Below are 72,089 nucleotides of genomic sequence, written 5' to 3'. Positions count from 1 at the left end.
GTAACTCTCTCAAAGACCGATTCACCTTCACTGTCGGTGATGGCACCAACATGTTCTTTATCATCGAAGAGGGTGGAAAAGAGGTAGGTAGACTTCCTGTTTTTTGAGTTTGTCAAAAATATTGTAAAAACTCATAGAGATGATTTATAGAGACTAATTGGACTCTTTTAGTCATGGTCATACCCATACTCTTTTCAAGAAACACCCTGGGAATTTTAATGACCACAGAGAGTCATGACCTCAGTTTAACATGTCATCTGAAGGACAGTGGCTTTTTAAAGCATAATGGGCCCGTCATTATACTGCAGTATTACGACCCACACAGACCACAGAGTGAGCGGCTCCTGCTGGCCTCTCTAACATCTTTTTCAACAACAACCTCTGCTTTCTTCATTTAGCTTCAGTGGGAAACCATGTGAGAGCTGCAGGGTGATCTCCCTGTGAGAATGGTCCTTACTGGTAAAAAACAACAACAAAAAAACATTGTTTACTTGAATAAGAAAAGTCAATGGAAAGTTCACACAAATATACACTATTGTTCAAAAGTTTGGAGTCAGTATGTTTTTATAATTGTATTTATTTATTTTAAAGAAATTAATTCAATTCAGTAAGGATGCATTATATTGATCAAAGGTGACAGTAAAGACATAATGCTACAAAAGATTTATATTTCAAATAAATGCTGTTCTTTTGAACTTTCTATTCAAAGAGAAAGGAGTGACTCATCCAAATGTATATAGACAGCAATATTTGGAAATAAGAAACCAGTTCCCTTTTCACGTACCCATATTCACAGATGGTTCGAAGGTAGAAAATGGTGTAATGGTGACTGGACATCAACGCTATGGAATCCGTATTCAAAACAGTGCTCAATTTCCTCTGCTGAAGCACGTGCTTTACTTTTAGCTTTGGAACATATTGAAAATACACAACAAAAGGATTCTATAATTTGTACAGACTCTAAATCTTGCCTTCAAGCAATGGACACTTTAAAAATTGATCATCCTTTGGTGGACTGTATCTTAACCAAAGTGGATTATCTACTAAATCAGTTCTTCAGTATTATCTTTTGCTGGGTTCCAGGCCATGTTGGAAATGAACGAGCTGATGCAGCTGCTAAGGAAGCTCTTAATCAGGAAGTTAATGAATGTCAAATTCAGTTATCAGACCGATTATTAATCGGTACATATTAAATAAGTGGCAAGAAGAGTGGAATATGTACAAGAATAATAAGCTATATGAAACTCATCTGGAAATTACAAACAGACTTTTTATCACTCTTAAAACTAGACTTGATCAAGTGGTCTTCACCAGATGTCGTATAGGTCATACAAGTTTGACCCATGCTTTTAGGTGAAGACCCAACTATATGCATGTTTTGTAAGATTCCTCTAACTGTTAAACATATTATATTAGATTGTCCTGGACTTAATACAAGTAGAATTCTTTTTTATGAAGTTACCTCTCTTAAAGACTTATTTAGTAAGATTATGCCTGAAAAGTTTTTGGAGGTTTTTTTTATTATCATATGTTAATGTAAAAAATCTTATATAATATGACTTGCTGTTTTTGTTTGTTTGGTTTTTATTGTATTTATATGATATTTGTATTTTTGTAATTACATTTTTGCCTTGAAAATAGCCTTGGATACTGACATGGCACTAAATAAAACAATCTGAATCTGAATCTATTTAAATAATCCTAAAAAAAAAATTGTTTCCACAAAAAATATTAAGTAGGACAACTGTTTTCATTTCATCAAGAAATGTTTATTGATCAGCAAATCAGATCATATTATAATGATTTCTGAAGGATCATGTGACACTGGAGTAATGATACTAAAAATTCAGCTTTGCCATTACATAAATTACATTTTAATATATATAAAACAGTTATTTTAAATTGCAATAATATTTTACAATATTTACATTTTTACTGTATTTTTGATCAAGTAAATGCAGCCTTGATGAGCATAAGAGACTTACCAACAATCTTCCCAACCCCAACTATTGAACAGTAGCGTATGCACATAAACTTATGTTTGTTTGTTTTTTGTTTATTTGTGTATTGCTCATTTCCTTATATTTATAAAGACATATGGGAAAGACATAAAGACACAAGGAATATAAATTACCATATGAATCACCTAAAGGTATCGAGTCCATTTGTTTAACGTAGCCATTTAGGGAGCATGTCAGCTCTCTCTCTCTCTCTTCCTCCATCATAATAACTCCATCCATCAGCAGTGTCTTTTTCCTCTTCTAGCTGCGTCAGCTGGCTGTCAGCTGTTCTGTTCTGGGAGGTAAATGGTCTCTCGGTAGACATTGAAGGGGCACCTCGTCTTGTCATTAGATGACAAAATAGCAGCCCTATGACATTGTTTAATCTGGAAGTCCTAGAACACCATTACTCAGCACTTTAGAATTTAAATAGGTTTGATCTAGGATTGATTGGATATTAAAGTGAGCATTGTTGGTAAATGAGAAACAATTACTCTTATGGTAATACATGAAACAGGTTTTGTATCAGCCAGGAGGATTTACATAGTGTGTATATCTAAAATAATATCCTTTGTTTCAGGTTGTCACAGCTGCTCCACAAAAGTTTAAAATTGACATTTCACCTGTTGATGACGGGACCCCTCGTATTGTCACCAACCTGGGCTTGCACTGGCTGGAGTACATGGAAAATAAGGTCACTTTAATAACTCCATTTGTATGTATAATCAATAAGAGCTCAATTAATTAATGCGATCAATCGATGAGATGTTGACGTCTCAAATAACAGTACACTTCTGCCTCCTACTGGTTTTATCTTGCATTAGTGCTCAGCCAAATTATTGAGTAAAATGTTGATGTGAAATGCAATTTTAGGCCACCAATTTGATCTCCAAGAAAGAGCTTCTCACTATTGATCCAGACACAGATGATGGACAGCTGACTTATGAAGTCACTACAGAAGCTAAGCACGGCTACCTGGAGAGTAAACTCAATCCTGGCAAACCCATCACCTCTTTCACGCAAGGTATTATGAACAACTCCCAACGCCAAGAGCACACTACATGGCTGAAGCTATTCTGTGACAAAAAAACCCAAAGCATAGCTGACACATAGACAGCCTCGTTTTAATCCTCAACATATTAGGTATGCAATTTACCCTGACTAAAGCTGCCCACGTCTCCCTAACCACTGTCTTTATGTTTGTCTTTCCTGTTACACAAGCCTTCAACCATATTGTTCAATGACCTGTTTTCAAGAATCAACTCTGGCTCTGAATTAGTATGAGAACGAATTTTGGGATAATAATTACAGTTGGGGAGGAGAATGATCTTGTAATTGACACACCGAGATTTACTAAACAGGCCAAATTAGCATGAGAGCGCAATTCCAAAATAGTGCCGATGGGAGTGGAAAGTTCTGCACGTGATCTACTGAAGACGTGCAAACTTCCATAATGACCATCGCAATCTCCCAAGAGCAGCGCAAATTAGCGTCTGGTTTAAGACATGCTTTTTTGGGCGGTAAATAATGGTGCAAATAACAGTAAATAGACTCGCGCAAACCTTAGTAAATCCCCCCCATACATTTTTGCGTCTGAAAGGGAAACTCCTACATATGCCAATGCAATAAGGTCGGCAACAAAATAACCCTGTCCACGCCTTTTCAGCGCTAATTTTTCACTGCGTGTCTTAAGTAAATCCTGACAGTAGTTTTTTAACACCAAAAGAAGGTTTGCGCTGGCTCAAGCTGTTAGTAAATCTGGCCCCAAGACTGATTCATTTTGTACAAAAACAAAATGAGTGTGCAGGCCGGCAAGCTTCAGTCTTGTAGTGTGCGCCTGGCGTTACAAACTAAATACGCCTGCATCAAATTCTGCTAGTGCATTTGGAGTTGTAAAATGTAATCTTAATTTATTCTGTTTGGCAGCTGACATAAACCTAGGCCTTATCCGATACGTTCTGAGTGAGGATAGGGTTCAACAGACCATGGACAACTTCAAGTTCCTTGTGAAGGACAGCAAACCCAACATCGTCAGCGACAATGTGTTCCACATCCAGTGGTCACTTATCAGCTTTGAGCACAAGAGGTGCGCCTGCCTCGAATTTTGTTCTAGATCAAGTCTTCATCCAACCAACCTGTTTATGTCATGAATTGATGAAATTAATTCTTAGTAATGTTTTGTCTTCTGTCTGCAGCTACAATGTGAGTGAAAAAGATGGAACCGTGGCGGTCACAGTAAAGAGGACTGGAAATCTGAACCAGTATGCTATTGTGCTGTGTCGTACCGAACAAGGCACTGCCACCTCCACCTCTAGCATGGGTTCTCGGGTCGGACAACAGGACTATGTTGAGTATGCTGGACAGGTATGTTGTATGTTCTTTATTATTGCAAAATTATATCAAATTCCCTTTGATTTGATGGACGCATTATTAGTCTAGAACATTCAGAAGCTTTTTAATGTTCTTCAGGTTCAGTTTGATGAGAGAGAAGACAGCAAGGTGTGCACCATTGTTATCAACGATGACCAGGTCTTTGAGAACATCGAGAGCTTTAATGTGGAGCTGAGTATGCCAGTGTACGCCCTACTGGGGTCAGTGACCCGAGCTAAAGTCAATATCAATGACACGGAGGATGAACCCACTCTGCAGTTTGATAAGAAGACCTACCACGTCAATGAGAGCAAAGGCTTTATCTTTGCTCCTATTGAGAGAAAGGGTCAGTGGAACCAATTCCTACAAAAAAAGCTTTTAACAGATGCATATGTTACAAATCGTATTCCCGAGAATAATGCTCAAGAATGTTACTGCATATTTAAGATTGGGCACAAAAAAATGTATAATTTAAGGGCCTGTCCTAATCTGAATATTGGGGCTGTTGTGTGTATCGTTTAAATTGTATGTAGAGGTACATGATATATCAGTGCTATATTGTTAATCAGCTTATATTAGTGATTAGTTTATCAGTATCAGTCAGTATTGCATTTATTAACATTTTGTACATTTTACATTTACATTTTTGTACATTGTACATTTTCCCCAATTTTTATATTTATACTTTCGCTTCATTGAATAACTTAATAAACACTAATAATTTATTAACTGTTAAATGTAATCTTTAGCTAATCTCAAAATAAATTACCAAAATATTAAATTTTTAATACTGTACATTATAATATTATGATCCCTAAATCCAGATATTATAAATATGATACATTTTAATATTGGGCATTTGTCGGTTTTCGACCATAACATGAAAAAATTGGCTTATCAACCAGAATTTATTGATTTAGTATTTATGTAGGCAAAGAAGTATAAATACTATAGATTTCAATATTGGCCATTTGTCGGTTATCAGCTTTTATATTAATTATTAATGATAAAAAAAAAAAAAAAATTATCAGCCAAAAATGTCTGAAGTCAAGAAGCCAATGAATATTAATGTGTACATGTATAAATTTGTAAATTATAGTGTATTGATGGTAGGACTAAAAATTAGAAATGATCACAATCCTAGTAAAATGATCATCTTCATCATCATCATCTAAAGGTCATCTCTTGTCTTTGATCAGGTGACACCACCAGCACAGTCTCGGCCCTCTGCTACACTGTGCCGAAGTCTGCCCGGGGCAGCAGCCTTCACGCTCTGGAGTCCGGCTCTGACTATAAGACCCGTGGCATGAGCAGTGACAACAGAGTCATCTTTGGCCCAGGTGTGAGCATGTCCACCTGTGACGTAAAGCTGATTGATGACAGCGAGTATGAACTCTCTGAGGAGTTTCAGCTGGTGCTGTCGGACGCCTCAGACAATGCACGGATGGGTGATGTCACCGTGGCTAAAGTCATCATAGACGGGCCAAATGATGCCTCCACTGTCTTCCTGGGCAATGGGACCTTCACCTTCAGTGAAGATGCAGGTTTGTGGAGATCATCTGTTGTAGACAATATCATGGGTGTCAGTTTTGTAATCTGTGCAATACAATATCTATGTAATATTAATAGTCTGAAATATCTTCCCACAGGCACCATTGAAATCCCTGTTCTGCGGCAGGGCAGTGACCTTTCCTCAGTAACCTCTGTGTGGTGTGCCACACGTCCTGCAGAACAAGATTCAGCAACGCCCGGTGTTGACTACATCCCGAGTTCCAAAAAGGTGGAGTTTAAACCAGGCAAGACGGAGGAGGTAATAAAACTAGACTGTTCTCACATGTGTTCTGACAAACTGTAAGACGATTTGTATTTACAGGCCTCATTGCAATAAAATCACGTTAGATTTTGATATTTTTTTTTGCATAGACATGCAGTTTGACCATAATGGATGACATCCAGAACCCTACAATTGAAGGGAAAGAGTCCTTCATTGTGTTTCTTAGCTCTCCTAACGGAGCGGTCATGACTGACCCATATGAAGCCTCTGTTTACATCACGGACACCGCCCAAGACAGTGCGTTTACTTGTCCATTACAATGGTTATCACTGTGATTTAGCAAGCACGTAACATCATATGCTTTCTTCTTACAGTACCTAGCATGCAGTTTGAGAAGCTGGCGTATACCATAAAGGAAAAAGATGGTGTCCTGCACATCCCCATTTTTAGGATAGGAGATCTGTCCTATAAGTCTTCCGTCCGATGTTTCACGCGTACAATGTCCGCCATGGTAATGGACGACTTTGAGGAGAGGAGAAATGCAGATGATTCTAGGATCACCTTCCGAAAAGGGGAGAAGGTACGATAAATGTGTTTTGTCATTAATTAATTTATAATCACTTCAGCAATTTTGACTTTGGAACAAAAGAATGATGGACAAAGAATTTTAAAACCTCTTGCTCCTGATTGGCAGGTGAAGAATTGTACTATAATGATTCAAGATGACTCAGTTTTTGAGCCTGAAGAGGAGTTTCAGGTCCACCTTGGAAGCCCACAGGGTGACCACTGGATTGGAGCCATGATAGGAGTCAATGACATTGTGACTGTGACCATCACAAATGATGAAGATGGTGAGTAGTTAGAGATTTGCTTGAAAATGTTCTGGTAGAGCTTGGCAACAGGAAGCCATGGAATTCTCAGGGTGATAGAATGTATAGCTTGATTGCACGGTAAGTTGCATTGTATAAAAGTGTTTGCCAAATGCATAAATGTAAAAAAACTGCACATCATGCTTTTCAGCACCTACGATTGAGTTTGAACAAGCCTCATACCAAGTTCGTGAGCCCCCTGGTCCTGATGGAATCGAGGTTTTGAATATCAAGGTAATTCGTAAAGGAGACCTTGACCGCACCTCCAAGATCCGATGCAGCACAAGGGATGGATCGGCCCAATCTGGTGTAGACTATAACCCCAAGAGTCGAGTCCTTAAATTCAGCCCTGGTAAGTCATATATATATATATTTTTTTTTTTTTTTTACTTTTATACCTTCATTCTAATCAATGATAAAAATTCTGTTGTGTCCTCAGGTGTGGACCACATCCTGTTTAAGGTAGAGATTCTGTCCAATGAGGACAGAGAGTGGCACGAGTCTTTCTCGTTGGTCCTTGGTCCAGACGACCCTGTTGAAGCTGTGCTTGGAGAGATTACCATGGCAACAGTCACAATCCTAGATCAGGAAGCTGCAGGAAGTCTCATCCTTCCAGCCCCACCCATTGTAAGAGATGTACAGTAGATGCTTGTGGGACTGATATTTAGTATATCAAAATCTGAATACTTGTCAGTTCGATTAAAATGTTTAATTGAATTGCATCATATTAATTAATCAAATTAATTGCACACTACCGTTCAAAAGTTTGGGTTCTGCTAGAAGCCTTCTTTTTTTTTTTTTTTTTTTTCCCTTATGCTCACCAAGGCTGCATTTATTTGATCAAAATCAAAACAGAAGTATTGTTAAATGTAATTAAAAAAATTACATTAAATATATTTTAAAATGTAATTTACTCCTGTGATGGAAAGCTGAATTTTCAGCATCATTACTCAAGTCTTCAGTGTCACATGATCCTTCAGAAATCATTATAATATGATGATTTGGTGTTCAAGAAACATTTCATACTGTTATTTATCATTGTTGAAAACTGTTGTGCTGCTTAATATTTTAGTGGAAACTGTAATACAATTTTTGCATTATTTTTGATTAATTGAAAAAGAAAAGCATTTATTTGAGCATAAATATGTTGTAACATAAATACGTTTAGTGTAATTTCTGGTTAATTTAATGCGCCCTTGTTAAATAAAAGTTGTAATTTAAAAATAATTATTGAACCTAAATGTTTTTTTCCCCTCAAATCTTCTGCAAAAATCTGGAAATTTAAGACATTTGCCTACAATATTGTGACAAATAAGTAAATCACTGCATAGATGTCACAAAAGTCACTTTAGAAATCAGTATGTTATTTCAATATCATTGAACATTAATTTTTTATTATATTCAATTGTACTAATTTATTTATATTTGTCTAGATCCATAAATCCAATATTATAGCTGTGAGATTTCAGAAGTCTTTTTAATTTGAGTCTATTAAAGTCTGGTTTCATGTGGACTTTTGGTTCTCCTCACAGGTGGTGTCTCTGTCAGACTATGACTATGTCCAGGAGGTCACTAAAGAGGGCAGTAAGAAGCTTCCATCTCCAGGATATCCGCTGGTCTGTGTGACTCCCTGCGACCCCCATTACCCCAAATACTCAGTCATGAGAGAGCGCTGTGAGGAGGCAGGCATCAATCAGACCTCTGTCCACTTCAGCTGGGAGGTCGCAACTCCCACAGACACCAGCGGAGCACGGTCACCCTTTGAGACAGTGACGGATAACACACCTTACACCACAGTCAATCACATGGTTAGTCTATTATTTTCTTTATAATTGTTTGTCATGGATAGAATATTACAATCGTTAACCTTAAACTTCTAATTACCGCAATCAGTAGTCATATATTTAATATGCATATGTATGATCTGGAAGCATTTTCACTTTTTTTTGCAACTTCTAATTTCCTGTAGTTAAATAAATATATTTTTGCTACACAGGTCCTGGACAGTATCTATTTCAGCAGACGCTTCCATGTGCGTTGTGTAGCTCAGGCCAGAGATAAAGCCGGGCATCTGGGAACTCCACTGAGGAGCAACATTGTCACTATTGGCACTGAGGGATCGATATGCCACACCCCCGTCACCACGGGAACCGCTCGAGGCTTCCAGGCCCAGTCCTTTATAGCCACTCTAAAATACCTGGATGTCAAACACAAAGAGCAACCAAACAGGTCAGGAGAGACTTTTTGTAAGCAAATGATAACAGACAGATACCAGTAAATTTTTTTTGAGAGACAGGAATTAAAAATAGGTTTCGATTGAAACCGCAGCTGTTAGGTTTGTAGAGCTCTACATCATTTTTGCCTCTGGGCAAAACAAGATCAAAATGAATTTATACGTTTGAAAAAATAAACCTGTCAGACAACTGCAAATCCAAACCAATACATTTCCCAACCTATGTTCGGTCCTTCAAAGAAGAAAATTGCATTTTATGAAGTGAGTGTTTCTTTTTTTCTCTCTCTGAACAGGATCCATATCTCAGTGCAGATCCCTCATCAGGATGGAATGCTTCCATTGGTGTCCACCATGCCTCTGCATAACCTACACTTCCTGCTCTCCGAGTCTATTTACCGTCAGCAGCACGTCTGCTCCAACCTGGTCACACTTAAAGACCTACATGGCATTTCTGGTGAGAGTAGCTGCATACTACAGTAGACCAGATCAGACCAAAGCAGATGCAAACTAATCTTATCCACCTGTTTTAATGTAAAAACGGACGCAGCCATCTTTAACTTGAATGTGCAAGGCTTCCAGTTATTTGAACTGTTATGCTGATTTATGTTGCAAACTGGTATTTGTATTCATATTATTTTAATTTAGTATCATAACCATACAGTAAATACCCTGGTTTGTAGTGCAATTAGTTTTACCGTTTACTGCACTTTATTCTTCTAGTTATTTAGTTATGAATCGAAAGTCTCGCTCATTCACTGGAAATAGCTTACTTCTGTGTTGAAAAATAAGGTTAATACTCTACATGAATTAGTTATTCTCATATTATGTAGAATTATTGGAATTATCTTTACAGAAGAATGCTTTAATATGGAGTTAAATATTAAATATAAGAATTATATATTATATATATTGAGACTGCAAACATATTTTTCTGAAAACACGTTGTAAATTCTCCCCCAGAAACCGGCTTCTTGGATGACGTGTCATATGACAGCATATCCCTGGGCCCTGGATATGACCGTCCATACCAGTTCAACCCCGGTGTTCGAGAACCCAGAACCATCCAGCTATACAAGCATCTCAATCTGAAGAGCTGCATATGGACATTTGATGCGTATTATGACATGACAGAGCTTATCGATGTATGTGGAGGATCAGTAACTGCTGACTTTCAGGTTCGTTTGAACACATGATTTGCATCCCATCACAAATTATGTACAAATATTCCTGTCTAGCTGAAATCTGATGTGGCAGATTTAGTCTATACAGCAATTCAAATGGGTGTGTGGTGGCATTTTTGCAGGTCAGAGATTCGGCTCAGTCGTTCCTGACAGTTCAGGTGCCGCTCTATGTGTCCTACATCTATGTGACGGCTCCTCGTGGATGGGCCTCCTTGGAGCACCACACAGAGATGGAGTTCTCCTTCTTCTACGATACAGTCTTATGGAGAACAGGTACATGTTTTTTCATCAACAGACCCAAAACCAATGGACAAACTCAGGTACACTCTGTGTTGTTCTAACTGATGTCATCATCTAACTGTGTTAATGTTGCAGCTGATGCTGACTGATTGCTTATGAATCTCTCTTTACTCTAGGAATTCAGACCGACAGCGTGCTGTCAGCTAGATTACAGATCATTCGGATATTCATTAGGGATGACGGACGACTGGTGATTGAGTTCAAAACCCATGCCAAGTTCAGAGGTCTGTAGTCTGTGTTTTTAGCTATTTGTTTTCATTTCATTGTATTTGTGAACATAACTTGCCCTCAAATTGTATTTGGACGCAATTGGACATTTGAAAATAAATGAATGTCATTGCATTTGAGCAGGGTTTCCCAAATGAGGGAACTGCAGGGGATTTGTTGATGAAAAGCTAATAATTAATTCAACTGAATGTAAAATTGAAATCAATTAAAATCATGAAATAGCTTAGTGTAGCGATTTATATAAATAAGTATATAGTCTGTTGTGCTGTGTGTGTCAAAGTGAAAATGACCTTTAAAGATGTGTATTGTAATTGAAATCAACAGATAGAAATGGATAAACTGTAATAAAATATGCATATTTTGGAGTTTCCTTAAACTCTCAGGGAATACTTCAAGTAAATATGTTACATCTAAGGGGCCATTCGCACAGAGCGTGGTTGTCCATTCCACTCCACTACTTTTCCATTGTTTTTCTAGACGGATGCGAATTAGACCAAATTTTGATAAAACTTTCATCTCCCTCTAGGTCAATTTGTCCCTGAACATCATACCCTCCCTGGACAGAAGTCTCATCTGATGGCTCCAGATCACTTGGGAGGCATTGAATTCGACCTGCAGCTGGTGTGGAGCGCACAGTCCTTTGATTCACCCTACCAGCTCTGGAGAGCCACAAGCTCCTACAGCAGGTGAGCAGCGTGAAGTCTAATGCTGTCACATCAACAAATTGTACCTACCTTAATGCCACTGACCGTGTGCTTGCTGCTGTTGTGCTCTAGGAAAGACTACTCTGGAGAGTACACAGTCTTCCTCATCCCCTGCACAGTACAGCCAACACAGGCATGGGTTGACTCTGGGGATAAGCCTCTTTCCTGCACGGCCCATGCTCCAGAGAAGTATGTTACCATGAAGCTTTTCCATTGATAACTCCTTGAGGGCTCTTAAATGACTTTTTGTTTTGAAGATGTTTTTTTCTGAGCCGAGCCAGCAAGGTTGAAAGATATTGCAGTTGTCATCCACTTTTGCTGGTTTCATCAGACGCAGACTGTTTGTGTGAGTCAACAAGAGTATTCATCAACGTGCAAGGGCTTGTAACACTCTCTCTCAATCGATAGGTTCCTGCTGCCCATCGCCTTCCAGCAGACCAACCGCCCTGTTCCTGTAGTCTACTCGCTGAATACTGAGTTCCAGCTTTGTAATAACGACAAAGTCTTTCTAATGGATCCTGCTCTCGCAGACATGTCAGTGGCTGAGATGGACTATAAAGGAGCCTTTTCGATGGGTAAAATTAGCAAATCAATGAAAACGGAGGATTATTGCCACCATTATGCATTCCTTTATTCATTGTTTGATATTATGCAGGTCAAACGCTTTTTGGTAGAGTACTGTGGAATCCTGACCAGAACCTGAATTCAGCCTACAAGCTGCAGCTGGAGAAAGTATATTTGTGTACTGGGCGGGATGGCTATGTGCCCTTCTTCGACCCCACAGGCACCCTGTATAACGAAGGCCCTCAGTATGGCTGCATTCAACCGAACAAGCACCTCAAACACAGGTTCCTGCTTCTGGTATGTGTCTATTGTAACAAGCCCAGACCAGTTTAACCGGTCTAACAAGGTGTGGTTATGTTTTAACTGAAATACTTTTTTTGGATGGGCATTTTCAAGAGGTATTTTGAAGATCAAACTCTTTTTGTATACCTTGGAACTAATATTGAGACGACCACTGTAATACGATTTTACAGGGGAAAGTTTTAAAGATGCAATTGAAATAAGTTAAAAGGTGGGAAAATGATGGCAATGATCAATTATTAACTAAGAGAAAATTTACAGTTATCCATTTTCAATAAGCCCTGTGATCAGGACCCAGACACCAAGCATATACATAACATATGATTTAAAATACTGTATATATTAATTACATTCTATATTATTAATTACAGTGGGTAAGATTTATTTGAAAGAAGTCTCTTATGCTCTCCATGCCTGCATTTATTTTAAATAAATAAAAAATATAATATTGTGAAATATTATTATTACAATTTTAAAATAACTGTTTTCTGTTTTAGTATATTTTAAAATGTAATTTACTCATGTCATGTGATGTAAAAATTTCTCAAAGCTGAATTTTCAGCAGCCATTTCTTCAATCTTTAGTGTCACATGTTCCTTCAGAAATCATACTAATATGCTGATTTGCTGCTCAAGAAAGGCTCTCAAAGCAAAGCACTTGCGTCGCTACATAAAATAGAGGTTAAACCAGTGGAGTCACATGGATTACTTTTATGTCTTTACTACCTTTTTGGGGCTTAAAAAAGTGGTAGTTGCATAGCTGTCAATGGTGGGACAGAAAGCTCTCGGATTCTATTAAAAAGATCTTAATTTGTGTTCCAAAGATGAATGAATGTCTTGAGGGTTTGGAACGACATGAGGGTGAGAGAATTTGATGACAGAATTTTCATTTTTGGGTGAACTATCCCTTTAAAGCTTCCACTAAGAAAGACAATCGGCCAAGACAAACATGGCAACAGCATTACAATAATATTAATATTACAATATCCTCTGAGGTAATTTTCAGTACATACAATAACTGCGACACAAGATGGCGCAAGTTCCGGTTAAGCGGGATGATATATAGCGTTGCCATAGGCGACAGTGAATATTCATAAATTATAGATAACATGATGCCATGATTGACCAAACAGAATGAAGTATTTCAGAGAGCCATGTAATAATTGTAAAAAATGTATCGCACAGGACCGGAAGCAGCCTGATGTTTGCGAACGCTACTTCCATGATGTTCCCTTTGAGGCCAACTTTGCATCTGACATTCCTGACCTCCAGTCCTTGTCTGCGATGCCAGGTGTAGACGGCTTCACAATGAAGGTTGATGCCCTTTATAAGGTCAGTGGCTGTAAGATTCTCCCAAAAAGTCAAGCTGTTAAACAGACCTTCTCTTTGACACATACTAGAAATCTTGGCAAATGTCAGAGCCAAAGCTATTCAATTGTACCCTTCAGGGAAATTCCTTAATCTGTTTGTTCAGGGAAAATTGCCAGACTAACAGTCTGCCATGACTATAGGGAACTTGATTAAAGGACAAGAGCTTTTTTCTTTTTTTTTTTGCGTTTATAAAAAATCCTATTTGTTGCGTTTACTCTTCTTCAGGTTGAGGCTGGGCACCAATGGTACCTCCAGGTCATCTACGTTATTGGACCCGAGTCCATATCTGCTCCCAGAATCCAACGCTCGGTGACCTATGAGCTCAAGCGAAGCCGGCGAGATCTGGTGGACCGTTCAGGTCGCCTAATGCTGGATGAATCCCTGATCTATGACAATGAAGGTGACCAGGTGAAGAATGGCACCAACATGAAGACCTTGAAGCTTGAAGTGGAACCATCGGGCACCTTCAATCCCCAAATGGGAGGATCCATTGGGGGTGGAGTGGCAGCCTTCGTCCTACTTTTCTTGGTCCTTCTAGCTTTCTGTCTCATGGTCAGGAAGTGCCGCAGGGTTGTAAAAAAGAGGTCTGAGAAGGTGGTGGAGGATTATCCTCTGAACACGAAGGTGGAGGTCTGCATAGAACGTCTGGAGAAAAACCTCAACAGCAAGCACTGCTCTGTAAGAAACGTCAACGTCCTAAACAAGAACACTGAGACCTACAAGGTCAATGGGGTCAAGGTCAAACAGGTCAATCTGGAGGTCAAACTCCACAACAACCTGAATGACGGCACTGAAGTCTGACCTTCTAGAATATTTGAGAGAAAAAAAAAACATTTTCTATGAATATTTGTAATGACATATGATGTTAATGTATTTTTGTATGACCATGAGGACAAAAGGGAAAGTATGCTTGCCAGCTATGCAGTGTAAATCATTTCACAACTGAGCTACCTCAAACACAAATGAACAACGCATAATGGTGTCTTTAGATCGTATGTTTCCAATCTCAGTTTCAAATCATTGCTGTGTATGAGGATCACACAATGGCTCGGTGGTAGCTCAGCCACTTTGTTTAAATGAATGGAGAGTTTCTATTGCTGCATCTGCTTTTTTATCAAATGTAAAAACACATGAAAGTATTAAAGGAAGGATGAGTGCCAACGCTTTGGACCGGGCGAGTGATGTAAATACGTTTATTAAGTGCAATTATCGGATGACATGGTCATCTCTGTATTTTGATCTGGTTTTGATGCTCTGGCTCATTGTGTAATTTACTTTTGGCCTGATGATCACCGGTGTGCCATGTTGATATTTGTCAAGTGCGATATATTTAATTCCAAATCTAAATAGACTGCCCAAAGTGACGCATTTATTAGTTTGTGTAAACCTTCGGTACTTGCAGACAAGAAACCAAATGTTTCGATTAGCTGTATGGTTATATACAGTAGATCATAGATTTGATAACCACTATTGATCACTATCACTATTGCTGTCAGTCTGCTGACTCCATTTAAATGCTGTAGCATCTTATATTTTCAAACACTGGACAACAAAATGTATTTTTGTTTCATATGACTGCTGTCTGTACTGATATAACCAAACACTACCAAATATCTTCGTTTTTGTTGTTGTTGTTTTTTAAGATTATTCACCTCATGTTATCTTGGATTATTTAGTTTTGTATTAATGTCACATCATGTATTAGGTAAGGCACATGTATTTGATTTTATTCACTGTATAGTATGTAAAAAAAAAATCTGTAATTTTGTATCAAGTCATCCGACATCACATGGTGCTAATTTGATCAAGAATATCCAGAATCTTTAAAGCACTGGGAGTGGAAAGCATGGCAAGTACTATGATTATTATTTCATACTGAGTCATCTCTCTCTCTCTCTCTCTCTCTCTCTCTCTCTCTCTCTCTCTCTCTCTCTCTCTCTCTCTCTCTCTCTCTCTCTCTCTCTCTCTCTCTCTCTCTCTGTAAATTTGTTAAGTTTTGTCCATTGCTTAGTGTCTAAGTGAGTGCCTATCAGACAAAGGAAAGTTTTGGAGATGTCAGTTTTTGGTGCTATCATTTATGGTGGAATATCAACATGATGCCTGTACTTGTGCCTTTTTAGCAATTAAAATAAATGAATAAACTGAATATTCCTAAATTGTGTCACACTTTGCTCAAATTGAATATATGATTATTGAACTTTTCATCAATTTTAATTTTAGTTGGAGACTTTATGAAAGTTTTCTTTTGAATTATGTTTAAAATTCATAGCAGCATGTTATTCACGAAGGGAGAGGCTCACTAAGAATCTTTTGAGATCATGACATCATGTCTTAAACCAGACAGAGGGCCATATGTCATTTATTAGTTTGTATTATGAAGGGCAAAGATGATTTAAAAAGTATAGAAAAACTGTTTGTAGCACTTCTAAGTGTTGGTTTAATTAGCATTACTTATGAATTGGATATACAACCCATGGCCAGAAGATTTCATTTAAACTAATTGCTGCAGTCAACCAGGAATCAGTGATAATATGACAGCCTTTATTGTTGTTGAGTCTTTAAAATCTCATTCAGTCGTAAGAACTGTATTTTTGCAGCTGTATGGCCTATACCGTAAAGTGATATTGAAGAATATTGCTGAATCCAAATTTGTATTGCAGGATGGCTTGGTGAGTTTTGCGCATGCTTCCTCTTCCTTCACAGGAGTGGTGAATAAACTAGTTTTAGAGCATCTTGGTTATATTTCATATTTAATTAATTTAGGTTTGACCAGTGCTAGTTGTCACACTTTGGTCTCCACTGAATATTTATCAGGGTTTCATGAAAACTGTCCCAGCTGTCTGGTGGAGAAATACTGTAGCCTAGGCTATATCATATGTACCCCACAGTTTATTGCAGCTAAAATAGAAGCTACTGAGTGAGATTCATATTAATTTAAGAATCATATTTAAAACATACGTTTGGTTATTGTCTCGGTCATAAATGTTGCAATTTTTCTTTTGAATGAAATGGCAGCTCGTTGGATATTCACGAAGGGAGAGGCTCAGTAAGAATGCAAGTCTTTCTTTTGTGACGATGTTGTCACTCACGCCCTGAGGAAGCAGGTGAGAAGTTAAACCAGATTTAGGGCCACGTTGAGTGTAGATTTGTATCGCAAAGGTAAGTGCAAATTTAATAAAAAGTAGACAAAAATGCAGCTATCACTTACAAAGCTAAATCTTAATTAGATTCTGATCAACATAACTTCAGCTTTAGATGTGCAATCGATGTCCAGCAGATCGAGATACAGAAAGTGCGTTAATGTGATAGTCAGTCAGAATTTCTGACTCAGAAATCATGATAATTATAGACTAGTTTTTATTGTTTTTATCAAAACGTATTTATTCTGTAAAGTCTTTACGATCTATTTCCGAAGGGAAGTCGTTTACCTGTAGCCTATTTAAAAAGAAAGTGAAAAATAATGTAATGATACTGAAATGTAAATGAATTGTTTATCACACTAGAATCCATCAACAACAACAAAATGGCAGACTTGTGGGTAAGTAAAATCTTAAAGCTATTCACTCATCCCTGAAGGTGATGTTTAAGTATGAATTTGAATTTAATTTCTTATGTTACAGGAAGAATTGCAAAGTGTTGCGAATTCTGCTCCCTCTTCATTTACAGCAGCGGTAAAACAAACAAACAAATATCTTTGCTTCAGTTATTTGTGTGTGTGTGTATATATATATATATATATATATATATATATATATATATATATATATATATATATATATATATATATATATATATATATATATATATTAGGGCTGTCAAATGATTAATCGTGATTAATCACATCCAAAATAAAAGTTTTTTTTACATAATATATGTGGGTGCACTGTGTATAATTATTATTTATATATAAATACACACACATGCTTGTATATATTTAAGAAATATTTTCATGTATATACTGTATATAGATTTATATATAATTTATATTATATATAAATATTTTATATATAAATAATATTTTTTTCTTAAATATACATGCATGTGTGTGTATTTATATATATACAAGATAATTATACACAGTGCACCCACATATATAATGTAAAAAAAACTTTTATTTTGGATGTGATTAATCGTGATTAATCATTTGACAGCCCTAATATATATATATAGATTGATTAATTGATTACTCCTTTAGCCAGGGGAAAGGGGTACCATTAAAGCCAAAGCTAGCTTCAACGTCAGTGAAGATGTTGCAGCTCTCCGCAAAGCAATTGAAGGCATAGGTACATACATAGCCTACCTGAAGTGCATTATATGTATATGTTTATTTATTATGTGTAGCCTACATGAGTATTTATTTATGGCGTTGTAGTCTTGTTGTTGCAATCTCTTTGTATATTGTGTATTTTTGAGAATGAATGAGTTATATCACCAAAACATACCAGGTACAACTGAGAAGACGTTGATTGAGATACTGACCCACAGGAGCAGCAGTCAAAAGCAGGCTATTTCAAAGGCATACCAAGAAACCACAAAGAGGGTAAAATCTGCGTACTTGCTCATACTTAATTGTGTATGCCATGTTATATGACGAAAACCTACATGATTTGTTTGTCTTGATCGTAGATTCTTGTAAATGACTTGAAAAGTGACACCCAGGGCAACTTTGAAAGGGTGCTTGTTGCGCTCGCAAGACCTCCTGCAGTCAATGATGCTAAATGGCTAATCAAAGCAATGAAAGTAAGTTATGTTTCCCAGTTTTTCTTTTTGAATATTTTTTGTTGTTGTTACAGTTTATCAATAATCTGAGACAAATTTAGCTGCATCTATGTGAACATATTTTGCATGTTATTTACCAAATGTTTGTACATATTTTTCATTGTTTTCCTAATACATTCATGATGTTCTCAGGGGGCTGGAACGGACAACAGTATCCTGATAGAAATACTTTCCTCACGGACAAATAAACAAATCAAGGAGCTGTCTGCAGCATATTCTGAGGGTGAGATGAGGAATATTGTAGTATATGTCAAATATGTAAGTTACAAAATGGTGTTATAATTGCTTCTCTTCCCATTTCCCTATAGAAACAAAGAAAACACTGATACAGAACCTTAAGGGTGAAGTTTCAGGACATTTTGGAAAAGCCATCCTTTTGCTTGCTGAGGTGATTAAATACACATGCATAGCGGTTTATTCTAATGATTGCAGATGATACTATGGAAATTGAAGATATTTTATTTGTCTCTCATTGTTAGGGTGCGAGGGACGAGAGCACCAATGTGAATGCAGATCAGGCTAAAGTGGACGCAAAGGTACAGAAATATCAAAAAAGTTCCCGTTTTATATAATAACTGATCACCCTGTACTGAATTAATTCGTTCAAAATACTTTTTCTTTAGAATTTCAATGGGTAAAAAATCAGTCTATGGCATAAAAAATAGTATATTTTGTGCTGAATCTTGAATTAGGATTTCTTAAGACAGGCTTTGATATATCGCAAAGTCTTGATTTAATTTGCTAGTCACAATGCCAAGATATACTGTATAAACAACTACGCACCTCAATCTCTCACCATTTTGTCCTTATTATTATAATTAGACCCACCATGATGGACAATCATCAAGCCAAAACTTGTTCACCTGTAACAACGTTAAAGATTATGTTTTCTTGTATCTATCGATTATATGTGAGATGTATCTATATGTTCTCTGTTTTCTCCAAAGGCCCTCTATCAGGCGGGCGAGAAGAGACTGGGAACTGATGAGTCCAAGTTCATTGAGATCCTCTGTAAAAAGAGCATCCCTCACCTGAGACAAAGTACCAACATAATCATCAATATATAAACACAAGTGTTTCATATTGGAACTGAAATGGCAGGTGTGTTTTAAATATAACTTGACATGTCCGGTTGCAGCAATATTGGAATATAAAAACATCAGTGGCAAGACTTTGCAGAAGAGCATCGAGAAGGAAATGTCAGGAAACCTGGAGGAGCTGCTTGTTGCCATTGGTATATTTTAAATTATGAATTATTATGAATGCAAATACACAAAAAGTGTATTCGAATATTTGTTACATTTTTTACCTCTACATATTTTTAATCCAATACACACTTTTCTTATAGTAAAGTGTGTGATGAGTACTCCTGCATATTTTGCTGAAAAACTCTACAAAAGCATGAAGGTACTGCAAGAAACACATTATATTCTATCATTGTGTTTGTACGACTCTGATGTTTGTATTTAAAATAGGACTATGTTTTATATTTGTGAATCTGCAGGGAGCAGGTACAGATGAAATCACTTTGACTAGAGTAATGGTCAGCCGTGGAGAGGTCGACATGCTGGACATCAGAGCGGAATTCAAGAAGCTCTATCAGAATTCACTCAACAAGGAAATAAATGTACGTATTCTCTGCTGATATAAATGCTTCAGCACAGGTTCAGGTCATCTGCCATCTTTCTTTGAATTGAGTAGTACCTGACCTCCTGATCCTCAGGTTTATTTAATCATGCTCTCAAGAGATGCTAAAATACATTAATAATATTTGGTCACTAGAAAAGTTCACAAGCACATGAACAAGTGGAGGATTTGACACAGTCCGTTCCTTAAATCTGACAATGAAAATGCAAATGAAACCCATATTTTGGTGATGACTGATAGTTTGTATCTGATGTACAGTCTGTCCTGATTGTCTTAGTGTTCATGTGGGTGACTTTGCTCTCCTTCATTTCAGTCTGATGTGTCTGGCAGCTACGGTGAATGCCTGAAGATGATTTGTGGAGGAGAAGACTAACCCAGAAATACCACTGAAGATGGCCTGTTTAGTTCTCTCACAATAAGTCGATACATTGTATCCTGTGTGGCAAGCCCTTCGGATGTTAAACTTTAAATCTTTAATAAAATAGTTTTATTTAATAACATTTGTAGAGCTTTTTTCAGGAAATATATCATTCATATGTCTGGTTTACTGCAGCAGGTAAAGTTACATTCATATTGATTCATATTTAATGGTAGTGATTAGTGAAGTTAAAAAAAACAACAACTCCCAGACAAAATGATTTAGATTAAACCCCATTGGAATTCTGATAAATCATGATTATTAAAAAAAATAAAGTACTGTGCAAATATCTGCATTTCAGTCTTTTTTGTAAAAAAAAAAATCTTTTTACATATTACCTTTTTGCCATCTTGTTTTTCATACACTACAGCAGAGTGTTTTTACATGCTGTCTGGGCATAATAGTAAGATGTTTTATTCCACTTATTGATGTCTTAATCATTGGCCTTCTTTCCATGTCTGTTTCTGTCTCTATTATTTAATTCAATTTACCTGCCGCATTTTAATTTCTAAGAATTTATGGCACAATTTGCCAGATGTAGGCCTAAATGTCATTAAGTCCACATGGCTCCTGCTTGAGGTTTTTTTTTCTGAACTTCCCCTTTTCATTGCACATTTACTTTATATTAAATTGTAGCCACTAGCCAGACTTGTAGATAGTGTAGACCTAGCTACCCCATTTTTGGTAAAAAGAAAAATTGGACCTCAGTTATTTAACTCAAATATGAGTATATGACAGTAGATTCTACTCATGATAATAATAATTATAGTAAAATCACAGCTCCCAAAAGTTTTATTAAACATTGCAGGGCTCGACAATAAGGACTGCCCGAAGGCCCGGCGGCAGTGTGAACGACACTCGGGACAGTTGACGGAGATGATGAAAAAAATCCTTAGCGTTGAGCGTTATGTAGCCTACTATGTTTGAAAAACAACCAAAAAAAAAAATAATAATAATAATTGGTTATCTTCACGTATTATGATGAAGATAACCAAGATATATGGGTGTTCTTGTGATGTGCACATCGTTGAGTCATCTTTTCAGGGAGTTGCCGCTGATGAAACTTCGCACAGTCAGGGGAGTTGATCTGTATTGAGGTGGAGAGGTGCCTGAGGGAGCAGCAGATCCTCATTAATCCCATGTAATAATCCCAGACTCGACCTACATCTGTAGCTATTATCAGATAGGCCTAGCCGTCACATTTGTACAAGCTTTGTATACATTTCGTATTACAGCCCTTGACATTTTTATTTTCTAAATATCCCAATTTAAATAGTTTACGGTTTTCTTGTGTAGATGATCTGGGCACATTTTAAATATGATTGTTATCCAAAAATTAACAATATAAAAGTTGTTGATCCACAAAATGTGAGTGGTATGAACATTGCAAAAGGTACAAATCTTAACATCTAACATGTACAGTAATTTTCTGGGATGAGGAAGTACCTGCTAATTTTGCAGTGTTTGACCATTAGAGGGCAGGCAGGACATTTTCGTGAACTGTCTGACTCTAACAGACGTACCTATGAGGACGCTCAAAGGGTGTTGTCAATCCAGACTGGTTAACATCACATGACTGTCTCAATCTGACGTAATCTTTCTAAACATTGTAGCTGTGTGTGTCCCATTTCGGAAGCTGCGTCCTCCGGAGGAGGCATTTGAAGGCTGCATATACGTCATCAAGGCGTCTCATTTAAAAAAAGTAACCAAGTAAGAAAGAAATTACAGTATTTTACACCTCATGAGGAATAACAGTAAATTTTATTACTGTTACTTTTCTTAAGACATCCTTGATGAAGTATGCAGCCTTAAAATGCAACTTCCGGAGGACGCAGCCTCCGAATTGGGACACAGTTTAAATGAGCTGAATCAGTCTCCTGTTTAAATATATATTAACTTATACATTTAATTATGAGTATCATGTTTGAAAATTATAGGTGGGAGATACATGTATAGATTATTATACAATAATAACAAAAAAAAATCTAACTCAACTTCATACTTATTTGAAAAATATTTATAGCTAATGTATGCAATTCATTAATACAAGGAATGCTGCACGGGGTGTTACTTCAGTATCTCTGTGCTCTTTGGGTGTAGGGATGGTTCCACTCATAAGAAAAAACAATCCAAGGCACTCGAGTAATTCTTTTTTAAGAAAAATATAAAAAGTCTTTATTCTTTCACGGCTTAGATTTTAAAAACAGGTAACAAGCTACGGCACCGGCTTTTTAATATTTTTTCTAAAACTTAATTACTCGAGTGCCTTGGATTGTTTTTTCTTATGCATGCAATTCATTATTTTGCACTTTAGAGTGTAATCTCTAAGCAACTTACTATGCAAAACATCTGCTTTACTTTTCTTGAATAGGGTGGAATATAGGGCATGACACTTTTTAGAAGACAAATAGACAGTTAAAGGCACAATATGTAGTTATTTGCCGCTAGAGGTCGCCTATTCAAAACAAAGGCGTAGCTTGACAATGCCAAGATTGAGCGTGGAATCATGGGAGTTGTTGTCTTCACCTCACAGCCGGTGGAAAAGAATCCGACGGGACTCGGCCCTCGGGCAGAAATAATATTCATGGATGAGATTATTAACATTACTGTAGTATGAAGCAGAGCAGGGCCGAGTGCTGTGGGAGCAGAACGAGGCCGCTGGAGCGATTTCTAATGAGAGACGAGCGCGAGACACGCCTCGAGAGCAGAGGAACTTTTATTATGCCGCTTCCGCTTCTTCAGGTCAAGCATATGTGGGCTAGCAGCGCTGTTTTATCATTTACATTTGTCTGTTGAAAATGATGTTATAACGTGTTGTTCGCTCGGCGGCTGCTATGAGACACGTTGCACACTGCAGTAAGCTAGATCGATATTAGAATATCATATTAATAAATGCTGGGCTTGTATTGCTAAATGGCATGCAATTAATTTGAAAACATAGTGTATGATGGAGAAAATGCTGCATGTTAGCCACTTGATAAAAAGTGTTTTTCTCTGAGGCATGTTAAAAAACATGGTACTTGCGGGAAATCAAGAAAACAAACGATTCAAACAATAAGAGCAGAAAACAGCAGAGTGGAGAATTTTTTTTTTTTTTTTTTTTGCATTTTCAAAATTACAGAGTTTGATATCAAGTTCTTGACACATTTCTTTTACAGATTTTCACATTTGATAAGTATAAGTTGAAACAACAATAATTTGGAAAAAAAGAAAAGAAAAGAAAAAGAAAAAAGATAAAGGGCATCTCAAACATATTAAATTCATTTAGCAGAGATACAGATCTTTGGGCTTTTCGATTTTTTAAAAACTTTAAAGACTCAAAATGCTTGTCTTCAAATTCATTAACCATAGTGAAATGCTCAGATAGATGGGATGATGATGATGATGATGATGATGAAGATGATTACTTCAATGTATGTTCTGTTCTTTTTTTTTTCTTTTCTTTTGCTACATTTAGACTGTAATGACCTTTCAGCCATATTCATATAGAAACTGCATTAAGACAAGAAAGCATTGCATTTTGCATTGCATTTGGTGGAACGGTGAATGTGTGGATGTGTATGAGCTGTATAATGTAAATCTGGAAGTGACTTGAAATTGGAAAAAGGGCTTGATTGACAAAATAAAAAAACGACAAACCATTGTTATTTCCTTCTTTTTCCACTATCTTCATACAAGAAAGAATTGACCTTGTAAATGTAGCTTTCATAGCTTCCATCTCCTCTCACTTAATTGCCATAGTTAAATTCCATAACATGCCAATTACATGTGATACCAATTTCACATGTTCGCACATATACAGTTCTTGCATAATTTCTTTTTTTAGTTAGTTGTAGTTATTGCCTTGATAATAGAAAATATGAGCTAGGCATCATGTATGACAGTTGCCAAAGTGAGGTATAATGACCAGATCCTGCCATGAGCTATATAGGAGTCATGTATGCACATATAGGGCTTATATGTGGATAAAAAGAAGCAATACAGGAGACCTATATGGCCTGTATATGCACATATATGCACCTCAGTTTTGCCTATATGTGCAATATATACGCATATATGCTGTATATATGAAGCATATATGTGCATATAAACTGCATATAGGTTTCATATATGCGCATATATCCTCATATAGGTTCTTTCCATGTGGGGTAATGAGATTTATTTGTCATGCCAGATCCCACCATGCTGTACAAAAGTCCACATAATGGACCCCTTTAACATCATTACAATAAATAAATAAAGGAACGTGATATTTTGGTAATAATCGATATTGCTAATTAGTTTTCTTATTTAATCCACATTTTAAGGGTAAGCTACTTTTCAAGTCGTTGATTGTATACCAAATAATAGTTTCCAATAATTCTCACAACAACAAAACGTTGGATCTGTGCATCTGATGCTTAAAAACCGTAGGACAGAAAAGTGGACAGTATTCGTGGAATGTGCCAGTTGCACTACATCAGCACCTCACACACTCCCAATCCATTCACATCTTTCAACGGACAAACACATTGGTTAAGATCTTTATCAAGCAAACTGACCAATAAAGCGCAGGCAGAGACAGTCATCCGTGCCATCCCATCAGAGAAGAGCATCTACAGGACGCGTCAAGGCAAGCTCACACCAATCATGACAATAGGAAGAAATCGGACAAAACAAGTTAGGTTGTCAGACAGTCGGATTGGGCGATAACAAACCTCCCACCAATTCTCCGGCGAGTCACGAGAGTTCGAACTTTATCAGTGTGACTGGGGACTTCCAGAGCACGAGGACCCGCTCTGCCGTTTAAAAAGAAACAACAAACGCTGTTCACAACACCAGAAACGATCGGCCGCTCGGAGGTTTTCGGGGTTATTTTCTAGTAACGTTAGTACTTTTTACTATGATACACGGTGTCCTCTTCAAGCAGATAGAGGAAGCCAATCAGCTAGCGAGCTGGCTAACTAAACTATCCAAAGGGGAAGTGGCAGCAGTCATCGTTTAAGAGTTTCGCTAGCGTAGCTTCCGCCTAACACACCCACTTTCTGCCTATTTGTTGTTCACATTGGTTTCAGATAACCTGGACTTAAACCAATTTAAGCTTTCGACTGAACACAAAAGTATGCTTTGGCTAAACAGAGCGTTTCGCCGTTGTTAGCCAGTTAGCGAGGCGAATTGTCTCTCCAGCTCCCGCACAGGCTCGCTAGCCAGCCGTTACTGGAGTCGGCCTTAAAACACAGCAGCGTGGACGTTATCACTCGTGCTGTTGTCACTCATTAACGACGAAACGCTTGCCCTGACGGTTTATTTCTATGCAGTTTCTTCATCGGGCTTTGGGGGAAATAAGGAAGCATTCAGCTACGCCTTTCTGCGTCCCTCGAGCACTGAAGTGCCTGGCGCATCTCGGGAGAGCAGCTCTCTCAGCATGCTGGACAAAAGAGCGGAGATGAGCAGATTGGCGTTTTAATCGTCTTTGGTTTGATTGGAACTGTCCGTTTGGGGAAGACGGGAACACAAGAGGCAAGAATGAAGAAGTTTTCGCGTATGCCGAAGTCAGAGAGCGGAAGTCTCGGGGGTGGGTCTGGATCTGGTACTGGAAGCAGCAACTACATCGGGAAGGTGTTTGCTGTCGGTCGATACCAAGTGACGGTGGAGGAGCTGATCGCTGAAGGTAATGGATGCATTTGTTAAGGCCAATACAAATGAATGGCAAAACCTACTGGTGAAGTGTATAAGAGCCCCCCAAACCCCACACACATCTGTTTTATAGAGCAATGAGCAGTTCAGAAAGGATGGTCTGGACTGGCTGTTTATTGTAGGTTGTACTTCGCCATATCAACGCTTTAAACAGTCATTTAGCTCCTTGCCGTGAAAAGAGGAAGTATAGCTTGGTGCTTGTCCTTACCAGAAATTGATTGAGAGATTATGCTTCCATATAATCTAATGTCATTTCTTGGCTATGTCGCTGTTACTGATCACGTGGTTTTGGATCAGGAGGTCTGGGGCTGGTCTGATCCAAATCTTGCCCTAATGTTTGTCACTGCAAACCAAACAAAAAGAAGTAATGTCCTTCTTAAAAATCTTCTCCTTGTTAAACTTTAAGCACAATAGTTTAGTGAAAAGCTCAGGACCAAACTTTAAATTGTTTTATTGCCATAGTACACTTTGCCATGGCACAAAAAGATATTGAGATAGCAAAACAACGTTTATCATACTGTTATTTTACCCACTCTACAGGGCACAGTTTTTAAGTAGATTAAGAGATTTTTTAAAGGGATTAAAGTAGTTTGATTTCTTGATCAATAATCTCCCCCGGACAGTTATAAACATTGTATAGTTGCACTTTTATCTTGCTCAATTGTTGCACATTAGTTAATAATGACATGTTCAACTGCTAAGTAGAGCTGTCACGATATCTACTTTTTGTTGTGCGATATATTGCACCAAAATTAATTGCGATAAACGATATTATTGTAATTTTCAGACCATTTTATGCCACTGATTACATAATGACAATATAATAGCATAATAATGCAAATACACTGTTTCAAAGAACATTTTATTCTTAATCTATTCAATATTTAGACATTGTGAAATGTGAAAAAATATATCCCAAATAAATAAAACAAGTAAATAAATACACTTTCGTTAACAAAAAAGTGCAAGGTATAAAGAACTAGATCAAAACAAAGTAATATGTCAATTTAAACTTTTAAAGTGTCTCACACAAAGGCACAGATGCATCAACAGGACATTTCTGCTGTCAGATTCGTTTTTTAATTGTTAGGCAGATTCCGAGAAAGGAACACCAACATGTTTACCTTGTGGGGCTTAAAGGAGAACTCCGGTCAATTTTAACATTGAGCTCATTTTTTTGGTAAATTTGGAGTGCTGTCAGTACAGAGAACAACGACAAAAATCGGTGTTTCCTACACCGTGTTATCCTTTTTAAAATGTGCACACTGTTGACTTAAACGGGTCTAGTTTTAAACCTGTTAACATCCTTGATGTGTCATTTTAAGTGAACAGCCATGTGAGTGATGTTATTCATAGTGAACACGGTGAAAGATATGAATAAAGATGTGAAAGATATGAATAAAAATGATGTTTATTCAGCCAGCTCACATACCCGTATTTACTTCCTGTTTTCGGTCGAAGTCCACAGTAGTCGATTGTCGAGTTCGCGCGCGCGATCATTGGTAACTATTGGCGCTTTTCCACTACACAGTACCAGCTCGCCTCGGCTCGGCTCGGCTCGACTCGACTCGCCTTTGTTTGGTTTTCCACTGTGTAAAAGTTGTACCTGTACCTGCTTTCGGGTACTTTTTTTCGTACCACCTCCGGCGAGGTTCCAAGCGAGCTGAGGCGAGCTAAGCCGATACTAAAATGTGACGTGAAAACAATGCCGACTGCTGATTGGTCACAGAGAATCTGCGTCATCATTGCACGCGCCAGATGGAGTATTTTAAATAGTTTGGCCAGAGATAGTTACTAAACTTACTATTATGGCAACTCGGAAGAATACGCCGTGGTCAAACGAGGAGGTGCAGACATTCCTTTGTTTGGTTGCCGAAGAAAGGATCCAGCGAGAGCTTGATGGGGCAACGAGGAACGAAATGCGTCGCTATGACGACCGGGTACTATTTGTGGCGGTACTTTCTGCAATGGAAAACGGAGCGAAAAGCGAGCCGAGTCGAGGCGAGCCAAGGCGAGTCGAGTCGAGTCGAGCTGGTACTGGTAATGGAAAAGCGCCATAAGATAACTAATGATCGCGCCCGCGAACTCGACAATTGACTACTGTGGACTTCGACCGAAAAAAGGAAGTAAATACAGGTATGTGAGCTGGCTGAATAAACATCATTTTTATTCATATCTTTCACATCTAACGTTACTGCAGTCAGATTCACCGTGTTCACTCTGAATAAAATCACTCACATGGCTCAATTCCATGTTGGACTCGTTATTCCTAACTGGCTCGCTGTAGATGTCGCAGAACACTTTAAAATGCAGTTGGTTCACGCCTTCTCTTTACCTGACGGTGTCTCTCTCTCTGTGTGTGTGTGTGTGTGTGTGGGGACACGCTGCCTGAGCCCCGCCTCCGACACAGAGTGCAGACAAGATGACAGAGGCAGCGCGATCAACTAAAATGTTGGTGACATTCATTGTAATGTAAAAATAAATCTAATTATTATTTTTAATAATAAAACAAATTATCAGTTGCAATATATCGCGGCACCAAAAATGATCGCGCTCATTTCCATATATCGTGCGATAAGTCGATATATTGACTATCGCGACAGCTCTACTGCTAAGTTCAGTATATCCTAGTGGTAAGTCTGTTTTAGTGTTTTGCTCAGCATTATCTAAAATATAAAATACATCATCGTTCTCACAGTTCTGTCATGTAATGTGACAAATACTAGAGCTGTGTGTTTGTTTCCCATGTAGATGTTTTCAGTTCTGTGAGTTTCACTGAACTTGCTGACTGGACACAATTATTTAATTTGCCTTTAGTGCAAAAGTTCTCTCTCACAAACAACAACTGTTGAGTTGAAGTGCTTTTATTCTTACTTTCTCATTGATTTGTTTTATTTAATGTTGTTTTTTTAATATAAACTTGTGCTTTATCAAATGGTTTTCTCTTTGTTTATACTCTTTCTCTTTGTTTTATGTTATTTAAAGGTGTTCCTTAAAATTGAATTTGTCCATTTGCACAAAATGACAACACAAGCTCAATCCTATAGACTTTCTTCTATGGAGCTTCTAAGCAGATTATGACAGTCACTTTTCACTTTTATTTTATGGTAAAAAATGTAGGCTACATTTACACATAGCCAGGTATTTAGAGAAATTAATACCCCCCCCCCCCCCCCCCCCTCCTCCGTTTTCAATTATAACATAGTGCACACAACATCGTTTTCGAAAAAGTTGTAATTTAGGCTACATCAACCTGCATTAAATATGCCGTCGAGCGCCATCATAACTATGCCAAACTGGGCGCTCACATGACATTAAGCATTTTCTGACGCATAATGTGACGTTTGAGAACCTAAAACCCCGTTTCTCCCAGTTGACACAACAACACATAACCGGCATTATCAGAAATCTCCAGAGTTTTTAGAAATAATCGTTTTCTGTGATTAAAAACAGGGTTTTTGTGTAAATGAGAGGCCAAACCAAAGGGAAATATCTGTGTCTTCCCTTCGTGTAAACGGGGCAGTAGTATGGATGAAAACTGAGAGATTCTGTATAACAAAATCTTTTGTATTCCACAAAACAAATTCATGTGCTTCTGAAAATGGCAGAATTTTTATTTGTTTGGAAAATCACATCCACATTATCTGCATGCTGTTCAAGTGATGGATAGGTGGTTTGTGGCCCTTCTGTTGTTGTTTGACCACCTGTAAAAAGTATGTTGGCTGACTTGGCACAATGCAGATCACGGTCCTATGATGGAAGTTGCTTCTTTTGTGTTTGCTTATTGAGCCTGACCCTCTTGAATGACCACTATGCTCCCTTTTTTATTATTTCAATAAATTATTTCAAGCAACTCATTAGAGACAGCTGGGGAGTTGGCAAAGGGTGGCTTGTCATTTGGACGAGGCAGGGACTACGATTCTGGATGGGTGGTTAATTCTGTCATTTGCTCCCTGTAAAGTAGCTCTCAAAGAGCCTGTCCATGTGATAGTAGTGTAATGAGATGTTTTATGAGGCTTGAACAGAAGTCTGTAATGCAGTAAAACAGCTGATTTTTCACCTGTCGGAACAGAATAAAAATCTTTTGTCTTAAATTCTCAGAGTAAATTAGCGGCCGTTCATGGTTTTCGTTTGTATTAAATGCAAAATGCGCCAACAAGCTTTGTGTGGTCAATATATCCAGCCACCTGCTCACCTCTTTGTCAACAAACCCTGTAAGAACTGCTTTCTTTTGTCAACAAACTGCTCATGACTTCTGTATTTTCCCCTGTTTCACTTCTTCAATATGTGACTGGTAGAATCTGCTTTGGTCTTTTGATCTTTTTTTTTATAAACAAAACCTATCACTTGACACCACCAAACCGGTTCAGAGCTAGGGCTGTAGCGATACACTAATCTCACGATACACGATATTCAGCTCACGATACGATATATATCACGATATTCAGCCAACGATACGATTCGATACGATTCGATATAATTCTATACACTTACATCATTTTCTGAAAGATTTAAAGGGGACAGAGTGATTTTGGTGACATCTTGTGAGTGTTCAATTTACTTGGATTGAATTAATTGAACTGAAAACTAAAAAAATTAGTTCCATTTATTGAAACAGTGCAAACTGTAGCTTACAAGCCTTTGAAAAGTAAATAAAGTGCAGTATTGCAATTAACAGTGCAGAGTTAAAAAGTGCAAAAAGTTTTGAGAAAAAAGGTTTTATAAAAAGATAAACCTCACATATTTCAGCCTTTAAATCATTTTTATAAAAAGAATGAGTCAAAAAAGATAAATTACTGGCATTTAATGCACATTAGCTTATATTTTATTATTAATAGTAAAATTCGGTCCGATTTTCCCGTGGCGTCTGTCGTTGCTAAGCAACCATGCACTGCGCTCTCCACAACGAAAAGCCAATAGAACGTTCCATTGCAACACCAGCGCCCAGCAGCAGCCCTACGCGTCCGCCATTTTGGGGTGAAAGTGACTCGGCCGTCATATAATTATACATATATTTAGTCCAGTGCAGAGGTCATTTTTAGGCTGAAATAATTAGGTGATTATTTTAACTCACAACAGTTAACGTTATAGCAGTTAAAAAGAAGTTGCTACTTAACCAGGCTTTTTCCCCCACATAACTTGAGACAGGGAAGTTCAAGGATTTAATTCATTAACGTTATATTACTCTCCATATTAAGTGTGACAGACAGGTAAGAATAAAGTGATATCAGTTCATAAAGTTATGATAACGTTAGACTGTTTCCCAGAAGGTACACATAACGTTACATACAAAAATAAGTTATCAATGAAATAAATTAATTCAGCAAATAAATTGTACTAAAATGTAAATGTTGGACAATAAATGTATAACAGCAATAGAATAGCTTTACAGTAAACTGTTTTTTTTGCAGTACTATCTTATATTAATGACCATTAAAGCAAGACTATGTAAACAAAAAAACACAGCCACTGTCCAAAGTGGCAATTAAAGTTATAGGATAACGGACACAGCAATGCAGCAGCATCATATTCTATAAGATCATCATGTTTGTAGCATGATCCAGGGCATTAAAATGTACAAAATATATTTCAGGCCTAGTGGAGTTGGTAACTAATAATAGTAGTAAATGTGTAAAGTTGCATAAAATGGAAATATTCACTAATGCAAGAAAAAACTACCTCAAAAAACTGTTATCTGTGCTGTTGTCCAGTAACTCCAGTTGGAATTTTCACCCCAAAATGGTGGCCGCGCTACTGAAGCGCCACCTAGTGGCTGTTACCAAAAAAGCATCAGAGTTTCGCCTCTTGTTCTTCTTTTAGTAGCTAATAGATTTCCACCACCGAAAAATGCTTGCTGTAGCTCTGCTAAGTTACAAGATTTATTTACGGAGAAGAGAAAAACACCCGTAGTGTTTGGGTGCACCCCCATCCTTCATGTTGACCGAGCTTTCAATGTTACGGAAAGGGTGAAGCTGATGGTTGGTTCTTGTCACATGAACTGCGGTGCGCTTGCGGCATTCTGAAAAGTTGAGGCGTTTTCATCTCGCTGCGCCTAGGGTAAAATGCGCGTCGCTTAAATTATGAGCGCGCTTGCCGCGCGCCTACATTTGAAATAACGAACTTGAGTGCGCAAAAGACATGATTTGTGAACGGCCCCTTGATGAGCTAAGTTAAACACGGGGGATTTGAATGGGACTTATGTATCGATAAACTCGCGGCTTAAAAATCGATACTTTCTTGTGGAAAAAATATCGATTTATATCGCAGAATCGATAAAATTACTCCGCCTTATTCAGAGCGGTTCCTAATGTAAGGTGCAGTAACATTCTACTGCACTTTCGATAGGACCGTTACTGGACTGACCTTGAATGAGTCGTGACTCGTGTACAGAGGTGTTGGCCCACTCACTGAGCATGTGCTGGTAGAATTGCTGTGTTAAGTGCCACTCTGATTTCGTTATCTCCTTTACTACTCTGCTATGGGCCTGTATGTCCTATTGACAGTTGAATGTGTGCGTAAGTGTATATGTGAAGGAGGGTTCAGTCATTTTGTCACCCAGTAACTTAAGCTTTGGTCTTTTGAAATGTGTTATTATGGTCTCTATTCTGTTTAGTTCAGTCAGGACCACTTTGAGAATGAAATTTATTGACAAATCTTTGGATTTGGCGAGAGGCTTAGGCTCTAAGGTGCTTGAGCTGCCATACTAGACAGCTTGAGACATCCTTGAGACACAAATCCCCCAAGCCTTTTAATAACCAAATGTTTCTTAGCATATGTTTACAGAAGGAGATACAATGATTACGTACATAGTTTCTATACAGAATCCACTGCTCTATTATGAAGATGCTAGGAGGTGAAGGGGTGGAGGTGGGTGTAAATGTCTGTGCGACATACTGAGGCCCCGTCCACACTACTACGTTTTCGTTTAGAAACGGAGACCTTTTGCTACGTTTGCACCTCCCGTCCAGACTTAAACGTCAAAAACGAAGACCTAAAACGGAGAAGTTTAGAAACGCTGTAGACCCGTTTTGCGTTTTGAATCTCCGGAAGGCGTTTTAGTGAAGATGGGACAAAACGGAGGACTTTAGAAACGATGACGCAGACGCTCACGCTCGGCTCTCTGATTGGGTGTCATCAGTCATGGCGTATTCTTCCCTGATGCTCTAACGTTAACTGCCGGAGGCAAGCTATTATTCCAGCGATCTGTGACAATTCCCGTGCCGTGTATCGACCGTACATGGAGCGTCGGTTTTGGGTTAAGCCGGGAAGAACCAGCGCATGGTGGGATCATTTTATCAATGAAGTTGTGGTTCCTGAGGAATGGTGTTTACACCGGCACGCGCATGCCCAGTGTAGGTGAATGGTCACGTGATCCGCGTTTTCAGTCGTTTTAATGTGGACTGAGATCGCAGCTAAAACGCTGGTGTGGATGGAGATCGTATTCGTTTTAATTCTCCGTTTCTAAACTAAAACGCAGTATTGTGGATGGGGCCTGAGGAGCATTCGTTGAATGAGCTTAAATACTATAGTTGATTTAGAGTAGGTGGAGGGACAAATCAGCTGAGCATCAGCTGATATTGTTTAGCGATCAGTGGTATGCCTGAACTACGCTTGAATTCCATTTGATCACTCAAGCTCTATTTATTGGAAAGCATTCTTTTTGTTTCCCAGCATCAAATGCATGTTTTGTCACATGCATGCAGTGTTGGGAAAGTTCACTTTCTACATGAACTAGTTCAAAGTTCAGTTCACAAATTTTAAAATGAACTAGTTCATTTCATAGTTCATACTTCAAAATTTTGAACTAAGTTCACAGTTCCAAAAATGAACTAGTTCATAGTTGTTTTTTTCCATATGTTGCTTTGAGCTATTTTATTATTATTATTATTATTGCCACAGCCCATATACAACCACAGACAGCAATTCTTTTATCGGCGGGCAAAGTTTGCACAGAAATGTAAGATTTTTGAGGAATGTATGACCTTGTCATAAAACTCGTTTAAATGATCATACGACGCCTCCTCGCTGCTTTGTCGACTGCATGCTGCTTTTTGTTTTGATGTCGCATGCGGCGGTGTGAAACTGGTGGCTGGTGTTGCCAGATTGGGTGTTTTTTCGCTACATATTAAGGCCTGTTTACGGTGTGTTTTAGCTGGGTTTTCGCCTGGAAGGCAGGCACTATAGAAATCTGGCACCCTATTGAACGAAGTTAAACTGAGAGAGCGTGCGTTCACAGTCACCATAAACTAGTTCACAGTAAAATTCATCAGGCAGTAATACAGTACGTTCAGTTCACGTTCGCACAAAATATGAACGAGTTCAATGAACGCGTTCAGGCACAACACTGCATGCATGGATATCGTTTTGACACAACGCACGTGGAGTGTTGCCTTGACAACAGTTGAGGGTATGTTTTGGAACAAGAATGGCAGCGGGAGTCTCTGAAGACACATCTGTGCAATCGTATCAGTTTTAACCGGAGTCGGACCCGGAACAAGATGACGACCGCAAAGAAGTTCAACAATTAAGGCTTGAACAGGATGTTTCTGAATGGTTGGTTAACATAATGTCACTTTGATCTATCTTTGTATGTACTGGCAGGGAAACGTTAGAGTAACTTGGTGAGATGTACGAACGCTATGTGTTTACTGATGTATACGTACTCAGTTTGTAACACAATAACCATAACGCGTTGTTCATTATAAACGTGGGATTATGAATTATATTGAGAACGTCGTACATAAAAAAACATGCAGTAATGTACCCTGAGTGTAAACCTTAGCCGCATTAATCGTGAAGCGTGCAAGCGATTTGCAAAGATTAATATAAAGGTTAATACAATTTTACACTCACTTCTTCTGGAGGTGCAGCAGGGACATGAATAGTTGGTACCGATTCTTTTTTCAGGAGCAGCTTCTTAGCAAAACCAGCTTTATACTGACCCTTGTTTATAAAGCAGTCTGGTGAAAAATGATTCGCGCAAACATGAGAGCATTGACGTTGATTGTGGGGAATATTCCCTTCGAAACAAACTCAGCCACTGCGTCTTCAGCGGTTCGGATTTAGGAACATCAAAATGACTGCTGTGTTCGTTATTACACCCAAGAACAGAACACCACAATCGCTTAGACGCCATTCTGCTCCAGCGTATCAACAATGGCGGACTATGATGACAGCTCGCTCAGGGCACGGATGTGTTGAAACGCTGCTGTCAATCAACAATCGTGGGAGGGGCGTCCGACCGTGTGACGTCACACGGTCGAACGGCTCGATTTGAGGCAGGGAAAAACATAAGGAGATTAAAACAAAAACACTGGATAGATTTTTATCATTATAGGATGGTTGTGTACAGGCACTGCCAACACACATTTCAGTACAATCAACTTGAAAAAGTGCATGTACCATTATATGACCCCTTTAAGTCATCTGCTAAATTCTGATTCAAAATAAACCTATTGAAAGTATGATGTGAAACAGTGTGAATTGGCAAAAAAAAATATTTTTTTAAATAAACGCCAAATTTTTCATATTTTTCATCACTTCCACTGCATGCTTAAATTAATTCTCATGCCAGGCTTTTGTCTTGTGCGCAAGAGTGACTGATTATAGCGTCAGGCTAGGGTGTTTTCCCCCCATCTTAAAAAAAATATAGCTGCTTTTTATTTTCTTGGTTCAGTTTGGTTTAGATTTCTTGTTTCTAGTAGCCTACTTTAAAGCCGGTTAGCAGACAGAACTAACCATCGAGCCACGTCATGTCTTGAACACCGGATGTGTCATTCTGTACTTTTGTGCTCAAAAAAAAAAAAAATCAGTGAATCTAATCGCCAAACAGGCAAAGTGGCATTGATGCATGAGTACAATAACAACGAGTTATAAATACAAATATAATGTATTTAATGGAAAACAATGTGAGTGGCATTAGAATCCTCCAGTGTCGTACCTGGACTCCTAGAAACAATGTGCCCGAATTTTAGGATGCTCTGCGCGTCCGTCAGACCACTTTTAATATCTCCATAACTCAAATATTGTAGTACAGCTGTATAGTTTAGTAAATGTTGAACTTGTTTAAAAGTCACTGGTCCATTAGACAATGCTTTGTTTATTGTGTGAGATTTTTAAGTTATTAATACATCGAGACTTTTTTTTTTTGCTGCAACTAGTATCACAATCAGACATGCAGGGCTCAATGCTATGCATCTTTTCTACAGACAACCAAATTACAAGCAATAGCGGCAAATAAATACAGTAGTGTTTTTTTTTCAGTAGGTCTAAAGGTGATGATACACAGGGCAACTTTTTGAGCAATGTTGCTGGGCAATGTTGCCGTCAACGGGCAACCAGATGAGACACAGTGACAGGGCCCACGACTGACCTAAATTATCCAGATAGAAATGTATTGCCCATTTTCAAAGGGAAAAAGCCCAAGCAACAATCGCTCGGCAAGATTGCCCAGCAACATTGCTCAAATAGTTGCCCTGTGTATCATCACTTTGACAGAAGTTTTCAGGTTGCCTACAGAAATTGAATAAAGTAATCAAATGTAAAAGACACTGTATCATCACTGTAAATGAAATAGTTTATCCTTAATAAAGTTACAAAAGTTATTCATTCAAGAGCAGTGAGATCTTTGTCTTTTATTTTATTAACGTTAATGACACAGACAGCAGCAGGAATATCAGGCTGCTGTCACTTTAAGACCGAATGCATCGACCCAATGTAGTTTATATGCGTTATTTTTCTCAAATGTTTACTTTCTCTTAAGACAAAACTGACTGTTTACAAGGATACTTGCCAAGATGGGCATTTTGACATGCTTTTGTCTTGATTTGTCCATTCAAGCACAAATAATTGAAAGAGAACTAGCCCTGTGTGTGTGCATGCTACGGATGTGTAAGCACAGAAAACTTCTCACACAGTGCGCAAGTACCGAAATTAGTTCTTTTGCGTCTTTTTGCACTTGAATGCTTAATAGCCTAATGTTTTGTGACGATTTGCACTGTCCCGATCGTCTTTCATGCTGGCCCCGACTCATTGGGAAGTCCTTTTTGTCGAGCCCTGACAAGTGAGTTTAAACGAGAATGCACATTTTGGCAGGAATGCAAAGACGCACATTGCGTGGAGAGTGTCTTGTCAGTCATCTCTCCTTACTCTGGTCACGTGATAAGTGAAATCTGACTCCTGCACTGTGCTGTGACTCTGTCTGCTCTGCTCAATACAGCAAGAGTTACACTTTTAGTTAATTGAAGCATCTGTTGTCCAACTGAACTAAATGGTTTTTATTTCTATGATGTGGGGGCTGTGCCATGTTCGCCAATAATATAATGGTGTATATCCGAACACTGTCTCACATCGGTAACACTGACTTCTACTGCAAGCCTGGTCTATTGTAAATGTCTTTATGGTAACAAATGATTTACTTGAAAAATAGCTTGAAATTAAGTTCATTCAGCAGCACTTGATTGTAAAAACACCTCTTTTCACACCTCATTGCTGGTTGCTAATGCTGTTGTGTGTCTGTTATCTTATGGTTTCTCTTTGGTGTGTCACCTCCCCTTTGTTATATCTGTGTCATCTTCAGATGACATAACATTTAGCACAGTCCTCCGGTGGCAGTTTGCTAGTGAATTAAAACAATCATTCAAAGGAACCTGCCGAGATAAAGGTTTGAAACCAGAAGTGTGGCCTCTTTACCTATTAAACCACCCTTTGGTTAATTTTACTAATCTAAAAATGATTGACACTTCTTTGGTCTGACTGCATTGGCCCCAGCCGACATTCTGCCAGTGGCACTTGTGAGCGATGACAAAGACATGATTGTCAGGTTTTCCTCACTCTTCTGTGAGGGCCCATTTCTGCTTTTAACATTTCAGCTGTACCTCACACACACACACATTTCTTACACTGCTCTGAGAAAATGGGTCACTCAAGCTTTGTGAGCCAGAGTGAGGTTGGCATCTCACACAGTGTGTTGGCTCAAAAGAGTTCCTTAAGCAGTTCTCTGTCAAAACACTAGTACTCTAAGATTATCTAACTGTGATTTAGCTTTAATCCCTTTGTCTAAATCAGTTTGTTGCTGGTTGCATGTGGTGAATCGTCTTTGGCAACTGTTTTGTTTTGTCTGGCATCTGACCAGATCCACTTGTTGTCCTGAACAATGTAGATTGTTTAGACGGCAGAGTGAGACTTATTAGATATCTTTTACATTATTGATATTGATGGGGAGTTAGAGCAGACTGTCGTACCATAAAGGAAAGAAATTGTTAATAGCATGCACTTTAAATCTTATTTCGCATTACACAGCTATTCTTTTTTTCTGGCAAAATTTCCACAGATGGACAAGTGGTTTTAAAAATAGTGGATGCATGCTTGTGTTGTGCATTGCATGGGTGCGTGCGTGTACTTGTTAATATCATGATTGTGAAGCTCTGCTCTGGAATGCAGGAGCAAATGATCACACATTCCTAAATGAAGAAAGAGTGACACTGATTTCATAAAATAAAAAAAATAAAAAAATCTTTTCAGTTTATTTATATGGATTTTTACTTTTGAATGACAAAGTAAATTAAGCATTTCCTACCTGCTAAAATAAATAGTTGGACTCAGACTAGAGGCCAAGGCAGGGATACATATTAAAGTAAACTATTTCATGAGTTTAAAAAAGTAAACTTTCGATTTTACTAACTTTTATAAACTTGCCTTAGAAAAAAAAAACCCATTACTGGTGGTGTGCATCTTGAGACAAAACAATAGCACTGACCCAGGGGTATCATTTATATATTTTTTTCCTTTTTTTTTTTGTGGTCGACCGATATATCGCCAAGGCCGATATTTGGCGTTTTTAAAATATCGGCGTTGGCCGATACGTTTTTCTGATTGGCCGATGTGTTGGAAGCGGGACTTTTATTTTGACGGGCGGTGCTGAGAGCACCAGCGCCTGAGAAGAGAAAGGCAGCGCCTGATCACACAGCGCTCACTCACATTCTCCATCTTCATTAGTTTACGATCTCTGTCAGGGATATATCTAATACTTTGTTAGACAGAACTGGTAAACAAAGAAAGTAGGCTAAATGGTATGCGAAAAAGTAAAGCGTTTGCTTTTATTTTATTTGTAACAGAAAAGGCAAACAACCAGGCTAAAATACTTTCTCATACCATCAACATTCAGCAAATGCGCATACATTTAAACAAAATCTCTGAATATCTAATAAACATTTCATTTCACAAACCTTGCAGATTTAATCGTATCCAGCTGTGATATATTGTGAAGTGTGCATTTGTAGCCTGCATAAACGCATTACTGCGAGCGACGGTCGGTCCGTGCGAAGTGAGTGAATACGAACAGAAGATCAGCTTCACAGGAGACGCGATCGAAACACTTTAAATCCTTCATTTTAAAATATGCTGTGCTATATCCAGGTGCACTGTGTCATATTCATATTGTTTTCACTGTATGCTGTATGTAAAATTAGCGTTTCATTGTCTTTATTTGAAAAAATATGATTACTAGTGCGCACGAAATTACCAGATTACTGAGTGCCGTTACAGTGTTTACTTCCTTTTTATTCACACATTCATATATTTTTAAACAATCACTTTATTTGTGAAAAATACTGTAATAGGATTTCAGATTCAAGAAGTTGCCATCTAAAGTATAAGCATGTTTATTTTTTTTAAAAAGTGTCTTATTTATAATTTATTAAATATTGATTAAAATAAATATAGCATATAGTGTATAAAAATAGCGGTCATCGGCCACCCTGCTCTCTAAGATATCAGCATCAGCTATAAAAAAAAAACAATATCGGTCGACGACTTTTTTTTTTTTACATTTTTTTTTTAATGAATGATAAATTGTAAAAAGAGGTGTCTTACGGATTTTGTTTGCTTTTATTGACAGTGAAGAATTATTATTTTATAATTGGTATTTCTGATTTAGTTTCTCCTTTAAATCCAAATACCGGTATATAAGCTTTTAAGGGGGGTAAGCTTTTGCTAAAAATAGAAACAATGTTTTGTTGTATTCATCAAGTCTGTGAGAAAGAAAATGAGAAGTCAACCTCATGTTGCCATCAAGGAGGTTGTTGCAAAGTGCAGAATCTCGAAGCTTCTCTCCAAAAGCAGACGTGTCTCTATTTTTAGAGGGTCAGCCTGTCTGTGCCAGAGATACATTTGTGAGCATCATTGTGGTGTAAGTTGGAGGACTCAAGGGAAACTGATTAAGCAGTGTTCTTTAACAGATGTTTGTTGGGATGCACCGAAATTAAAATTCTGGGCCGAAACCAAAAATTCAGGATATACTTGGCGAAAACCGGAAATAAATAAATAAATTAACAATCAATCAAACTTTATTTAATAATCAACTCAAATAGCTACAACTAAGTTGTACAAACATTTAAATTGCACATGAGGTAGTTTTTATATTAACCTTTTAATAAGAGAATTGCTTCTACCTCAGTTTGTTGGTGAAATTTATTTAAACATTTAAATTACAATAAACTGTAATCACCTGTTTTTATGACAGATTCATTTAAACATACATTTAATAATGAAGACATCACTAAAAGGTTAAGTAAAAATATAATGAATTTGTAATACAGTGCATAGCCTATATTTAGCTAAATGCTCTTTAGTGTTATTTATTCTAGCTAACTGAGTTTATGGACATAGAATAGCTTTCTTGAGGTAAATGTAACGTTAGGCTAAGTAACATTGTATAGCCAACAATTGAAACACTGATTGAGTGATTACATGAGACAGGATTCATTTGTATCTTTCAACATACCTTCTGGTGTTCACCCATGTTTATTTCGTGCTGTAACTAGTAAAGAGGAGATGAAATGATTGCTTCACGTGCGCTAGATCCATGCCACTTGAACTGCACTACAGCGATCTGGCACGCTGTAATAAAATGACATTAATTGTTTGAATTTCGTAATAATATTCACATTTTAAAGTTGAGAATTTGCTTCATATTTAGAGCTGTCGCGATAGTCAATATATCGACTTATCGCACGATATATGGAAATGAGCGCGATCATTTTTGGTGCCGCGATATATTGCAACTGATAATTTGTTTTATTATTAAAAATAATAATTAGATTTATTTTTACATTACAATGAATGTCACCAACATTTTAGTTGATCGCGCTGCCTCTGTCATCTTGTCTGCACTCTGTGTCGGAGGCGGGGCTCAGGCAGCGTGTCCCCACACACACACACACACACACAGAGAGAGAGACACCGTCAGGTAAAGAGAAGGCGTGAACCAACTGCATTTTAAAGTGTTCTGCGACATCTACAGCGAGCCAGTTAGGAATAACGAGTCCAACATGGAATTGAGCCATGTGAGTGATTTTATTCAGAGTGAACACGGTGAATCTGACTGCAGTAACGTTAGATGTGAAAGATATGAATAAAAATGATGTTTATTCAGCCAGCTCACATACCTGTATTTACTTCCTTTTTTCGGTCGAAGTCCACAGTAGTCAATTGTCGAGTTCGCGGGCGCGATCATTAGTTATCTTAGTTACCAATGATCGCGCGCGCGAACTCGACAATCGACTACTGTGGACTTCGACCGAAAACAGGAAGTAAATACGGGTATGTGAGCTGGCTGAATAAACATCATTTTTATTCATATCTTTCACATCTTTATTCATATCTTTCACCGTGTTCACTATGAATAACATCACTCACATGGCTGTTCACTTAAAATGACACATCAAGGATGTTAACAGGTTTAAAACTAGACCCGTTTAAGTCAACAGTGTGCACATTTTAAAAAGGATAACACGGTGTAGGAAACACCGATTTTTGTCGTTGTTCTCTGTACTGACAGCACTCCAAATTTACCAAAAAAATGAGCTCAATGTTAAAATTGACCGGAGTTCTCCTTTAAGCCCCACAAGGTAAACATGTTGGTGTTCCTTTCTCGGAATCTGCCTAACAATTAAAAAACGAATCTGACAGCAGAAATGTCCTGTTGATGCATCTGTGCCTTTGTGTGAGACACTTTAAAAGTTTAAATTGACATATTACTTTGTTTTGATCTAGTTCTTTATACCTTGCACTTTTTTGTTAACGAAAGTGTATTTATTTACTTGTTTTATTTATTTGGGATATATTTTTTCACATTTCACAATGTCTAAATATTGAATAGATTAAGAATAAAATGTTCTTTGAAACAGTGTATTTGCATTATTATGCTATTATATTGTCATTATGTAATCAGTGGCATAAAATGGTCTGAAAATTACAATAATATCGTTTATCGCAATTAATTTTGGTGCAATATATCGCACAACAAAAAGTAGATATCGTGACAGCTCTATTCATATTAAAAGTAACAAAGTTCAACGCTTTTGGATGGCAGGCGTGCTACAAATGTTTAGTGAAGTTTTGTTCATGTATAGGCTAAACAGGAAACAGAACAAAGATTTTAGATTTCAGAAACTATATCAGCTGAACACCATGCCATCGGAGAAGCACTAATTAAACGTCTGTTTCGGTCACTGATTTTGGCCCAAAACCGAAAATGGCTGTTTTGGATTAATTTTCAGTAGCTGAAATTTCGGTGCATCTCTAGATATTTGTGAGCTGCATGTGGGTCATTGATAATTATGAAAGATTCCAGACCTGTGAGATATCAGGCAGATGTGAAAAGCAAGGGAAAAGTTGACAGAGGCATGCAGCAAGTTGATTGTGAGATTTGATATTTCAGTGGCTTAAATGAATATTAAATGCATATTTATTTGCTCTGAGCATTTAGAATCTACCTCATTTCAGTGGCTGTTTGATAAATGTTGGCTCATCTGATTGAAAAGAAAAAAACAAAACAAAACCCTTTCAAGGCATTTCAGACCAGTTTATCTAGATCTGTCACATTTTTTCAAACACTACATTTTTTTTAAGCTTTATTCCCAGCTCTAATTTGGAGTCATCTGTAGAGCTGTAGGAATGACCCAGAACAGCCAGGCAAATGTCCTCTGTTTGCCCTCTTATACATAGCAGAATCAACATTTGTGATCGTCAGCACATCAGGCCACTGGCGGGGGGGGGATTTCATTTCTGGCTCCATTACTGGAGAGGAGAAGGTCTAAACTTGGGCTAGATCTGCAGGAACATCCCTGTGGACAATGCCATTTACTAGGGTACTTATCATTCCTCCAGATTTGTGAATCCTCCAAATTATTCCGAGAGGATGGCGTGTAGAGAAGTAATAAATAGAATGTAAAAGTAATGTTTCTCTGAGATTCAGCATGCCGTTAATTTAGTGAAGTGGGCCATTTCTTTGTCATGTGGTTGTTTTTGCTCTCAAACGTTTCATGCTGTTTGATTCAAATTACAGATACCTACACAATATAATATTGTCAACGTTTCAAAAGATAGTCTTGAAGTTGACACCCACACTTATATTAACTCTCAAATCCTCACTGAGCCATGGGAAGTTTAGCTTTTTTTTTGCGTCCTGTTGGGTTTCATCCAGTTCAGCATCCTGTTCTTTTCTTCATTTCCATTCTGTTAAGTTTCATCCTGTTCATTGTTTTGCCAACCAAATAATTAAAGTGCCTGAGCTTCACCAGAGCATATTCCCATATTATACATGTGCACCAACACTGTGATTATTTCTAATAATCAGAGTAAGGTCTTAATCGCAGTAAGATGTTTACTTGGCACGAGCAGGACTCTTCACTCCAGTTTACATGCAATTTTTATTATTCTGATTATTCGCTAATAAGTATGGTTATACCACACTCAGATAGGCATACAGTATGCGTTACCGGCCTTAGATTGTTTTAATCTACTCGCATCAAATTCAAAATGAATTTTTATAGACGTTCTGGATATTATTCGGCGCAGTGATGAACATTGCAATGGCGGGTTTCCCTACGCTGCCGTCGCGTTCTTCGCGCTGTCTGGATGAAGATATGGAGCAGAGACTGCGCAGCAAGTTGTTGACAGTTTAGTGATTTGAAGAAGAGATAACTTTAGGATAATGTCATGGAGTTCATTCATGAATTAGTGTGAACAACACACCGTGTACGTCCGCGCACATGTGCACTTTGGTCAGAACGGTAATAATGCGATTAAGGGGTTTACATGCCTGTTTATTTCAATTAAAATGGGCGTACGCCACAGTTTAATGCGAATATGGTTACTACGATTATGACCTTAACCGCATTTAGGGATGGGACGATTATCGGTTTCACGATAAACCATGATAAAATGTACTGACGGTTAGTATAATCGTTTAAAATTTAATTATCATTAAAACAGTGTTTGATTATTGTGATTTTAATAACTCACTGTAAATCCTGTTCAGCCAGCAACAGTCTGACGCAGCGCGCAATGTTTTTTTTTTTATTATTCGAGAAGGAATGGTGGAAGGCAGTGACAGCGCTCGGGAGATTTTCCAGCCTTTTAAGAGGACCAAATCTGAGGTGTGGTCATATTTTGGTTTTTACAAAAGTCCTGAGGGAAACTTGATCGAGGATGGTCACCCTGTCTGCCGAACAAAAAGTCGCTGCAATAGAAACACTTCAAATCTGCCGAGTCGTCTTGTCATCACCCAGTGTTGTATAGCGAACGCAATGCAAGTTAACTTTGACCTCAATACCAAAACTACGTCTGGGAAAATGTTGAGTTGAAATATTTTCTCTCACTCACTTGAAATGGACGTGAAGCTTCTGCGAAGAAAAGTTTGCAGCAAGTGGCTTTGAGCCAAAGATGAACGAACAACTTCAAACAAGACTATTATTAAAGGTATAGACCTTATGTAGCCCCGCCCCTTTTCAGCGCTGCGTTAGTTGTCTTTTGACTTCCGGTCTATATTTTCACAGCGATCTTGCATAGGTATGAATGAACTGCTCGTAAAAAATTTCACGGTCGACATTTGTTAAGACATCTGCTTTACAATGCTTATGATAAACATTACAATGCTTATGATAACTTTTGTTAACTCTACAATAAGTAAATCCACTTCACCAGCTAATTACTCCTGGACAGCGATGCCATAGAGCGACCGCAAAAACGAAAGTTCAAAGACAATATTCTAAAGATGACGGCGCCCACGTTTCTCTGGTGCATAAGGTCTATAGCGGAGGATTTTCTTTTTCCGGGTGGGTAGCCTATACTATTGGTCCACCTAAGTGTCAATCATTCTGGTGATATGTTTACGTAAGGCCGTCGTACGTGCTCATCCCTATGTAGTTTTCGCTTTCTGCGCATGCGCACTTTCAGGTGTATTATGTGTGATGAGTTACGGTTTCAGCCATTCCTTTGAAAATGGCTGAGGGTCGAAAGAGAAAAAATGTATACGAAGTGTATGATAAGAAGAGAAAGGCCGCAGAATATAGAAACAAGACCAGAGTGATTTTGGGTGAATATTTCACACGCTGGCGTGCGCCAAAAGCACAGGTTGGGCTTCCCACTGATGCCGCAGTCGCGAAGATTCTACTAGACAGGTAAAGTTTGTCATGCTATTTGGAGAAATCCATTTAAAATCACTGCTAGTAAAAGTTTAATAGGCGTTCCCTCTCGGGAACAAATAGAGTGTTGCGCATGTGCATTTTTAAAAAAATTGGAGAGGGCGGGCGGGTCTTCTCTAAAATTCGGAAAGATCCTCCGCTATACCTTTAAGAGTGACATTTTAAGGGATAGTAATGTATAGATTCATTGTACACTTATTACACCGATTTTATATATATATATATATATATATATATATATATATATATATATATATACACTCACCGGCCACTTTATTAGGTACCCCATGCTAGTAACGGGTTGGACCCCCTTTTGCCTTCAGAACTGCCTCAATTCTTCGTGGCATAGATTCAACAAGGTGCTGGAAGCATTCCTCAGGGAGTTTGGTCCATATTGACATGATGGCATCACACAGTTGCCGCAGATTTGTCGGCTGCACATCCATGATGCGAATCTCCCGTTCCACCACATCCCAAAGATGCTCTATTGGGTTGAGATCTGGTGACTGTGGAGGCCATTTTAGTACAGTGAACTCATTGTCATGTTCAAGAAACCAATTTGAAATGATTAGAGCTTTGTGACATGGTGGAAGTAGCCATCAGAGTATGGGTACATGGTGGCCATAAAGGGATGGACATGGTCAGAAACAATGCTCAGGTAGGCCGTGGCATTTAAACGATGCCCAATTGGCACTAAGGGGCCTAAAGTGTGCCAGGAAAACATCCCCCACACCATTACACCACCACCACCAGCCTGCACAGTGGTAACAAGGCATGATGGTTCCATGTTCTCATTCTGTTTACGCCAAATTCTGACTCTAACATCTGAATGTCTCAACAGAAATCGAGACTCATCAGACCAGGCAACATTTTTCCAGTCTTCAACTGTTCAATTTTGGTGAGCTCTTGCAAATTGTAGCCTCTTTTTCCTATTTGTAGTGGAGATGAGTGGTACCCGGTGGAGTCTTCTGCTGTTGTAGCCCATCCGCCTCAAGGTTGTGCGTGTTGTGGCTTCACAAATGCTTTGCTGCATACCTCGGTTGTAACGAGTGGTTATTTCAGTCACTGTTGCCCTTCTATCAGCTCGAACCAGTCTGGCCATTCTCCTCTGACCTCTGGCATCAACAAGGCATTTCCGCCCACAGAACTGCCGCTCACTGGATGTTTTTTCTTTTTCGGACCATTCTCTGTAAACCCTAGAGATGGTTGTGCGTGAAAATCCCAGTAGATTAGCAGTTTCTGAAATACTCAGACCAGCCCTTCTGGCACCAACAATCATGCCACGTTCAAAGTCACTCAAATCACCTTTCTTCCCCATACTGATGCTCGGTTTGAACTGCAGGAGATTGTCTTGACCATGTCTACATGCCTAAATGCACTGAGTTGCCGCCATGTGATTGGCTGCTTAGAAATTAAGTGTTAACGAGCAGTTGGACAGGTGTACCTAATAAAGTGGCCGGTGAGTGTATATATATATATATATATTTTAATACCAGATAATTACAGGGACATATTGAATTGAAATTAATGTGTTAAATCTTACCTGTTTATAAATCCATTTTGTACAGAGTACAAAACAATCGTCCAGACAAGGTGATCACAACAATATTATCAAACTCTGTAAACAATAAATCAACTCTGATTTCATTTTCAATACAATCAAAAATGGTAGACGCAAGACGGCAAGTTGTATTTGAATGAAACGAGTGCGCGTCCGTTGTGATACATGGATGTGCGCGGTGTAATAATGGGTTGCTATTGACGACGGGCATTATAAAGAAGGAAAAGGCACAGAATAGAATCTTGCTTAAAAACTGCATAGAGCTGCTTATTTATTTGTTGTTTGTTGATTTTCAAATATAAAACTTGTTGAAATGTTTTCAGTGTGAGCATCAGTTCTTTTTGAACACTTTCATCTCATTTGAACAAAACCGTGATAATATTGATAATCACGATAATTTTGGACACTATAATCGTGATATGAAATTTTCATTATCCCATCCCATCCCTAATCGCATTAGTTCCCATAGCATCAGCCTCGCAGCATCTCGTTCCCTATTCAGGGAACCAAGGTTACATACGTAACTGAGACAATATTGTTATATAAACGGTTAAATGAAAATTCGCATAATTTACTTTCATGTTCCAAACCTGTTTAATATTTTTCTTCTGTGGAAGTTATTTTGAGAAGTCTGTGTTTTATAGCTGTACAACCAACCCAAACTGCTCGAGTTTTCAGAAGTTTCATTTTTTGGGTGAAAAACGCACAAGAACATTTGCTCAAGGCATAACACTTCAATCCCATAATCTCGCAGGTGAACTTCACCTTCTCTGCCAGATTATGAGCCATGACATGAAGCTAATGCTGACATCCCACCAAAAGAGAGGAAGCTAAACCTCTGGCCTGGGGCCGGTTGCATAAACCTCTAAGACTAGTCTTACAAGTTGTTAGACATCAATTTTATTTCTTTAGACTATTCATAACTTTTTTAAATCAGTTACATACAATTGTAGATTGGCCTAATTTGATACTGAAAAGTAACACTGACTGCCCCTGAGTAACTGCTAGTGGGTCATACTAGAACTTAAGACACTGTCTTAACATAATGGCTGTATTTATGCAACCAGCCCCAGATTTAAGAACTTCAGGCCGTACTATATGGGCACCATCAGCGGACATCAACACCACTGACACTTCCAACATTTTGGATTTGTTAAATCGCTTGCCTTACCATGAGCCCTCGTGTGAGGAATCAGGTACTGCCTTCATTCATTGCCTGATCTCCCTTAGGTTAACAGAATGATGTGTAATCAGTCTCTTGCTACTGTTCTAGATCACTGGAAGAAATAAGTGACAAGTATGTCAGAATAGCACCTGACCTATATCAGTATTCAGTAATAATCCAGTGTAATTTAGGACAGTGTTCAGTGTTACTAATATTTGATGGCCTGACTACACTTCCTGTTTCGCGTAAACAAAAAACTGCCTGCTTGCACAACATGTCTTGTCTTGTGATTCAAGACACTTTCTATCAGTGCCAGTGAGTTGTTTTTTTCTTTTTTACTTTATTGTCCTGGTTGTGCTTGCACAAAAGATAGCTGTGTATGGGTCTGTAGTTCACCCAAAAATGTGATTGTTTATTCAACCTCATGTTGTTCTGAACCGGTATGACTTCTGAAGAGCACAAAAGAAGATATTTTGGATAATGTTTGGATAACTATTTTTGTCCATACAATGAAAATCAGTGGTGTCCAAAACAACATTGGACCCCACTAACTTTTATCGTATATACCAAAAAACTTGTTTCTAAACATTCGTGTGTGTGTGTGTGTGACAAAGAAGAAAGTCACATAGGTTTTGATCAACATTGGGTGAGTAAATGACTGAATTTTCATTTTTGGATGAAGACTCCAATAAACAACAATGTTTGTGTGTGCATTTCTGCACCTCTGGGAGCACTTGGCCTTAGTAATGGGAAGCATGTTAGTGTGAGACTGAAGTATTATTTGCCTGTATTAGTCATCAGCTGCATGCAACTGCTTTCCTTGCTCAACGACAGGATGAACCATGGCACACTTTCTGAGCTGCGTCTGAGTTCTCTATTCTGTGCACTTTGTTCATTCTTTGTGCTTCCACATGGTCAGTGGAACTGTTGTGGGATGTCATGCTGTATATGCAACTCATTGTGAACAGGCAGGGATTGCTTTAATCTTTTTTTTTGCATTCATGTAGCCTACTGAGATGACCTCAGCTCTTTTTTAAATTGAAGAATGAGAGCTTTCACACAAAGCTCTGTAGCGGAAGTCAAGGTGAGCCAGTGCAAAGAGGATATTTGGCAGAGAGGGCCAGGCAGTTATCTTTTAAGTAGCAGCCTTGCTAAGTATTTTTTTGTATCTGGATGTGGAGCACAATATGGATACGGATTAGATGCCCATCATATGTTGCCAAGAAAGCTTTGTCATGCCCCTCCCTTTTGCTGCCCACACTGTCATGAACCTGTGTCGGTTTCCAATTGATGTACTGTCTATACTATGCACTATAGTATGTACTAGGGCTGCACGATTAATTGTAATAGAAACTGCACACGATTTGGCAAAGACACACCTCTGAATGTAGGTCAGTGATTGTGCTAGGTGATTGGGCAATATAGCATTGCCCAGCCCCTCCAGTGTTATAACACTGTACAGGGCTGTACGTTAACTTTTTTTGCACATAGCACTGGTGCTACAGAGGTTGAAAGTTTTGTAGCACAGGCCAAACAGTTGTAGCACAAGTATAAAACGTCTCTTATCATCCCTGAAAACAAACACAAGTAATGGAGTTCATCACTTAAAGAGGCATTGATGTTCCATAAAGTGCACAAAAAATACAAACCATCACAAAAAAAGTGCAGAAACATAAACCCCTCTTACACCTCACCATTACACATCAAAGTAGACCAGATCTGTGGGCAGACATCACTAAATAAAAACTCTTGTTTGCAAACTAGCACTATCATATCCCCATGACACTCCTCTATGAGACTAATACTGTCAACAGTTGCATCTTTTCTTTAGTTTAGTGCATATGTGTGTGTCACAGATCTAGCATGTCTGCTGGCCACTCTTTTGTATTTGGTATTTCCTTTTTCCACTCGGGGGTTAGGCTATATCTATAAATTTCCCTTTTTGTTTCTCCCTTACTTTGATTTGGTAAAATTGCTTCTGTCGATTCTTCCTCACAGGCTCGTTTGGGGTTTTCGTGGATCACTTGAAAATAGTGCTTCATTTTCTCGTCAACTAGCAGCTACCTAGAAATTATGGGCGCATTACTTAGGAATTGTGGGAAATGGAGTTGGACAAAATGACTCGATGCAGCCGGGACACAAGTTTTAATCACACAATAGACTACAACTACCAAGTATAATAGCAGTGCGCCATCAATCTCACACGCAAACAAGCACAATCACTTCACACACTATTAAGCGGCTGTGTTATTATGAACATGCAAAATTTATTCATTGCACAGACCAATTTTTTTGTAGCACGTGCAACATAGATGCATGTTAAATAGTTTTCTTTAAGTGCCAACAAAAGGGCATTACTACAACTTGGGTTCTAAGTAGGCCTGTCATAACTACTTTTTGTTTTGCGATAAATCGTCCCAGAAATAATTGCGATAAACGCTTCTATTGTCATTTTAAGACCATTTTATGCCACTGAATAATATATAATCCAAACAGCATAATAATGCAAGAAGGCCTACAGACTTTCAAATGAAAACCTTTTAATTCTTTAGAGCAATAGTAAATAAACATTTTCTTAAAAAAAAGTGCAAAGTAACAAGTAGGAAAAAAACACTTGCAAAATTCACAAAAGGTACTTATGGAGATTTTCCATTTACAGATTTTTCTCTGACCATCTTTTCTCAGTAAAGTAAGGGAGCGCACTATTGCTGAAAACACAAACCCTACTTAGCAGTCAGATGTCTGTAAGAACAAAGGCACAGATGTATCAACTTGCCATATCTGCTGCTAAAACTATTTTTCTAGAGGCATGTTTTTAAAAGTTGAACTTCTTTTAACTTGAGCGCCACGTGTTATGAGATGCAGCAAAAAAAGCGCAACTGTCAAACATGTCTGTTTACATAGAAAAACAATAGAAAAACAGTGTGCAAAAAACGCATTCTCTGTGAAAATGAACTAGACACTCTCAACTGCTGCGTCCCTTGTGAAACGGCCTTACCACTCGCCATTCTACGTTGTGACATTTTATATGTGTACCGGAACAGGGCATCGCGGCTTTGAAATCTAGTCCATTTGGACTTATTCTTCCAAACTGTCTGTAGTTGTCACAGTCAGTAAAAAAACACTATAACGCCTCAAATGGCGCCTTTTTTTACCTGTCGATGACCGCTCTTGTGTATGAAGGAACTGCCCGAGAACCACTTTCTCCTCCGTCACGGAAAACAAACAAGATGACAGCACAATTGAGTAAAATGTTGGTGATATTCATTATCATGTAAACATAATGGGCGATATATTGCATCACAAAATATTATTGAGGTCATGTATATATTGTGCGATTATATTGATTATTGCAATTTGCGACAGGCCCAGTTCTAAGGTCATGGACTAACCTGGATGGTTTAAAAAAATTTTTTTTTTTTTTTTTTTTTTTTTTTTTACAGGTGTGACAAGTCAGGGAAATTAATAATCTTCAAAAATATATATATATCGTCGTTCCAATTATGCTCAGCTCTAAAATATTTTGTCAAGGAGATATTGCTCTTTGTGAATGCAGTTGCTTTGATTTAAAAAGAATGATTTTAAAAGTCCTTATCCAGTAATCATACAGTAAACTGTAAAAATCACTGTTGTACCTGTGCAACATGGTTTAAGTAGCAATGTAACGTAAATATCTTAAAGTAACACCAGGGAACTTTTGCTCTCGGGGTGGGGTCCCCCTACAGTTGGGAAACAGTATTGTCCTCTAGACCTCTACTACTGTCGTAAACTCTGTCATTCTACATGCACGTGCAATTGTTGACAACCATGATAGCCCTGAACACTGTAGGAGGAGGTCACATGCAGGTGTTCTGCTTGCGTCGCGTGTGAAATGTCTTCATCCCAGGTACAGTGGCATATATTTCAGCATGTCATATGAATATAATTTCATGGGTTTTATTTTTTTTCTAACGACAAATGATCGCGATGATCACGTTTACAAGCCAGCGTCATTATAGTAGCCTAGTCTATTGGTGACCGTTTTACTGAATCTATATGATACTTCAATGCAATGTTTGAGTGGTTGATAATAACCATATATCGTCATTATTATAATATCAAGCTACCATAAATGAATCTGCTAATTTTACAAATCGATTTGCATTATAGCTTGAGGCAAGACAAATAAACAAATATCACAGACATGTTAGGTATCCTAAAATATGATTTTGTACATCTTATATATTTACTTGCAAGAATGTAGCCCCTACCAAACTTGTGCACGCCGTTTAGACACAGGCTTTCATTTGATTTTTTTTTTTTTTTTTGCCAAGTCCGCATCGGTCGGGCACCCCTCCTCCTCCTTCAGCTCACGCCAGCGAGAAAAGGCTGGCCCAATGTTGATCCTCGTTCTGCCTTTAACGCGATCATTTTCTCTTTTTCTCTTTTTGCTTTGCTCCGATAAAACCTTTGCTTTCTTGTTTATCTGTGCTGCTTCGGCCATGACTATAACATTTGGCTCGCACGTCCGATTTTAAGGAAGTGGTGGTGGAAGTGACGTATATGCCGTAAAGCAGTCGAATTTTGTAGTTCTCTTTGTTCGCCGGTTACTACCCGAAACCTGAAGTTTAAAAGTACGATTAAAAACGCTACAGACCCCGTCAGGCTATGGCAGACGTGTCATTCAACCTATTGTAAGTCGATGTACCATCACAAGAGACTTGGAAATATATTATGAAGGTTGAAAAGTAACCTAGTGCTGCTTTAAGGTCATTTGTTATATCCGAGTTAAACGAATTATTGAAAAAGAAAAAAATGTAGGGCGGAGGCTTGGTTCTATCGATCAGTTGTTGCTTAAATGGAGGCGTATATGAAGGCGAGCTTGAGGGTGATTGCAAGAAAGAGGTGGGGTTTAGAGATGGTCCTCACTGCAGAACATGAAATCCAGGGGGAGGAGTTGGATCCAGATCCAACTCCTCCCACCTTACATTATACCTAAACCTACCCATCTCCGCCCCCTGATCCCTAACCCAACCCCTAATCCTACCAATCTCCACCCCCTGATCCCTAACCCCACCCCTAATCCTACCCATCTCCACCCCCTGATCCCTAACCCAACCCCTAATCCTACCCATCTCCACCCCCTTATCCCTAACCCCACCCCTAATCCTACCCATCTCCACCCCCTGATCCCTAACCCCACCCCTAATCCTACCCATCTCCACCCCCTGATCCCTAACCCCACCCCTAACCCTACCCATCTCCACCCCTTAGATCTGGATCCAACTCCGCCCCCTGGATCTCGTGTACTGCAATGAGGTTTAAGCAGACTAAATAATTGAAGTCCAGCATGTCACTAGATAGAAGTCTGTCTTTTTACCAGAAGATCAAGGTATGACGTAAAAAAATTACTAGGTCAAAAAATGTATGCATGATGAATATTTCACAATAAGATATTCAAGATGTGTAATGATTTTCATTTTCATGTCAACTTTAATTATTTTGTATTTTCTGGTTTTCTTTCCATTTTCAAGGTCCTTATTAGTGGTTCTCCATACAAATACATTTTCAATTCAGGGTGGCTAAACAAGCACGAGTTTGTTAGGCAACAAGTGCGGCATTGTGGGTCCTCCTTTGTGCCAGGGCACTCTCTTTCTGCGTACCGCTCCGTGACTCAGCATGCTGTTAATGAGAAAATGCTCACCAGTCATACGTTGCCAGGATTCATTCACCCTGGAACTGATGGGAGAAGTGTTGCGGAGGCATGGCGCCCCTCTTTGCTGCATGTTGGTTCAGAGCCCCTCACCACTGTGTAGGCGGTCAGTACTCGCATTCATTGAGTTTCACTGAATCACAGAGGCTTAAGCAAGGTGGCTAGATATTAAAATGGTGGGTTTTTTTTTTATTTTATTTTTTTTTATTGCCATTATTTTTAATGAAGCATTTTTACATTTTAAATTCACTCTCACCATTTAAATTCAAGCTGCTGTTGTTGTGTCCCATATGTAATCAGTTTATTAACCCTCATTGCTTTTTATAGTTTACTTCCATGTTTTTAGTGTCTCCATGACCTTTACTGGATCTTGATTGTATTTCCCCTATGCAAAGATAATGTTTGGCTTCAGAAGAGTTGGAATTTACCACACAAGTTGTATGATCTACTTTTATAGAAATTGTAAGGTGCCTTTTACATTTTTGAGGCTTGACAGCCGTGTTATGGAAAAAAGCACTGTCATCTTATTTGTTCCACAAAAAAAGCCAGTGTGAAACAATATGAGGTTGAATAAACATGTCAGAATTTCAATTTCAGGTCAACCAACCTTATAAGGTTCTTTCTCCCTTTGTTCACAAGCGACTGCCAACAGTGAGCCCATCCCTAACTTGGCTTAAGACTGCCTCACTCCATTATAAATTCATCCTGAAAATTAATTTTATGTATTGAGCAACTAAGCAATATCAGAGGACTAGCACTGGGAGGACATATTGAGCTCTCTGTCTCACACCTGCGTTTAATATGAGCCAGACTCACAGAAGGTCACAATGATCCCTGAACTCATCTTGGGTTGATATAAAGTTAAGCCTTTTCTGTCCTTCTGTCCACTCATTCAGCAGGGGGAGCATACGTCTTCCAGTTTTAGATGAGAGAAAAAGCAGAATGAAAGAACTCTCTTACAAAAGATGTCTTCCATGTTCTTCAAAAATTAGACGTGGGCTGTTGTAATGGGTTTTAAATTGTTCAGTTCCGAGACTCATTTCTGGTGCACAGTGCTACCCACAACTGTCTCTGTTTAAATGGCAGTGTAGTTGCTGCCAGTGATATTAGACATTCCAAAAGCATTTCAGCATTTTATTGTTTTGTTTTATTTTAATTAAATTTATAAACAATAGGGTTGTGCCAATAGACGATGATATTGTGTATTGACGACAGCCAGAGATATCGTCAAACGCATTAGCTATCAGCAATATCAAGAGGATTTGGCATTTCCAATTAATGTATTAAATTATTTTTCTGATTATTATTTGGCTACGATTATTATTTAATTAATATTACAATTCATTTGCATCACCGCATAACTGACACTCTGCTAGGAGAATAAAAGATCGATTAGCTTACTCATATAATTAATTGTAGACCTAAAGGTTTTTAAAACATTTTCAATAATTAAAATATAATAAGTCTTCAATAGGTCCAAACAGTCATCAATGAAAATTAAGAGCAGCTTTTTCCATTTCAAACACAGACTTTCAAAGACAAGTTTTACACAAAATACTGCATACCATTGCGACATACCATTTTTCTTTATCAGCAACTCCATCTTTGCTTGCAAAATGGACAACGATTAACATATTTTGTGCATCATTTCCTGTGATGATAAAAGGAAATAATTAAATAAATGAGTAAATTAATTGGCAAATAAACTAGCAAAAAATGCCCCCCACCCCTGATGAAAACAGTGTATTGGCGATCTCACACGCTGACAATAGGACAATTTTGCTGTATCGCACAACATTATTTAACAATTTTCATGCAGTACATTGTTTCCCTCGAGATTAATGAAGTAGGCTAATGTTGTAACTTTTTTTAAATAATTTTTTATCAGCGTAACGTATTATATTTTGATAATTTATGAAAAAGTCTACATTTGTATCTAATTCCCCTGAAATTCCTCTTTGAATTCCTTTGTTGGGAAACTTCTTTTATGTAATGTATTGAACTGCTATTACTGGTCAAACTGCTCATTAAGATGTGTTGAGATTGCTGACCAGATAAACATCTGAACTAATCTTGTATATGTGTGTTCGTATATCCAGGAGGTTTTTCCATGGTGTTTTTGGCCCGCACGCACAGTGGAGTAAGATGTGCCCTGAAAAGGATGTACGTGAACAATATCCACGACCTGAACATCTTCAAGCGGGAGATCACAATCATGGTGAGCCAAGCCACGATATGTTTTTGGATGAGGACACATCAGTACATCACATATATAAATCATTTTTTCTTATGTCCCCACAGAAAGAGTTGTCGGGCCACAAGAACATTGTGCGATATCTGGACTCAACCACCAATGCAGTGGGAGACAGTGTATGGGAGGTTCTGATTCTGATGGAGTATTGCAAGGGTAATACAGCTTTGATGCAAACAAAACTATGGTCTAAACATTAGGGTATGCAATCTAAAGTTATCTCTGTGTCGTTGTGTGATTTAAATTTCCTGAAATACAAGTTCATACTTGCATCACAGTACATCCCTCATTATAATCTTAAAGTGAAATACCTTTACAAAGGGAATAACTTGAAGAGTGCAACTGTAAATATGAACAAATAAATACATAAATAGGATGTAAAAATCAGAAAAGGTAAACAAATTTAAACTTGTTTTAGAGGCAGCTGTTTTAGAGAACTGTTAACAGAACTGAACGTCCTGAAATTTGAATAAGAGCCAGTTCTTGGTTCCCAAATTGATGTTCTAATCTAGAAGATTATAACTGGTTTCTGCAGGCAACTGAAGTTGGACAACAAATCCATTGTTGCTATAGTTGACAAAAACAAAAATGTTGATTGAAATAAAACGTTAATGGGAAACTTAAACTAAAAAAAACTAAACTAAAATGACAAAATCACATAACAAAATTACTCTAAAATGAAAATTATAAAAATTAATCTTTTTTTAATAAATACTCTAATAGTATATAAATAATTCTAAAATAACACTGAACAAATCTGGATTTAATGGATTATATCAAGGCCTTGGTTTTCCTTAACCCCCCCTACTTTGTTGACTGAATTAATGTGTGCCATCTAGCTGGTCAGGTGGTGAAGCAGATGAACCAACGGCTGAGCGTAGGATTCACTGAAGAGGAGGTGCTCAACATATTCTGTGATGCCTGTGAAGCTGTTGCCAGACTCCACCAGTGTAAAACTCCAATCATCCACAGAGACCTGAAGGTACAGCACAGAAACTGCTTTAGTAAAACAACTACAGGATATTTCTAAGCAATTCCAGATGGATATAAATGATTTGCATACGGTTCATTCGCAGCTATTTAAATAAGTTCACTGCAGGTGTAAAGCTGTAGACACAAGCACTGACGTGTCTGCACTTTCATCTATGTGATTTCATAAATCTTGAATAGCAAGTATAAGGCACTCTGGCTGATCACTGATTCTCTTTTGTCTGGCTGTGTTTGACTAGCTAAAAAGGGTACATTTAGGACACTCCTTATCAGTTTAGGGAACCATGTCCTGACCATACCAGTTCAACAAAGTGATACCAGACATGATCTTCCAAACCAATTACTCTGCTCACAAACATTATTAGTGGCAAGCATTAGTTAAACCCAGGCAAAGACTATACTGTGTCTGTGAAAAACAGCAGTGCCTGAAAGAAACAAGTCCGCCCTTTTGGCAGAAAAGTGTGGGAACAGGCCAATGGTGCCATTCAAACGAACACTTTTTCCCACCAGTCAAAACCAATCAGTCTAAAATAATTGGGAAATTATTGAACACTGAAGCGAAAGAAATGCGTTTGTTTACTCGTTTGTCATGTAAAATAAGGGGATGAGGACCACTGCTGGTCAAGCTCCAAAAAAGAAAGACATTAAAGTACTATAAGAATAGTCCATTCAAGTGTTCATTCAAGACATATGATTTGTATGAGAAACTTAGGATATTGTTTTTGTTCATTAAGGCCTGGTTTCACAGACAGGGCTTAGATTAAGCCAGGATTAGGCATTAGTAGCTTTTGTGAACGTGCCTTAGAAAACAACATTACTGGTGTGCATCTTGAGAAAAAACATTTTAAGATATGTCAGTGCAAGTTGCTTTCAGTTAAGACAGCTCAATAATGCATTTTAGTCTGGAACTAGGCTTAAGCCTTGTTTTAAAACCGGGGGATGTATTTGTTTTTCTACACGGTTATACTGCAAAAAAAATAAGGCAGGATCTCATGATTGTCCACTCCAAGAAGCATTTATGTTCACTGAGTACGTTCTCAAAATGTTCCAAAAGAAGTAGTTGCACCTCCTTACTACTTCTTTTTGTGTATTTTAACACTGTCTTGATTAAATTTGAACATTTGGGTGGTGTTAGTAGCAACATGATTAGAGCTGTTTAATCAAAGATTGCTCCTTTAAAAGCTGACAAAGAGTCATTGATGTGTTGAATATTGGTATGCAGAATATGCTGAGAAATGTTATTGTGCTTAAAAAACATCAGTACCAATATTAACACTATATACACCAGTTTTTGAGCCGTTTCCGCTCTACATCCTAACCTCCTCCCGTCGATGCAATCCACTTCCGTTCTGGCAGGCTGGGTTTGTTTTGCTAGCTAGCTCCGTTGTGCCGCAAAGCACTGATTCGCTCGTGTTGTTTGAAGACACGAGTGCGCGCGTGCGGCCGGGGCTCTCTCTCTGCTCGTTATGCGCCCTGTCAAGCGCTGCAGTCATTATTTTCTACATCACTCACCAATCAAAAAAGGCTTTTGCGGGACAAAAATGTGCTTTGGCGGTCGCCAAAAACATGATGATCTGACGGTTTTAGAAGAATAACGTTAAATACAACCCGAAACTAAAAAACAGACCCGGCCTTAATTTACCCAAAACTGTAGCCACACCAGGCGTGTAAAAGAGACAGGCGTCTATTTGGGACTCGGCTATTGTTTGAAGTTTTACGGTACAGTACATTGGGCTTGCAGAAATGCACTTTATGAAGAAAATGCATTATTATTATTATCATCATGGCACACACACACTTTGCACTCTAGCCAAGTAGCCTATGATGTAGTTCGGATACCAACAATTAAAAAGACATAGGCTACAATGGTCAAATAATCTAGTTACCTTCCACAGGATCGCAGCTGAGTGGGAACAAGATCTCCCTGGTCCAGCAACACACGTACATTTTGACTTCTTCAGCTTCAGTTACCAGCACCCAAGCATTATGCCACGCATTGTTCAAACACTGGCTAGGCTCTACATTTGCTTTCAGATAAACAAAACGATCCTGTTTGTATGACATGACACAACCGACTTTGTTGCTGTGCAGATATTGATATGCCTCGGAGGCTTTCAGATTGTCCATTGCTTTTCCACCTATTGCCATGGATTCCACGAAGTAGGAGCAAATCTTGCTGTACGTTATGCTGGGCCACGTCGTCATGTTATCCTCCCAGTTCTGCACTGATTTCGGGTAGGGGAGAGTAACGCCATCTCCAGTCAAAGTAGTAGAACCGTGTTCCCAAGCTAGCATCGAAATCGCTGTGTTTACATCGGCAGACGCTGCGCAAACCACTTCCGGCGGAAATGAAGTGCATTTGTGTAGAGTTATGGCGACACCCGGGAAACGGCTCAAAAACTTGTGTATAAGACTTCATTGGACATGGCCTAAATGTCCTTCTTCCTCTCCTGCCTTTGTCTCTTGACTGTTGGAATTTACAGTAGTTGGACCTATTAACAAAGATGACTAACAAATGTGTGTTCACAGGTAGAAAACCTCCTCTTGAATGACCAGGGAAACTACGTCTTGTGTGATTTTGGAAGTGCCACACACAAAGTTTTGCTTCCACATAAAGATGGTATAGCTGCTGTGGAGGATGAGATCAAGAAGTAAGACTTTTTACAGTACAGTGGAGAGTTCTGAATTACAGTGGGATTTACAACTAGTACTTTCCTTTCTTTTTTTGAGCATTGCAGAATTTTTAGTTTGGTATGTGTTTTTTTTACTTGCACTGAATTTGGTAAAACATCAAGCTTTGAGGACTTATTATTATTGTTATTATTATTATTATAACTACTGTTATTATTCATATTACACAGCTCTCTGGACAACTTCATTCTGCAGTCATATATTTTGTTTGATTAACCCTCGCCTGTATATTAATTTACTACTATGCAGTTTCATGTTATCAGTGTCCAGTGTTGGCGGTTGTAATTATTGATTACTTTTCATCTAACTGCTAAACTAGTATCTATTAAAGTAATGTTAATTGTTATATTTACACCATAAGATCAGAGTTACTGTAAATTAAGTGATATTACTTTATAGTTAATTTAATGACAAATTAAATTGAATCCCTTCCCTGTCCAGAAATGGGGTATTGTACAAGCGATTGTATGCTACCGTTCAAAATTTTTGGGTTGGTAAGAACTTTTTAAGTCTCTTATGTTCACCAAGGCTGCAATTAATTTTTTTTTTTTTAATACAGTAAAAACAGTAATATTTTGAAATATTACAATTTAAAATAACGGTTAATTTTAATATATTTTAAAATGTAAATTATTTCTGTGACAGCAAAGCTGAATTTTTAGCAGCCATTTTTGATTTGGTTTGGCACTCAAGAAACATTTCTAATTATCAATATTGAAATCAGTTGTTGCTTAACATTTTTGTTGAAAAAAAAACAGCATTGATTTGAAATAAAAATCATCTGTAACATTATAAATGAATTTAAAAAATGTTCTTTAAAAACGTGTGTGTGATGAGCATTGTAGTTCTAGAGATTGTGTCACGCTTATGCATATTGTAGTGGACAAAATAACAGAATATGGGTGTTTCCTCTGAATTTACAAAATGTGTAAGTGTTAAAGGATTAGTTCACCTCAAAATGAAAATTTCCTGATAATCACGATCCCAGCTGAGGAATAGGCTCTTATCTAGCGAAACGATAACGGTCTGTGACGCCAGGCATTACGTCATCAGGTTGGAAAGGTCACGCTGGACGTAGGCGGAAGTACCGCCCCATTGTTTTAGACATCCAGGATACACACACGAAAGGACCATTTTAAACAATAAACTGACACAAAGAAAGACATAAATTTTATTGAATGTTGAATATTTGAACGATCCTCCTTCTCCACGCTTGTAAACAATGGGGCGGTATGTCCAGCGTGACCTTTCCAACGTGATGACATAATGCCTGGCGTTTCGCAGACCAGCACAAGACGAGCAATTGTGGTTAAAAAGCATATACATTTTTTAAATTTATTTTTAGAAAATGACAGATCGTTTCGCTAGATAAGACTCTATTCCTCAGCTGGGATCGTGCAAAAAAACTTTTTTTCGGAAAAAATTATTTTCCACTGAAGAAAGACATGAACATCTTGGATGGCATTGGGGTCAGGAAATTTTCATTTTGAGGTGACCTAATCCTTTAAGCTTGTCTAGATGATGTAATTTCTTGTTACTTGTTCTGGTGCCAGGAAGTTAGTGCTTTTTAAACCTTCCATTGTTTTCATTATTCTCTGCTTAGGTACACGACTCTGTCATACCGTGCCCCAGAGATGATTAACTTGTACCAAGGGAAAGCCATCACCACAAAGGCTGATATCTGGGTAGGCACTGGGGACTCACACATTCTCTCTCTCTCTCTCTCTCTCTCTCTCTCTCTCTCTCTCTCTCTCTCTCTCTCTCTCTCTCTCTCTCTCTCTCTCTGTCTCTGTCTCTGTCTCTGTCTCTGTCTCTCTCTGTCTCTCTCTGTCTCTCTCTGTCTCTCTCTGTCTCTGTCATTCTCAAACACAGATGAGAAACTGCTTTCCTCCATAAAAGGAAACAGCTCTCAGGGGTGTGCTTTACAGCTATCCTTGAAATCCTGGCTTTGTTTTGGCTTTTTCTTTTGCGTCATGAAACATTTAGGCATGTATCAAGGTGCACTGGTGTAGAAATGAGTAGATTTTGTTCAAGTTATACTGTAACAAGATGCAGTCAGACATATTTTAGACATGTTTACTAGAGCTGAGGGGCCTGATGGAAAGCAGTAAAGAAAAGAGTTTCCAGTGTTGTAAAGACAGGAATGAAGGGCCTCCATGAAGGCAAACTTCCTCTTTAACTTGACATGCTGTAAAAGGTAAAAAGCTTAGCCTCATTTCACAGCTCTTCCTTCCAAACAAATGCTGGACTGAATAGAAAAGAAGGGGCCAGTTCCCATGAAGCTCCTTCAGTGGAAAGCTCACATTGTGATACATTTCACCAGTGCAGATGGTAGTAGTCCATGGTCATCGTGTCAGAACTTGCTCGGGTAGGAAGAGGAAATGTATGACAATACTTCCTGCCCATTTGTTCCGTTCCATCTGAAAATAGAAAAAAATCATCCTGTACGAAACAGCAGCTGTCAGCCATTATAAGTGTTGTCACAGTGCAGTATTTAATTATTAGAGCAGTGAAACCTGATGTATTGAATGTCTTTGTGTGGAATTACAGTGTCTTGTTTTCTCTCTCTTTCCCAGGCGCTTGGATGCTTGTTGTACAAGCTGTGTTTCTTCACACTTCCATTTGGGGAGAGTCAAGTTGCCATATGTGACGGAACCTTTGCTGTTCCGGACGGTTCAAAATTCTCCTCTAAGTTGCACTGTTTAATAAGTAAGCAGCTTTCAAATATTCCCAAGAGATTTGAAATGATTTTGTGTAAGATGGTTTAATGTGGGTGTGCGTACACAGGCTGTGGTGGAGTTTTGAAATGAAGCTAAACAATAGCTCCACCCCCTGGTATTATTGAGGTACTGCACACTTGTCACAGCTCCTCTTGACATAATTCACCTGAAAATTACAATTCTGTAATTTCCCCACTCTTAGGTCATTCAAAACTTGTATGACTTTCTTGAAACATAAAGGAAGATATATATTTTTTTTTAGAAAGGTTCCCATTGCTTGGCATATGATTGGGCTGGTTAGAATCTTTGAGTGTCTGTGATTGTTTATATATTTCTATATAAAGGGGTAGTTCATCCAAAAATGACAATTCTGTAATCATTTTCCAGGCACGGTGAAAGTATTATAAGTGTTCATATGTGCCGTTTTCCATTTGATATGAATGACTGAATAAATTTTTTTGGGTCTGTTCGTGAACGTGCATTTAGATTGAAATTGAATACAAGCACCCTCATCTGATAAATGATAACGGCCGTTTTCTTTCATTCACACAGGATACATGTTAGAGCCTGATCAAGAAGAGAGACCTGACATCTATCAAGTTTCTCACTTTGCCTTTCGGTTAGCTGGAAAGGAGTGTCCAGTGCCAAATCTTTTTGTAAGTTACTCACACATAAGCCTTGTTCAGACTGTCAGTCCAAATTCGATTTTTGTGCATATCTGACTGTAATCCATTTCTATTTAGCTAGTGTGAACTGCAGAAAAATTACATGAAATACAATTTTAAAAAATCCATTCTAAACCCATACAATCATGTGTTTTGAAATCCTATTCAAATCACATTTCCGACTGCTCATATTTCAGAGGCTTTTCAATGCTTTCTCATGCCACATAAAATGTAAACATGTCGGGTGTAAACATTGTTGCAGAAACAAGGTTGTATTGCGAAGTGGAGGTTGAGCAGAAAATTACAGTATTGCTAGTCAGCCTGGTCTACACAACTCTTTGAATTTTGAGACCGGTGGAGATGGCAGCAGTGAATAAAGCTGCACATTCCAGCCTCCTACAAGACTGCATGTTGACATAAGACAACGTCTGTACTGCAAACTGTATAGTTTTTTTTTTTTTTGGCATTGACACACCTACACAACATCATTGCCATAGAGACCAATACAGATATTGTAAAAAAACAAAAAAAACAAAGAGCACCACGACAAACACACAAATCAGATCTGAACAGTTGCTATACACAGTAAGGATAATCAATCATTTAGATCAGATTCTAATCGGATACACAAATATGGACACACAGTGGCCCTCATTTATCATTCTTGCGTAGAAACGGGTGTATATGTTGGCGTTAGATTATGCTTACACTCCTCTCACCGGCTGATTTATGAAGCTGTGCGTACCTTTGAAATCCAGGTGTACGCAATACCGGCCCTTGATAAATCCCGCGGCTGAAAACGATCGTCATTAGAATAACACGCCCCTATATATTCAAGTCTCCGCTTCCCCCACGCCCTCATTTTACGCCATGGACACACGGAAGACGGCAAAGAAGAGAAACTTCTCTGACGTGGAGCCGAAATGACCTATCACAATGCATTATTTTACAGCACGTCTTTTGAATTAGCATTCAATTTCGAATCACGTCACATGTAGGTGTACAATAGTGATGATGATGATGTGATGTGGGCCATTCATTCACATTAATAATTGCATGACAATTTGTAATATTGTTCTTATTATTACCATTACCATTTATGATTTTTATTATTAATGACGCTTATTGTTATTTAGAAGAAGAATGTTGTTGTTATTATTATTATTATTTAAAAGAAGAATAATGTAATTTTTATTATTTTGTCAGTCTGAATTATCTTTTGGTCATTGAAAGCCTTTCATTACCGAACCCAGTCCGTGCGCACCTGCCGGGGATAACCCGTCAGGGTAAAGCACACAGGCTCGCAACTGAAGGAATACATTACAAATCAAATGCTTGGTAAAGTCACACAAATTAAAAATTGAAGTCCATGTTGCACAAAAATAAACACGGAAGTTTATAATTGTTGTTTTTTTACTGTGGGTCATAATATATCATATCTTTTAGTTTGTCAGTGCGTTTTGTGGTGTTAGGGATTGTTTTTTTGCGCATTTCCGCACTAACTCAAAACGTGCGTACATGTACACCACCTCCTGAGCTGGCGTAGGATTTGAGCGTGCCGTACGCCAACGTCCATATTGATAAATCTCAAAGTCACCGTGGTTTTGAGTGTACGCTGGAAATTTTGTGTACGCACTTTTGATAAATGAGGGCCAGTGTGAGTGTAGCCATAGATTATGGGAAGTTAATTGAATTGATAGTTATTTTTGTTATTCCCCTAGTATGATTCAGAATTCTAATTCAGAGGTTTTTCTTTTTCTGCCACACAGAACTCTCCCCTTCCCACCTCATTGCCGGATCCACTTACTGCTAGTGATATTGCTGCTAAGAAGAGCCTGACAAAAGCCAGGTAACATTAGAGCTTTGTGTGTGAGCTTTCAGATTATTTGAATTCAACAAACCATTTAAGTAGCATGTTTTCATTTCTTTTTCATTAGAATAACAGATTCAGTTGGACCAACAGAAACATCAATCGCACCCAGGCAAAGACCCAAAGCTGCAAATACTAATGTTTTGCCCTTGTCCAGCTCTGTAACTCCTGTGAAAATGACTGTATCCTCAGAGACGGTTGGCAACGGCCAGAAAGGTGAACGATATAATCCATGTTTTCTTAAATATAGTCTGTGTTCTGTATTATTTTTTTTTCCTCTGGAGAAATAAGCTTTGACTGTATACGGTATGTGTGCCTGTCTCAGCTCCTGGAAATGGGCAGCAGTCGGTGGCGCAGATGCCGAGTAACAGTCAACAGAACAGAGTGTTACAGCAACTGCAGCCTGGTGACCTTCGACTACAACAGCTACATCATCAACAACAGCAGCAGCAGCAACAGCACAATATCCACCACCAACAGCAGGTCACTGCACAGCAGCTACAGTACATGCAACAGGTAATGAGTGCCTCAGGAGGTCAAGACCAGTGTTCTTTGTAAATATGTTTAAACAATTTCCTGCAGATCTTTAAAAATGACTATTTAAGCACAAGCGCAGATTCCAGGGTTCATTTCTGCATCAGATGCATATAATGTTTTATTTTTATTGACCCAGTTAAGGAATTGTGGAAAATCCCAGTGGCATAAATAGTTTTTGTGTGTGTTGTGACCTTCTATGACAGTCAGTAGATTCTTTTTTGGATTAAACATTGTGGTCTTCTGATGAGCACATGACTACTTTGTTTACACATGATAAACCACCAAGAATATGGTGGAACAGTTTACGTTCAGCTATTTTAGTTGTCTAATAAACATTACATAAATTTTTTATTTTGTTTAAGGAATGACTTCCTAGTTTGAGAACATTAATTTGATTGGTATTACATTCAGAAACAGCTCAAATCTGTGATCTATAATATACTCTGTAAATCCACAATAATACATTTGTCAGTATTGTCTCTAGCGTGTGTGTTTTTAATTTGACTATCAATGCACAGCTGCTGGTTCTCTGGTTAATCATGCATCTCTCTACGTCACAATGAAACGAGTAGATCTTTTCGTCCATATTGTGACGTACATGTACGATAAATGGATGATCAAGAAAAAAGAATGTAGGGTGGGGATTGGTTCTGTCCTTCGTTTTTTGATTGGATGAAAGCTTACAATCGATTGTAGGAAATGGGCAGGGTTAAAGTCGGTTAAATTATTGGAGAAGTCCTGCATATGTTACCAGATAGAAGTCGTTTGTTTCACTGGAACTAGAAGTTATGACATTTTGATGTACAAGTACGGGGAAAAAAAAGCATGGATGAATTAACAATAAGATCAACTCTAAAACTATAAGCAATCTTAAAAGATACAATCGCTGATTTTCAACCAGCATTGTTACAATGTCAGTAATCTATGTAAAGGATTATTTGTCAGCAAAAGTCATTAAAATGCATCATTTTGCTTAATTTTTCTGGTGAACTTTTGTTAAGATTGTTGATATTAAAATAAATATGAGCTCATGCGGTAGTCAAAAAATAGCAATAATTACACGCTTCAACTGTTTATTTTGTTAAATATCAACTATCTAAAAGGTGTGCATTATGACTTTAAGACATTCTCTTTAAATGCTATTGAAGTTAGAAACCTGTATACCCATGTCGTATGTAATTTTAGAGACGGTCCCTTAACTTGCAAATATCAAACGTTCAATGTCAAGCCAACTGTATTCCAGTATTTCACTGGAAAACGCTTGGCATGAAACTTTGCACGTTACGTTCGTATTCTGAATCTATCTGCTTGCCTGTTCTTATATAGTATAGCCTAAATTCCTAATAAGGTGCGAGTTTGGTCTTTTATATCACTGTATTAGTCCATTAATATAAGCGATGTTAAGCAATCCGAAGGCAGGGGAATCCTGGATAATGACGTATTGAGGGAATCCCTAGTTCTGCAGCACAACGCTGAGATAAAAGGTTAAGGAAACTGAACAACCGAGAGAAATATGTCTACTACCTCAGAAATTAACGTTTGATCTGTACGTCAGCATCAGGGAATAACGTTATAATCGCGTTCACGGTAGAGAAAGCTGCTTACATGTACAAAAGTAACCGTGAAGACTTAAATGTAAACACGGCTTTTGTGTATGAGGTGCCCCTAGGGACATTATTCAGAATTACCTTGCATATACATGTACTTTTCCTCTCACATACACATATAAAACCAAATTCATTCACATACTATAATGAAATGCTCACACACATACAAGTGAAATGCTTTGACAACCACAACTGAAACGCTCTCATACATACAACTGAAAATATTACGCTCACACACACAACTGAAACGCTCACACACACACAACTGAAATGCTCTCATACATACAACTGAAAATATTACGCTCACACACACAACTGAAATGCTCACACACACACAACTGAAATGCTCACACACATACAAATGAAATGCTCTCACACACACAAGTGAAATGCTCACACACATACAAGTGAAATGCTTTTACAAACATAACTGAAACGCTCTCACTCACACAACTGAAAATCATTTCAGTATGTTGTATGCAAGCATTTCAGTATGTTGTATGCAAGCATTTCAGTTGAAACGGAAGGTGGTTAGAGTCCCCGCCCACTCCAGCAGGGTTGCCAGATGCCAAGGTTTTCCATCACAAAACCTCGCCAAAAACTGCGAGAATGCACAAAAAAAACGCCCAAATTTGTTTTGGCTTGTTTCTCGTTTAAACACAGTGAAATCATTAACAAGCTTCAAAATTACCCATGGTCCGTGTACTTTTGCGTCCATTCGTTTTTCCCTTTTTAACCCGTGATTGAAAAACGAAAAATGGTTGTTGTAGGCCCTATTTTTAAAACGCAAAGTTGAACACCAAAATTTGAATTGTATACACCACAGGGCTCGACATTAAGGCTTGTCCGGGACAAGTGGATTTTTTGTAGGACAAGTAGCCTAGAAGAGAAAATTAGTTGTCCGACCGGACAAGTTAAATTTCACACAAAATAAAATGCCATGTTACTTCACGTTATGTGCCACTCGTTACGTCTATTTTACAGATTTAATTTTACCGATTTGAAACGAACACATTTTTTCGCGCTGCCTGTGAATGTCCTGAATGTGACTCACAGAAAGACGCGCGCCAGTATAATGCGCATGCACAGACCGCGCGCCAGAAGTTCTCTTTCGCGCTTGAACGAACATCAACAACACACACAATTAAGCCAAAATGTCATTTGTCGAGTATCTTCATAACATAAGAACAGTCTTATGATGGACATAAAGAGTTGTGACTCGTGAGAGAATGAGGCGCGTGTGATATCCGCGTCTCTGTCCACAGCGGCTGCTCTTAAAGGGCCAGCTACCAATAAAGCGTTCTGTCAGTAAAGTTACTGAAAGAACAAAGGGAACAGAGAAAATTACTCACTGCTCTTGACTAAAGAACTTGTGTAGCTTCAATAAGTAGTAGTCTATATATAATTTATAATTTATGCAGCCCAGACTGTTTGATAACTTTATTCAACTTCTGTATATGTCCTACCTGTTAGACAGTAAATTTTTATCCAGACATCAATGGCTTATTGATCATTGTAGGTGTTATCAATCATTTAGTTGTTATTGCTAATTTATTATTGCTAGTTTTCTTGTTATTGTAAGTTTACACAAATAAAAGTAGTTGCGAATGATGTATTATTATTTTCTGTATGACCAGAAATTATAGAGTATTTTAAGTTGTTTCCACTGCTGATAGGAAAACGCAAGTGTTCGCGCCTCCGTGCCATGCAGTGCACGCTCCACACTCGCACAAACCCTTGGATAAGCGTCACAATCTTTTGTTTATTTGTAATAATCTTAGCCCTGTATTATTATTGTCTAACCTATATTATGACTGACATTTGACGAATGCTTTGTTCCTTTTTTGGATAAAACCGTCTTCTAGCCTAAATGTAGGATAATAATAATAATAATAATAATAATAATGGCAATTATTATTTGCGGTTATAACTATAAATGAGTTCACTTAAGACAGTAATTATGTTTCTCATAAAATAATTTATTAATGTTTTATTTTTTATATAACCTGACATTTTACAGTTTTTGAAATGTTTTTGTTTTATGTTTATTTTTTATATGTGAAGTCTTTTCTTTTAATTATTATTATATTATACTGAGCTTTTTCCTCCCCCCCCCAAAAAATGACTTTAAAGATGTAAATGTTGTTTTTTAGAAAATTCAAGAAATTACCAATTATCAAATGTCAGTCATAATACAGGTTAGACAATAATAATACAGGGCTAAGATTATTACAAATAAACAAAAGATTGTGACGCTTATCCAAGGGTTTGTGTGAGTGTGGAGCGCGCACTGCATGGCACGGAGGCGCGAACACTTGCGTTTTCCTATCAGCAGTGGAAACAACTTAAAATACTCTATAATTTCTGGTCATACAGAAAATAATAATACATCATTCGCAACTACTTTTATTTGTGTAAACTTACAATAACAAGAAAACGTTGTGCTTTTGTAAAATAAAATAAAACAATCAGGCGAGCTTTCATGGTCTCCGTGATCGCGTCTCAAAAATGAACTGAAACAAAATATAGCCTATGTAGGCTAAAGCTTGAAATGTCCACTTTTAAAGAACCAATTCGAATCGAAAGCAAATACCGTCTGATAATGTAATCCATATGAATTTCTCTCTAAAGGCCCATCCTTACAGCGGAGATGGAGGTATAGCCTCGTTATTTTTTCAGATCACCTATAGCCTAAATCACCTCTCTGTATGGTTAGAGAGTAGGCTATGGCTCTTTTCATTCAGCACTGCGGGAAAAATATAATTTCCTGGTTTGGCCTTAGTTAGAAAACCAGTAAAATAATTTTTTTTGCGTATTAATTTGTGAATATTTTAAATTTAATAAAGGGGCAAAAAGTCACATACAAAAATCGGAAAATACTTCAACATTTATTTTTTTGCGTAGCATTTGGTGCAGGGCTTGACATTAACTTTTTGAGGCACTTGTCCTTCGGACAAGTAAATTTATGTTTCTCTTGTCCATGCACAAAAGTCACTTGTCCGGGTAAAGATTTATAATTTTATCTAGGGCTGCACGATTTGGGGAGAATGTCATATTGCGATTATTGAGTTCAATATTGCGGTTGTGATATGCAATTGCGATATAATAAACAAATGGTTTCATGAGTTAACTTGTTTGGTTCTAAACCAAATGCACACACAGATTAGTGATAATTCTGAAATTAGCAATAACAACTAAATGATTGATAACACCTACAATGATCAATAAGCCATTGATGTCTGGATAAAAATTTACTGTCTAACAGGTAGGACATATACAGAAGTTGAATAAAGTTATCAAACAGTCTGGGCTGCATAAATTATAAATTATATATAGACTACTACTTATTGAAGCTACACAAGTTCTTTAGTCAAGAGCAGTGAGTAATTTTCTCTGTTCCCTTTGTTCTTTCAGTAACTTTACTGACAGAACGCTTTATTGGTAGCTGGCCCTTTAAGAGCAGCCGCTGTGGACAGAGACGCGGATATCACACGCGCCTCATTCTCTCACGAGTCACAACTCTTTATGTCCATCATAAGACTGTTCTTATGTTATGAAGATACTCGACAAATGACATTTTGGCTTAATTGTGTGTGTTGTTGATGTTCGTTCAAGCGCGAAAGAGAACTTCTGGCGCGCGGTCTGTGCATGCGCATTATACTGGCGCGCGTCTTTCTGTGAGTCACATTCAGGACATTCACAGGCAGCGCGAAAAAATGTGTTCGTTTCAAATCGGTAAAATTAAATCTGTAAAATAGACGTAACGAGTGGCACATAACGTGAAGTAACATGGCATTTTATTTTGTGTGAAATTTAACTTGTCCGGTCGGACAACTAATTTTCTCTTCTAGGCTACTTGTCCTACAAAAAATCCACTTGTCCCGGACAAGCCTTAATGTCGAGCCCTGTGGTGTATACAATTCAAATTTTGGTGTTCAACTTTGCGTTTTAAAAATAGGGCCTACAACAACCATTTTTCGTTTTTCAATCACGGGTTAAAAAGGGAAAAACGAATGGACGCAAAAGTACACGGACCATGGGTAATTTTGAAGCTTGTTAATGATTTCACTGTGTTTAAACGAGAAACAAGCCAAAACAAATTTGGGCGTTTTTTTGTGCATTCTCGCAGTTTTTTGGCGAGGTTTTGTGATGGAAAACCTTGGCATCTGGCAACCCTGCTGGAGTGGGCGGGGACTCTAACCACCTTCCGTTTCAACTGAAATGTGCTTCCGTTTCAACTGAAATTGCTTGCATACAACATACTGAAAATGCTTGCATACACATACTGAATGCTTGCATACAACATACTGAAATGCTTGCATACAAACATACTGAAATGATTTTCAGTTGTGTGAGTGAGAGCGTTTCAGTTATGTTTGTAAAAGCATTTCACTTGTATGTGTGTGAGCATTTCACTTGTGTGTGTGAGAGCATTTCACT

The 72,089-nt window shown here is 38.0% G+C and overlaps 3 protein-coding genes across 5 annotated transcripts in view; all 3 read left to right on the top strand.

Annotated features, from left to right (window-relative positions):
* fras1 (Fraser extracellular matrix complex subunit 1) overlaps positions 1–15,054 on the top strand; it is a 120,288-nt gene extending 105,234 nt beyond the window's left edge. For all 3 annotated transcript variants that reach the window (XM_056236941.1, XM_056236940.1, XM_056236942.1), the window contains 25 exons: positions 1–83; positions 2,581–2,694; positions 2,874–3,024; positions 3,927–4,086; positions 4,196–4,364; positions 4,470–4,716; positions 5,570–5,914; positions 6,020–6,180; positions 6,294–6,441; positions 6,519–6,724; positions 6,839–6,995; positions 7,165–7,365; positions 7,453–7,640; positions 8,546–8,821; positions 9,010–9,242; positions 9,540–9,700; positions 10,207–10,421; positions 10,550–10,700; positions 10,844–10,951; positions 11,482–11,641; positions 11,732–11,848; positions 12,068–12,234; positions 12,315–12,520; positions 13,708–13,854; positions 14,119–15,054. The exon at positions 1–83 is cut by the window's left edge and continues 145 nt beyond it. In XM_056236941.1, coding sequence (XP_056092916.1) covers positions 1–83; positions 2,581–2,694; positions 2,874–3,024; positions 3,927–4,086; positions 4,196–4,364; positions 4,470–4,716; positions 5,570–5,914; positions 6,020–6,180; positions 6,294–6,441; positions 6,519–6,724; positions 6,839–6,995; positions 7,165–7,365; positions 7,453–7,640; positions 8,546–8,821; positions 9,010–9,242; positions 9,540–9,700; positions 10,207–10,421; positions 10,550–10,700; positions 10,844–10,951; positions 11,482–11,641; positions 11,732–11,848; positions 12,068–12,234; positions 12,315–12,520; positions 13,708–13,854; positions 14,119–14,694 — 4,847 coding nt within the window. In that variant the 3' untranslated portion in view covers positions 14,695–15,054. The remainder of the gene's footprint in view (positions 84–2,580; positions 2,695–2,873; positions 3,025–3,926; positions 4,087–4,195; positions 4,365–4,469; positions 4,717–5,569; positions 5,915–6,019; positions 6,181–6,293; positions 6,442–6,518; positions 6,725–6,838; positions 6,996–7,164; positions 7,366–7,452; positions 7,641–8,545; positions 8,822–9,009; positions 9,243–9,539; positions 9,701–10,206; positions 10,422–10,549; positions 10,701–10,843; positions 10,952–11,481; positions 11,642–11,731; positions 11,849–12,067; positions 12,235–12,314; positions 12,521–13,707; positions 13,855–14,118) is intronic.
* A 2,319-nt stretch (positions 15,055–17,373) lies between these two features.
* anxa3a (annexin A3a) lies at positions 17,374–20,819 on the top strand. Its single transcript, XM_056236908.1, has 13 exons — positions 17,374–17,431; positions 17,514–17,564; positions 18,089–18,176; positions 18,339–18,433; positions 18,520–18,633; positions 18,805–18,895; positions 18,981–19,060; positions 19,152–19,208; positions 19,620–19,713; positions 19,811–19,906; positions 20,021–20,079; positions 20,177–20,299; positions 20,633–20,819. Exons 1-13 carry the CDS (start codon positions 17,417–17,419, stop codon positions 20,690–20,692), a joined length of 1,023 nt encoding a protein of 340 aa, XP_056092883.1. The 5' UTR covers positions 17,374–17,416; the 3' UTR covers positions 20,693–20,819.
* A 4,568-nt stretch (positions 20,820–25,387) lies between these two features.
* On the top strand, positions 25,388–66,078 carry LOC130072033 (BMP-2-inducible protein kinase-like). The gene is made up of 11 exons (XM_056236909.1): positions 25,388–26,387; positions 56,418–56,536; positions 56,620–56,725; positions 57,409–57,551; positions 60,089–60,210; positions 61,854–61,935; positions 62,827–62,959; positions 63,523–63,626; positions 65,405–65,484; positions 65,573–65,721; positions 65,831–66,078. Exons 1-11 carry the CDS (start codon positions 26,243–26,245, stop codon positions 66,061–66,063), a joined length of 1,416 nt encoding a protein of 471 aa, XP_056092884.1. The 5' UTR covers positions 25,388–26,242; the 3' UTR covers positions 66,064–66,078.
* The last annotated feature ends 6,011 nt before the right edge of the window (positions 66,079–72,089 follow it).

The sequence above is a fragment of the Rhinichthys klamathensis genome, unplaced genomic scaffold (assembly GCF_029890125.1).
Source record: "Rhinichthys klamathensis goyatoka isolate OS25496 unplaced genomic scaffold, OSU_Roscu_1.1 h1tg000473l_1, whole genome shotgun sequence".
NCBI classification, from domain to species: Eukaryota; Metazoa; Chordata; class Actinopteri; order Cypriniformes; family Leuciscidae; genus Rhinichthys; species Rhinichthys klamathensis.
The sequence above is the reverse complement of the archived record's forward strand: the minus strand, read 5'-3'. Positions and strand labels throughout refer to the sequence as shown.

What these genes read in the sequence shown, in the direction of transcription:
- anxa3a (XM_056236908.1), top strand. An exon ending in ACCAAGAAACCACAAAGAGG is followed by an intron (nt 18,434 to 18,519) that starts GTAAAATCTGCG and finishes TCTTGATCGTAG; the next exon opens with ATTCTTGTAAATGACTTGAA. An exon ending in CATCCCTCACCTGAGACAAA is followed by an intron (nt 19,714 to 19,810) that starts GTACCAACATAA and finishes GTCCGGTTGCAG; the next exon opens with CAATATTGGAATATAAAAAC.
- LOC130072033 (XM_056236909.1), top strand. Translation starts at nt 26,243, where the DNA reads ATGAAGAAGTTTTCGCGTATGCCGAAGTCAGAGAGCGGAAGTCTCGGG. An exon ending in GGAGGAGCTGATCGCTGAAG is followed by an intron (nt 26,388 to 56,417) that starts GTAATGGATGCA and finishes TCGTATATCCAG; the next exon opens with GAGGTTTTTCCATGGTGTTT. An exon ending in GGTTGGCAACGGCCAGAAAG is followed by an intron (nt 65,722 to 65,830) that starts GTGAACGATATA and finishes TGCCTGTCTCAG; the next exon opens with CTCCTGGAAATGGGCAGCAG.